This window comes from Callithrix jacchus, chromosome 10, assembly GCF_049354715.1.
Source record: "Callithrix jacchus isolate 240 chromosome 10, calJac240_pri, whole genome shotgun sequence".
In the NCBI taxonomy this organism is placed as follows: domain Eukaryota; kingdom Metazoa; phylum Chordata; class Mammalia; order Primates; family Cebidae; genus Callithrix; species Callithrix jacchus.
Genome location: NC_133511.1, coordinates 30,954,525 through 31,026,613, shown reverse-complemented (window position 1 = coordinate 31,026,613; position 72,089 = coordinate 30,954,525). Strand labels below are relative to the sequence as shown.

General features: G+C 43.1%; 1 long non-coding RNA gene across 1 annotated transcript; it reads right to left on the bottom strand.

Moving 5' to 3' along the window:
- Positions 1-18,586: 18,586 nt before the first annotated feature.
- LOC118145740 (uncharacterized) lies at positions 18,587-62,252 on the bottom strand. The gene is made up of 2 exons (XR_004731114.3): positions 61,970-62,252; positions 18,587-25,217 (listed from the first exon to the last, which is right to left on the bottom strand). It is a non-coding gene; the product is annotated as an uncharacterized LOC118145740 (long non-coding RNA).
- Between the last annotated feature and the right edge of the window lie 9,837 nt (positions 62,253-72,089).

Sequence of the window (72,089 nt, the reverse complement as noted above, 5' to 3'; positions counted from 1 at the left end):
AAAAGGAGATACTAAATTCAGTTACTTTTTTTAAAAAATGAACACAGCCTTTACCTATAGTGTCTGTTTTTGCCCAATACCTAGAGTGTCTGTTTTTGATTCATTTGTGCTACTGTAAATTTTTTATTAATTCCCTTCACATCCTGACCATTTGGACTGCCAAGTTGGTACTACATTTGGCTGACAAATGAATTTACTGTAGCCAAGATAGAAGAAAACTCCTTTCCTTCTGCAGATGACATCAGACACATGATTTCTTCCAGGATCCCACGACACAGGACAGTTTCTCTAGGTGGCTGGCAGCACCCCTGATAACCCTCACTTAAAGCAAGGTCCACAGGCATTGGGCCCAGAGGCAGTGCCCATGCCACCATCTTCAGCTGCTGCTATTGCACACTGACACAACTCACAAGTTATTAACAGCTGAACAGAATTCCGAACCTTCTGTTCCTAACACATTTCTAACACCCTTCATAATCCACAGTTGTTATCAAAAGACATTTGCAGCTGTGAAAAAAGGTGGGTGGGCAGACAAAATAAATTAATAAAGAGTTTCCATGTAGCATGCTCAGCTCAGCACAGATTGAAATATTACCATGACCTATCTCAGGATAAGGCAACCTAATTGGGTTTCTTTTCATTCCCTGCCCTCATGCAGAAGAACCTGTGACTGCTATCAGTCACATAGTGGGTCCACAATTACACAGCACCTACTGCATGCAAGAAAACATCTTGCTGTTAGTGAAGAGATAAACAGCGAACCAGGAAGACAAAGACCTTGTGGTATGATTGAAACCCAATATCAACAATTCTCACACATTTTGAATCTGTAAAGTAACATGAGTGATACACAATGTGCATGTATCAGAAGGTAACTTCAAATCCAGCAAAGGTGGAAGATGCTCCCTTTGCTTTAATCCTGACATCTACTGTGCTTTCCAACTTTGGTCCCTCTGGCTTTTAAGCATTTGAATGGCGGAAGAGGATGGACATGGAGGCTTAATTGATTAACACTCTATGGCGGGGTAATAAAAATAGCTCATCCCCCCCAAAATAGTTTACCAGTTCTGAAGATTTGATTGAAAGGATTTTTGATAGATTTTAAAAACTGAATATTATCTAAGTATGTCAAAAGAAGAAGGAAAATGATTGGGCTAAACCACCAATAATGAATGAATACAGCCAGCTAGCCAGCCATCTCTCAAATACTGATGAAATATCTCTTCTATATCCTTTATTTCAGGCTTGTGCTAGGCACTGGGGATAAAATGATGATACATTCCCTGTTCTGGAGAAGCTCATAGGCTAGCAAAGGAGTAATTTTCCTGTGGTAGGACATGGGATCACACTGTGGCCTGCATGAGGTGCTGTGGAAGGCAAAGGTGGTGGACAAGGGAAGAGGGAGTTAGGAAAGCCATCTGGAAGGAAGAGATCCTTGCTAAGTCTTCAAGAACAAGAAGGAGTTGGCCAGACAGTGAAAAATAAGAAGATTATCCCAGGCAGAGTGTACAGCAGGTGCAAAGGTTTATAAAGGAATGAGGAAACCAAATGCATTTGGAGAATTTCCATTAGTTCTGTGTGATTGAAATATAAGCTTGGTGTGGGAGTAGCAAGGAGTAGGGCTAACTCACATTGAGAAAAGCCTTGTGAGTCATGTCAAGCAATGTGAAATTTATCTCAAGGTTTGAGAGGGAGCTTTCAGATCATGGAAAGAGGAAAGGCATGGGTGGATTTATAATATGGGAAGTCAGTCTCACATAAATGTGAAGGGCAAAGATTGGACAAATGGATAGGCTGCAGACTGGAGCCAGGGAGAACTGTTTAGGGACCATTCAAAATTTTCAGGCAGAATTAGATAAGACCCTAATTGAAAAATAAAATTACATATCAATGATGACCACTTAGAAACATTACAATTCTTATGCACTCTTTCCTCTGTTGAAAATACTACTAGTGATAGTATTCTACCATAGTGATAGTATGTTTTTTTTTTGAGACAGAGTCTCACTCTGTTACCCAGGCTGGGGTGCAGTGGCATGATCTCAGCTCACCACCACCTCCACCTTCCGGATCCAAGCGACTCTCCTGCATCAGCCTCCCAAGTACCTGTGATTACAGGTGGATGCTACCATGCCTGGCTAATTTTTGTATTTTTAATAGAGACCAGTTTTCACCATGTTGATCAAGCTGGTCTTGAACTCCTCCCACCTTGGCCTCCCAAAATGCTGGGATTACAAGTGTGTCCAACTGCTCCCGGTCAATGATAGTATTTCTACAAAAATTAACATAGTGAACTATCTGGAAACCTAATAAATGCACACAGTATTATTTTTTCCTAATGTTTCTAGTACTAGGAAGGAGGAATGTCCCATTGTGCTTTTCCTTACAAATTTTCCTACTTCAGTATTATTCTGATTGAAGTAGGAGCTGGGAGGCAAGGGCACTTGCAGTTTGGGTCTAGTGAATTTATTCATACTGAGATATAAATCAGCTTAATGGATCATTCCTTCCAGGTTCTTCCCTCACCCATCCCCTACCCTACCCCAGCAGACTAAAATTTAACTTAAAGCTAAAATACTGACTCTCTAATCATAGACTATCTGGTATGGTTGAAGTGAAGAAGAGGGAAGAGGAAAAGGAAGCCTTCCATATGTTCTTGAAGTCACATCCAAGGTCAAACTGGACCCAGAAGGGCTTCTCCATTAGTGACTGTTATGCAGAGGACAGATCAATCAGGGATCGTGGAGCAGACTCAGTTCCAGTGAAGAGGCCCCTAATGGAAAGATCCAGGCCCCCCAGGCTGGTTTCTTATCTGTCAAATGGTAGAGAAAATTCTATCTGCAGTGAGAATTGAGCCAGATAATACATCTCAAGTCCCAGAACAGAATATAGCTCAGGGTTCTTCAAGCAGGGGCAATTCCTCTCACGCAGGGCACATTTGACTATGGGGTACGTCTGGAGGCATTTTTGGTTGCTACACCTGACAACAGGGGAACTACTGGCATCTAGTGGGTAGAGATTTTGGAGGCTGCTAAACCTCCACCAATGCACAACAAAGAATGATCTCTATGAGTCCCTGAGAATACATATGAAAAGGAATATCCTGAAGCAAAGCTATCCAGCCCTAGGACAGCCTCTGGCTGCTGGCCAGAGGGATTAACTTCATTAATTCCCCCAGCTGTCTTCTCTATCAGAAGTAGAATGGCTGGCTTGCAAGGAGCTGGCTCATTCGGACTCTAAGCTGTTTATTCTCCCCTTTATTGTATTTTTCAGTGAATTTTATAGAAGCCCTGACATCTTGTGAGACTCACTCCTCCTCACTGTGCTTTCTGGTCCACCCTAGTTGCCACCCTTGTCATTTCCTGTCTCCATTTCTTCACTCTACTGCGGTCCAAGCCTGAAGAGCACTGTTTACTGAGCATGGAACCCATGTATGTTCTCAGCAAGTGTTTGCAGACAGCACTGAGGATTCATGTCCACATTTCCCAGCCAGGCTGTGGAACGGACTGCTCTGATTAGGAGTCTGCTCTGCAGATTGCATTCAAACCCCTCCCTGCCCTTCATTCTCTATATACACACAGATTAGCACTGGGAAACTCCACACCATTCTGAGCCAGGCATCCTTCAATTGATTCTCCCTTCCACACAAAATGAGGGCAAACATTTGATAGAGAAGAAAGAAAATAACATGTTTTCTTCTGTATGTTCTTCATGCATATATATGCATGGACCCAGCACAGCACACATCATGCATACACTTGCACAGAACCATGCACCCAACAAAGCAGAAAGATGCTCAGAAGTGAAGCCAATGCTGATGGAAGCCTGGCTTCCAGCCATGAGGGCCACCACGGGCTGATTATTTGCTGAATGCTGCCTGCAGGAGGAGGCTGGGAGCTCACAGAGCTCACGCCAGCTCTCTCCAGGACATGAGCCCCTTGGATGCTCATGCCAGCGCCCCTTCTGCACAGTCTGCTACGCAGCCTTCATTTCCAACCCTCCCTAATCTAGTCCTCAAAAATCAATCAAATGTGGTAGTGGACACTGATTAGTTTCCCTAATTATTATCAGGTCAAGATTTTCCAGTCTAAGACCTCCCACCCCCATGTCCAAGGGCTGGCTGAATCATCTGGTGACAATGCAAAGGAATTTAAAGAGAGAATGAGGGACGGGAAAATGGAAATCACAGATAAAGGCCTGTGGATCCCTCCTCCTCTTTCTCTGGAGCTTGTTACTCTTTTGGGCATGTGAGGGTGGGGAGACTTGTCTCTCTGTCTCTGTTTCAGGTTCTAGGAATTGCCTAAAGGGAGCCCAACCTGATTAGGCCTCAGTGAAAAGAAGGATGAGCAGGCCTAAGTAAAGGGAGGAAACTTTATTCCCAAAGTACCAACCTTTCTTGCCAGAAGTCACTTCAGCTAACACCTTATTTCTTGATCTTTCATTTTAAGCTACTGGTATATATTTTTCTGTGCTAGCAGCTGATGGGAAGCCAACCCTTAAAGGGACTCAAATTTATCTCCACCCACTGTGCCCTCTTGGTGTAAAGAGGGGATGGGGCAGCTTTCTCCTGAAGGACTATCTTTGCCTGTCCCCTATCCTGATGACGTCATGGCCTGGCCCAGCAGCCTGGCCCACAGAACACCAAGCCCACCATGGAGCTGCCTGCAGCTCAACAGCTCTGAGAAGCTGCCATGGGAGGTGAGTCGGGGCCCAGCCTGGGGGCTCAGGCAGGGCTTTCTGGAAGATGTAATGTCTGAGGAAAAGAGTTTAAAGTAGATTATCCAGGAGACAAGGGGATTGGGTGAGGAGAGCTGCTGTCTGATAAAGGTGAGAGGGCATGCAAGGGCATGGGACTGCTGTGGTTGGTAAGTGATTCCATGATGGGAACAGAACAGAGGCTGCCTAGTAAGGAAGCAGGATAGGGAGGCGGGTGGCTGGGGCGAGGTCACCCAGGACCCTACTAAGACTTACGGCCTCATATGTGCAGACATGCCGAGGCCCAGAGGGTTTAAATTTGGGCACGAAACGATGAGCTGCACTTCCTGGCAGGCCCCCAATGACCACTGTGGGTCGGGGTGGAGGGAGAGGAAAGAGGCCCTGCTCTGTTTCAACATGACATTTCAACGTCTCTCAGTTTTATTGGTAATACACACCAATAAATGGAGCTAGTGTCTGGGAATCGCAGGTCACAAATTTAGATGCATAAGATTGACAGCTTTTTTGAAACTACCTTTAATTTTAGGTGTTCTGTTTGACCAAGTTGTGAGAAAACTTTAACCACATTTTTTTTAGGTGATGCTGTCCCACAGATTGATCCAGGATTGGGAAGCGCTTCAGCAGTTCCAGGCAGTGGAGGGACCATCTCTCATTCAGGGCACCCTCCATGCCCATAGTGCTGGCCAGTGCTTCTGACTTATCGTTTTAAGGAAGAAAGAAAGTGGATAAATATAAAAGAGAAAAAATCATCATCAATAGCTAAAGTTGGTTACTCCACCACAATGACCATTAAAAAATTAAATAATATACACATGAGGGGAAGAGACACCAGTGCTTCATGTAAGAAATTATGAGATCCTGAATGAACTAGGAGAAATGGGGGAATAAGAGAGGAGGATGGACTTCAGATTCAAGAAAAATATAAGTTGAAGATGCTCAAAAATTAAAAATAGAACCACCATATGATCCAGCAATCCTACTTCTGGGTATTTCTCCAAAATAATTGAAAGTAAGTTCTCAAAAATTATCTATACACCCAAGTTCATTGCAGCTCTATTCACTACAGCCAAGCTATAGAAACAATCTAAATGTCCATACACAGGTGAATGGATAAAGAACATTGACCTGGAACGTTATTCAGAGTTTAAAAAGTAGGAAATCCTGCCCTATGTGGCGAGATGAATGAACCTGGAAGATAGTATGCTAAAGGAAATAAGCCAGATACAGAAAGACATACTGCATGATCTCACTTCCATGTGGCATCTAAAGTAGTCACATTCATGGAATCAAAGAGCAGAATGGCAGTTGCCAAGGGCTGGGGGAGAAAAGAGGAATTTTCCTTTCACTCTGTGTAAGGTTTTGGTCCTACAAGATAAACAAGTTCTAGAAACCTGCTGTATGACATTGTGTGTAGAGTTAACAACATGCGGTACACTTAAAAAAGTTGTTATGAAATTAGAGTTCATAAGTATTTTAACCACAACCAAAAAATAAAAAGAATAAATACTCCAGATACAGCTCTTGAAGAAAGCACTTGTGGGACTAATCATTCTTATTGAAGTTGTCTAAAAATTAGAGAGGAAAAAATAAGAGCGTTTGAAGAGATGTAGAAGGGAAGGCAGCAGGACACTGAGCTTCTGGGCAAGGCACCAGGCAATGGCAGCCCCACTCAGCAGGCATGTGGAGTGCTGGGGTGCAGAGGTCCCCTGCGACATGATGTGCCATGTGCCAGGGTCATCCCTGATGGCAGTGTCCCCAACAGCTGAGCCACCCTGTGAGCCTGCACTTCATGACTGCTGCTCAGTGCTGGCATCCCCAGGGGGATTCAACTCCTAGGCCCAGCAGCTCCCCAGGCTGCCCCTTCAGGGTGTCTTTGCGGGCCTCTCCATCTCAGGGTCCCTGAGCGTGTTCTACACTGACTCCATCACGTTGCCTCCTTCACGTGCTTCATGTACATGTTGACACATTTGCCCTACATGTAAAGATTGTTCTCCTTTAGCCTTGAGGTTCCATCACAGCAAAGCTGTTCTGTCCTCTGCACACCACAGGACCCGCCCCAGTGTAGGAGACTGGGACAAAAACAAGCTGGGTAAAGTGCTGGGTGTGGCCTTAACAGCTAGAGGATCTTAATCAAGGCCCAGGCTTCCTTAACCTCCATGTCCTGTATGTGAAAGAGGAACTGATACATGCTCTAGCCAGCTCCAGAGGTTGATGATCAAAGGACATGATGTATGGAAAAGTGTTCTTTCAATGGAAGATACGCTGTTGAAATGGAAATTATGAAGGTGTTGTTCCATGACACGTACCGTTTATCTCCCACCATTCCTACTCCTAGCAACCCTTTACTCTGTAAAGCAAAGCTTGGAAAACCATCTTGGGAAAGGGGGGTTGTTGGTGGAAATGTTTGGGGCCATGAAGGGGTCCGGGAGGAAAAACCAGGATCCTGCCTTCAGGAATGCATTATGCTCATCCTCTGACGGAACTGCCTTAGAACGCTGAAATCGGCAGACACAGACAGAAGTCCCAGGCTCTGGACTGAGACCTTCACTAGGCAAAAGTTTTCTTTCTTCATTTTTCTTTTTGACTCTTGGCAGCGTGGCAAAACCGGCTCTTGCTCATCCCCAATCCAAGCCCAACAAAATACAGCTTTCACCGCTTGATAGTGTATATGTACAGCCCAAGCAGAGGCACAAAAATCAATGTGCATTGATTCCTAAGCTAGGAATTCATAAACTTCTTTAAGGTCATGGATTGATTTTTTACTTTCAGTAAAAAACTATGAGACTCCAGATCATTCCCTTCATTTCTGCCACCTTTCTCATCTGCAGGGCCACATGCCCTCTCTCACCTGCATGTGCCCTGCCTCTCTTTCTCCTGTGCTACCAGGAGGGAGAAGCACTTACAGGGGGAGAGAGAAGCTTAAACACTCCTCCTGCCACATCAAAGCTTCTGCGCACTGGCTTAATCCCCTGGATTAATCAAATAATGGAACAAATGGATTTAAAGGATGACACCACAAAAATGAGCAGTGATTGGAACAGCCTCATCAGCATGCGCCAGGTCAAAGCTGGACAGCAAAGGGCTTGACTGCAGAGCAAAGGCCTGGGATAGAGGGATGCCCAACCCAACACTGATTCTGCTGATGGCTCCAGGTGCCATGTGGGAAGCACAGTTGAGCCAGCATTCAAAGGTGGGTGCAGGCTGTGCAACCAGGGGAGCCTCCTACTCACTTGAACCTTGAGTTTAGGCACATCCAAAAAATCCTAGAAAATATGCAGCTCATGAAAGGGGTTATGGGGACCAAGTATGATGATAGATATAAAAGTGTGCTTTACACGTATCAGGTGAGTACAAGATAATTACTACTCTGCGGTCCCAAATCTTCCTTATATTTAAAATATTTGAAAGAAATTCATGAATGATAATTCTCATTGGGTCATCAGGAGTTCTTCTTTCCTTTTTTTCCAAAATAAAACTATTGTATTGTGATAAGAACACAATGTGAGATCTATCCTCTGAACTGAACAGATGTTTTAAGTGGAAAATACACCATGGTTATCTGTAAGCATAATTTTGCACAGCAGACCTCTAGAACTTGTCCATCTTGCGTAACTAACATTTATACCCCCACCACACAACCCCCAGCAGTCACCATTCTATTCTTGCTTCTACGAGTAGGACTAGTCTAGACGCCTCTATGGAATCACAGAGCTACCACATGGTTATGTGCCTGTTTCTCCAAGAGTTGAGATCAGGGTCTGAAAGAGTTATCTGCACAACGGCCGAGATGTGGAGACCACCAAAGGAGCCAGCAACAGATGAATGGGTTTTAAAATGTGGTGTATGCATACAATAGAATATTATTCAGTCTTAAAAAAGAAGGAATCCTGCCACATGTGACAACATGGATGAACATGCTAGAGGACACCATGTTTAGTGAAATAAGACAGGCACAGAAAGACAAATCCTTCTTTTTTTAGTCTATACTGTCTTCGAGTCTGTTAAGCATGAACTCTGAAGCCAACTGCTCCCGGGGCTGCTTCCCAGCCTTGCTGCCTATGAGCTGTTTTCTGGCTGTCTCCCTTTCCTCTGCTCCATTCCCATGACCATAAAATAGGGAAAACAACTTCCAGCCCATGCAGACATGGAGAGGATTTGAAGCAGGATAATGAGGCTGGGACTTCATCCTTGCTCCACCTCAGGAGATCCGGGTGCAGCCAGCTGCCAGGCTCCGAGGCACCTGAGCTGGGGACCCAGGTCACCCTTGGCCTCCCTTGGTCCTGCAACCAGGCCCCTGCCCCTTGCTGACTGAAGACCCTGCCAGGCAGCTACTGGGCAGGCATGGTTCTGGGTTCTGTGGCTTCCAGTGAGCCAGAGGCTGGAAGCTCTGGTCTCAGCTGCTGTAGGCCACGTGGCTTCGCAAGTGTCAGCTGCTCAATTAGCAGCAAATCAAGATGTTCAGATGGTGTGGGAGCCAGACCCCGCCTCTCAGGCAAAGGTGGCAGATTGCACCCGTGCTCGCTACCAACTTCCTGTCAGCCCTGCAGGCCTCTGTGGCATGCACCGATCCCTAGGAGCTGGGCTCAGCTGTGCCTTGCCAACAGGTCCCTCCCATTAACAGAGACTCCCTACAGCTGGGCAGGCAGCACAGGCAGGAGCCCCAAAGCCCCTAAACTTCTTGGCCTGAGGCTGAGCCATCTGACCCCCTCCCCTGGCCTCCTGCATCACACCCAGGTGTCCAAGAGAGCTTTGACAGTTATGCTGCTCGAGCTGAAGCTAAAGGACTACCTCAGGCATGACCTGAGCCCAGAGTCCTAATCAGAAGATGACTCTGGCAGAGAATGGTAACTTGGCGGTAACCCAGGGAGGAGATAGGCATGTCTGCAGCCAACCAGCCATTGACACTAGCAAAGCCATGGAGAGATGCATGATCATTTCTATGCAATAAGCTCCTTCATCTTTAGAGCACAGAAATAGGACTGCTCTCTTGCTGTAGGCACATCCTGTGGGTGACCCTGAATTGCTTTGTCTTTGACCTGTGGACAAATGCTCAAGTGGTGGGGAGAGAGGAGCACACTGGGAAGGGCAGGCACCAAGGAATGACTTGCCCCACCACCTTGCTGCCTAGCCCATGTCCCTTCTCAGAGCCCTGTGCTAGCTACATGAGGTTAGGGGAGAAAGGCATGCAAAGCAGGTCCCTGCAACCAGGAGCCTGGGGTGGAGCAGGGAGGCCAGGCTCTTGCACAAAAAGAGTGCCAGACAGATGGGATGTGTCTAGGTACAGTGGGGCATGACCTGTTCCAAAGGTTAGGGGACCAGTGTCAGGGCAGAGGCCTCACCTCCATTAGGCCTTAAAAAACAGGTTACATTATAAACTACCTCTTCTTTAGATTGCCTCCCAAAAAATGAGTGCTTCAGAAATGCCAGCTTCTTTAGATGTGAGTCCTTGAGAAGCATAGTCAGGAAGGGGAGGTGAGGAAATGCACAGGTATGCATGACTGGGAGGAAGGGTCACTTGCACAGTTACTGTCCTCTGGGGAGTCAGAAATAAACACAGCGATGAAGTAGCCATTCCCCTTCTACTTCTCTTTCTTCATCCAGTTTCAGAGAGACCAACAGACCTGGCGCCCACACTGCTTCTGTATCCTGTGCCTACGTCCCCTGCTCCCAGACCATCCTTCCAGGGACAGGGAGAGTCACAGGCAGCTTCATCATTTCTTTAGTGGTTGGAATGTGACTCCCCAAGGTGAAGCTTGGGACTAGCCATCCAAACTCCTCTATGATACCCTGTTGTCTCTTCTCCCTTCTTGCCCTTCACCATCCAGCACAGAGCTTGCTGGAGCTGCTTCCTGCAGAATATTGCTGGGGTCGTGCTCTTCTCTCCACTGTAGCAGTACAAGCATAGGTCCATGGAGATGTGATTTCTCAAAAGCCTATTCAAGTTCAGCTTCAGTCTACAAAGTGCTAATCCCCTCCAATGGCCCCATCACAAGGTATCTGGAAAAGAACAAAGTAAAATGTATCTTGTCTTAGCTCTGAGCGAAGGCATCCTATCCCAGCCCTGGCTATGGGCAGCACCTGAGCAACAGCTCTGCTTGGGGGAGGTGGTTGGAAGTGGAGAGCTGTGGGAAAAAGACCAGGATGGAGAACAGTGTCTTCACACAGCAAAAACTTGGAGAATTACTTAGCAATGCATAAAAGAGATCCTTCCTTTAGGAGTTGCTGGGACTCCTTTATATCGACATAAATGCTTTAAACATTATTACCTATAGGATAGCATCTCCACAACTATGCATTGTCTGGCTCCCCTCTGGTCTCATCTATCCAGACAGGTGGGGCAGCATCCACCTAATCTGTTCTTCCTATATCCCATGCTGTGAAATAAAACAGTAGACATACCTGCCTCTCTAGCTCCATAAAGTTGGAAGTCTGTTGTTGTTTCGTTCAACTACAATAGCACTTAATCTCTTTCTTCTCCAGTGGGCATTTTCCAGGAGTGGCCAAGCCCATTGGAAAGCAGGAGAGACACACAGGGCAGTGGACGTAATCTATGCATCAGGACTTCTCAGGATCCCAGACCAAAGCAAATGAGTGAAAGCCGTCACCAGGATGTCCAGAAAGCATTCCCAAGGCATAGAAGTCAGTAAACCAGAGCCTGGAAAGTTTTCAGAAAAGGCAGTGTGGAGATTAAAAAGGCATTGGTGAATCCTTCATGGAGCAGTGGCTTAATCCTTTTAAGTGCAATTATCTCCCATCCTGCCTTCACCCCAAATATGCCCGGGTCTTGTTGGACTCCTTTTAAAGAGGCCATGTTGATGAGTGACAATTGACAACAATAATGAGTATATGGGTGGGGTAAGACCTCTTTAGCCTTTCTCTGTTTGACTAAGAATGAAAAAAGTAGTATGAACAAATTATAGACCCTTTGAAATTCTAATAAATATTTGGATCTTCTTACCAGAAAAATGCATATACATAGAACAATTTTATAACTAATTTTGGGTGATTCACTGTTCCCCAAAAACAAAATCTCTGAAGTGTTAATGGGCGCCAGGCTCAAAACCCTGATGTGAGAAGAGAATTTGGTCTGCTCTAATATTGTGCACTTTATGCTCCTGGGCAGCCAGGGATTGTTCTGTACATGTGTTGCCTGTGATGCCTCAGTCAGTGCTGTCCTGAGGGCAGGGCATGAACCCAGTAGGAGCAGAAGCCCCTCGGATCTCAGGTCTGGTGTTGGGTTTGCAGGGAGCTGTCAGGTGGGGAGATATCAAGATGGAGTCATCTCTCCTGCAGCAGACCAGGGCTCCCTGCCCTCCTTTCTACCTCACTGGCTTCTGGAGCTTTTCCAAAGACAGCAGCAGGCACCAATGGCTAATTGCTCTGAAATAGCTAGTCTCCATTTCAGGGTGCTGCTTGCTTTTGCTTCAGTAGCTGGCAAATGAATCCTCCCAGGGATTATAATAACCCTGTCCTGGCTGTGTTCCCTGGAATCTTGGCCTCTTTCCCTGGCACTCATCCCAAAAGGGTTGGAAATCTCTGAGTATTTATCCCCTTGAAGATTCCCCGTGCCCGCCTGGCACCGAGCCACTCTGCACACATACGGCTGGCTTCCTCCATTTCTCTGTGGGTGAGGCTTTGCCCTGCTCTCCCCCCATGCCCACCACTCCAGATCCATGCTCAGTCCTCAATCTTCTCCCTTGAAGGTGGCTCTCTTCTTGTGGGACTGCCTATCTGCCCATTTAGGACCCGCTGCTCTCTTCCCTTTTATCTGTCCTCTCTGAAGATGTTTTTATTCAATTCTGGCAGATCTATAATTTTTCCTCCAGTATCTTTTCTGCCAAAAAGCCCAAGGTCCTGAAGGAAGAACCAGGATGCCTTCTTTGACTGAACACAGAGACTAGCAACCACTGAAACTGAGCAAGCGAAGTGGCTCCTTCTGCAAAGAGCTGATTTTTAGCTCATCTTTTCTGAGAATAAATACGTAATTCTGGGGGCAGGGAATGCATTGACATTTTGGTTCTTCAGCTCAGAACATGAGTGCAGACCACTTGATAATGACCTGGTGTTATCAGAGTGTAGAGGGTGGTAAAGTCGAACCCTGAACCCCTATCGGGTGATATTATTATTGTTTTGGGTTTCTGTCTACCCCCACCAGATACTGAGCTCCATGAAGATAGGAGCTAGATCTTTAAATCCTTTGTAGCTATGACCATCTATTCCTCATCCCTAATTACTAAGGTTGGGGGCTGGGAGAGAGGAGTACCTAGCACAGGCTGGGCATTTATAAAAATTTTAGTAAATCAATGACCAGTACATGAGCTGCGATGGCTCCTCACATCTGGCTTCTAGGAAAGCCCTTTCACAGAGCATTGAGTTTAGTGCAAATGAGCTCTGCATGCTGGTGACCACTTATAATATGAGGCTGACCCATGGAAAGCCATGGCACGCACATGGGACATTTCTTTCACTGGATCTGTGGCCCTGATCGTGATGGGGATCTGGTGTGAAGGTATATAGAGCTGGATCCCAGCACAGCCAGCGTTTTTGCTGGCAAGCACACTGAGAGCGAGCTGCTGTTATTTTTGGACGAGAAGTACAGCACATTTCACTGAAGTCCTACCAAGTGCTATACAACACTGGGGAAGATTCTCAGCTGCTTCCTTCTAGGCGCGTTTATTCCAAACAAAGGCCTGATGAGCAACCCACTGCAGACTCGCAATTACACGCCAGCAGCACCAGTCAGGAGGATCTTTCCTTCCCTTCCCTTCAGTTGTTACTTAGCTTTTCACTTTGTAACCCAGGCCTGCTGCTTCCCTGATAATAATATTATAATATTGTCTTTGTGTGCCCTTTGCCAAGTCACTCTTGGCAATCTATGGAAATTCAAATACAATCATAATCAATAAACAACAGTAATTAAAGCATCGCATAATAGATCATATAAAACCTATATAGGGCTGAAAAGCCAAATAAGTGGCATTTTAACAAGAGAGAAGCAGGGTGGGCCAGCTCAGGAGGACTGTGTTTGTGAAACAAAACTGTTTTCAAGCAGCGATTGTGAATTCCCCACATTCAAAGCAAATTCATGGAGTTTCCACTCCAGAGCCAGGCGGACTTTCCCCATGCAACCAATTGCAGGCACTGCCCGAAAATAGAAGGCAGTGCATAATGGAGAGCCTGGGATTTGGTCAGAAATTGTTTGTTTACGTCAGAGACTTAGAAGAGGTTCCCTGAAGGAAGAGTGTGCCCGGCCTCCCCCATGCAGGGTCAGTCAATCTCTGCAAAGGAGATGGACAAATCCCTGTGCAGCTGGAACAGTAGCTCTCAGAAGTGGGTGCTCTTGGCAAAGAGGAAATACTCTTTTCCTGCTCAGCTCCCTGAGGAGACAGTGAAGGCTAGGAAAACATATGTCCTTTCGAGCCAGAAAAATGGAGGTTTGCATAGGAAATCTGCAATTGATCAGCCTAAGCTACCTTAACCTCTCTAAGTAATTCTGCATCTCTTAATGAGAATGAAAATGCCCATTACACTTATTCTGAGAATTAAACGAAGGAACAGATGTGAGGGACTTGTCACAGTTCAGCAAGTAGTGGGTACTAATAGACACCAGTCCTCTTCCTACAGAGCCCCGGGACTGTGTTTAGAAAGGTCAAGGTGACGCTTGGAAAGTTCTGGCTTGGTTTGGGAGTGAGGTTCGCTCTGGCCTCATTCAGGACCTACTATGTGTCTTGGTGTCACTCTTGGCACTAGGAATATTAAGATAAACGAGTACGAGATCTCACAGAGAAGCCTGTAAACTAATGGAAAAATCACACCCCTGTCCCCACATACTTCATCTGTGGCTAAGGGCAAAAGGAAATCACAGGAGAGAGGGATTAAGTCAGCCTCACGATCACTGGGGAAAGCATTGAAAAAGGGGTTAACCCTGAATAATCCATGAATGAGTACCAAGAATATCTCCCCGCAAAAAAATAGAGAAGAAATCCCAGGCAGAGGAAAGAGCCTGAGAAAAGGCACGGAGGAGTGCGTGTACTATGTGTGGTATATTTGCGAGTGCCTTGGAAGCACCTGCAGCCCAGAAAGCGGAGATGAAGCTGTGTTGCACATACCTCCTTCTACCTCAACCTTCTGCACAGGCTTTCCTTTCTCAGAGCTCCCTGACCCACGCAGCCAGAGCTTCATGATTAGGGTGCCAGCAAGATCCTGCCTGTTTCTTTAGCGCACCAACCACAGATCACGAAATTGGAGATAACTTGAGATTTAAGAGGAGAGATCTGGGGGTATGCACTGCAGAGGATGAGGGCAAGTGGGTTGGTGGAATGCTCCAGGTTTAGAACTTGAACTTGGGGCAGGGTGAGGAATGGGGGTTGCTGCTGTTGGGGGAAAGCTGACTCCGACGTTCCTTAATTGAGCTGAGATCCACGCCCCCATCTCCCTGTTTTTAACACCTCGTAATATAAAGAGTAGAAAATTTTAAAGAAAGCCAAAGATGACAGTTGTAGGGTAGAAAAGGTGTGGGAAATATGTGAAGAACAGAAGGCTTGGTATTCTGCTCTGCTGTCAGTGATGTCTGAGGTGTCAACAGGGATAGCACAATAGCAAGGGTTCAGGACCGGAAGAAATGGGGATCGGAGAGTCTCCCAAGAGCTTGGAAAGGGACCTTTCATGTCGGGCTTGGGGAGGGGACATTCCCAGCTGCCAGGATGAGCTCTGAGCCCTGCGATGTGGCTGCCAGGATGAGCTCTACGCCCTGCGATGTGGCTGCCAGGATAAGCTCTGAGCCCTGCGATGTGGCTAGCTTTTGTTCTTACTTTGCCTTTTCCACTTCTCTCTCTTTAGTGGCGACTTCGCAGGCTGCGATGGTGATGCTGACAGCAAGTACTTAACACTTTTAAAGGGGGAAGCATTCCATAAATCTTCAGTGAAATGATGAGACATGTCCATTAGAAGGCAACCTCATGCTGGTTCCTGGAAGAAAGATAAGTAAGAACTAGGAAATAGAGTTTGGTCTTCTGACCCAAGAAGACCTAGTATCATCAGCCAAGCCCATTTTCAACAGAGTAAAGCAGGAAGTTCTTAGTCAGCCAATGCACAGGCCAAGTTCCCCCTAAAATTTAAAGCTTCTTTTCTCTCCTTAATTGAGAACCCAGCTGTCTTCATGAATACACTGAGCCCTGCTCTCCTTAACCTGTAGGTGGGCAGACAGCAGCCCACTTCCTGACCATCTTTCCAGATCATGGTTCCGGCCCCCAGGGGAAGCCAAGCTGATTGCCCCCATGGACACCCCTTCCTTAAGTTGCCAGACACATGCCTGTTATCTTAGTCTCCTCCTTGAGGAGAGTCTCTCTGCAATGACAAAAAACTGTGAAAGATGAACAGTTATTTCCAGAGATGAAGATGGAAATCCAAGGGAGTCTTATTCAGTGCAAGAAATATCTCACCATTGGTTTTATAGGTTCTTGTGGCCATGACAGGCCAGCGTCTGCTCCAGGAACAAATGATGTGTGGGCCGGGGATCTGAAGGAATGAGTAGGGAAGGTCCCCACCCAGCTGTCTCCTCCTCCCAGGGTCAGGAGGTGGGACACCTCACAGGGCTCACACCACTGCTGCCTGTCTGACTTCCAAACCAACTTTCAATGAGCTGAACAAATGTGTTTAGTGTTGCTACAGATAATCTCAAAGCCGTTTACACTGGGCTTCTCATAACACATGATGGCAGGGAGGTGGGACGGGGGTGGGTGGTGGCAGTGGAGAGACCTGGGTAGAAGAGAGTTGCTGAAGATTTATCTTTCTAATTATGCTTTGCTTAGGGCTAATATTAAAATTAGTTTGAATTCCCTGAGCACACAGCAGCTGAGGAACATGCTGGGCATTGGGAGGCTGGCCTAAGGATTTTAAATTTGCTGAGGACAGACCCACATGGGTAACGGCAACACGGCTGTTAAAGCTAGCTCTTCTGCCACTGGGGCTGGCCTGAGACCTCCAGTATCTCTCCCAGCCTGGCTGTTCACACAGTTTACACAAGGAGGATAAGAGGCCAGTCATGCTCACACTCACACATGTCCAGTTCTGCCCTTGACTTGTACTAATAAATGACTTCAACAGATGGACATTCAGCTCTTTCTCATTGTTCTGAGGTGAAATTACCCTCAGATCGGACAAATAATAAGCAACTACTAAATTAATACAACATGGTCTGCCTCCTTTACCCCCAGTGCCAGGGATGTGTTGTGTTAATGACTTTTGCACCCGCTGAGCATAATTAGTGAGTAATTGGCATAGGTGTGTAATTACTAGGTAAACACATGATATTTACCAATAACTTTCTGCTAGGTAAGCACCAATCAACACTAACAGGTAGCTATTAGGACTAACTTCAGGTGAAATGAGAAGTGGCCTCAAATTTGGCTTAAATCAATGAAAATGTTCTTCAAGAAATGTAATTGAATTTGTGGGCAAGCTCCCTACTCTCACCATGTTTTTTTGGCTTCTGAATCCAACCATGATCCAGAAATACCAAATATCCCCAAACCTCTTATTCATAGATGAGAAATAGTGTGAGTCTCAAGCTAGATATTGAAGGAGACTCCGAGGCTGGCCCCAGTTTCTTCATATGCAAAATAAAGATAAGCATATTTCCAAGGCTTGTCCAGTCCTACCGAATGAAACAATTAACACGGGAGCAGGGCTAGAAAAAAATAAAGTTTCACAAGTGTATATTATTAAGACTGTGACTCCAACCCGGTTGTCACTATGTGGGCCTGGGACTCTTTCTTATGTGAGAAATTACAGGAGGGTCAGATATGGTTAGACAGGGACTAGACCCCCCCGCCGAGCCCACCTAACCGTTGGAGGTATCTAGAAAACTTTCAGTACTGAGAAGGAAGGCACAGCCTTCACATTCTGCCTCTCCCACCCAAACACCCCACATGGGGCATGCACACACATGCACATACACACACCCTGCATGTCACTCTGAAAACGTTCTCATGTCTAAAATATCACAAGTGCTGATATGAGGCAGAATGCAGAGGAGGAATTAATCCCAGACCGCTGACTCCCAAAATGTGTTCAGATATTTAGTTAGAAGTTCCAATAAAGCTCTGCAGGCATCTTTGCAACACCTCTACCCCCAGTCCAGCCCACTTAAGCACTTGCACCAACTCTAGCCACAAGTTTAAAAGTCAAGAGTGTGAACAGAAGAGGGCAGTGGGCAGAAAATGGATTGGCAGACCTGTCCCTGCTGCTGGGGAGCACTGGTTTATAAGTATCCTATGTATTTCCCCACCCTCACCCAGTTTGCGTCCACCCTTACGTGCATGCTCCCCTGACCTCCCACTGGTCGTTCTACTCAGCTGAACTTGTGTGGATTTCATCAGGCTTGCTCCCAGGATTGCCACTGCAAGGCCAACGGCCACATTGGCAAGCAGCTAATCAGAGTGAAAGGCACATTCTGTGGCCCCAGAACAGAGTGCAATTAACTCGTCATCTGCAGGTTAAACCCAAGACCTCAGCCTCATTAGGGCTGAGCCCTACCTAGCCAGTGAAGTCCCTACACACACACACACACACACACACACACAACACACACACACACACAGAAACAGAGAGAAACACACACATGACAAACACACGACACACAGACAGACACACACACACACACAATTCACAGGGGTAATAGGACTACTCTGGGAGTTAAATCCTTGGTGAACCAGCACGCTAATAGATACAAAATAAGGGGATTTTTTCTGAGTGTTAACTAGAACCAACATTGTATTTTTGAAGTACATTTGCCATGGCAGAGTGTTACAAATATTTAACTTTTTAGAAATGAACAGAAAGTACATTGATTTTCACAAGATACAATCTCTACTTTAAGTTTAATTTTCTTTATTTTTACTGTGAATAGCTAATCAATACATTCACGTAGTTCAAAATTCACAAGGGCCAAAGAGCACACAGTGAAATAGTTTCCTCTGATTCCCGATTCACACCAAGTTCTTCTTCCTGATGTCACCCAGTTACTGGTTTCTCATGAATCACTCCAGAAATAGTCTATCATATACAAGCAACGACGTCTGCCTTTCCGCCCCATTATTTCACATACATAGCAAGATATGATATATACTTCCCTAGATACAGTATCTTTAATGAGAATTTACAAAATATTTTTAAAAGAATTAAACATAATTTTTCATTTATATAATTTTTACATCCTAAAGATTGGACCTCTGAAAACCCCTAGAAGAATTTTTCAAGGCTTCTATGTTTTATTTGCATGAATATTCATTCACTTCCTGGATGCCTAGTAGGTCAAATGTACTATCTTTGCTTCTTCAGTGAACATACTGTCTTGGTTGCAAGTTGGAAATGGTGAGGATAAAAGCAGCCATCTCCCCTTACAGAAAGAAACACAAAATTAGATTATATTGCCAGGTTATTTACTTTCTTTTTTAGCAGAAGCAATGGCACGTGCTGACAACTTCTAGAAATAAGGAGCACAGGAAACAATTAATTCAGTGCCTGGCATCTGCTGAGCAAAGGCGTGGTCCCCTGCCCTTCCATAACATAGCTGACAAGGATTAGCATCCTCACTTTCAGGACATAGAGAAGGTCACATGCTTTAGGTCACATGGTTTGTTGGTAGGGAAGTCAGGATTTGGAGCTGAAACTCTGTTCTAAGCCCACACTCTTTCTTTGTTACCAAGCTGCACCACTATGTCTTAAAAGGGAAATCCCATTACTGAGTATATGCCCAAAAGACTATAAATTGTTCTATTATAAAGACACATGCACACTCATATTCATCGTGGCACTGTTTATAATAGCAAAGACCTGGAACCCACCCAAATGCCCATCAATGATAGACTGGACAAAGAAAATGTGGCACATATACACCATGGATTACTATGCAGCCATAAAAAAACGATGAGTTTATGTCCTTTGTAGGGACATGGATGAACCTGGAAACCATCATTCTCAGCAAACTGACACAAGAACAGAAAATCAAACACCGCTTGTAGTTACTCATAGGCGGGTGTTGAACAATGAGAACACTTGGACACAAAGAGGGGGGCATCACACACTGGGGTCCATTGTAGGGGGCCATGGGAGGGATAGTGGGAGGGAGGAATAGTGGGAGAAAGGATGGGGAGGGATAATGTGGGAAGAAATTTCAGGTATAGGTGATGGGGGGATGGTGGCAACAAACCACCTGGCCATGAATGTACCTACGCAACAATCTTGCATGATCTGCACATGTACCCCAGAATCTGAAGTACAATAAATAAATTTTAAAAAGAGCAATATGTTTGAATGTTAAAGCAAAGAAGAGTCCATCTATATCTAGGTATATGTAAGGTGCCACGAATAGGTCGGAAAGCAGATAAGTTTACCCAGTTTGGCAGCTGTAGCATTAGACTTTCCTGCAGAGCAGGTCAGCTTAAAATCCTTATTTTTCTCCTCTGCTGGTCAGCACACACACTCATATTAAGTGTTCTTCTTGGGCCTAAAAAGCAGAAGCTACATGACAGCCAGGAGTGGGGAGACGTTTTGAACTAGTACCTCCTCGTTTGTGCCTTGATGTAAAATAGTCTAGCCTGCACCTGTCTTAACTACTGCTGTTTATTCTTATCTTCATTTCATAGATTCTCAAAATTGGTTTATACATAAAAATATGGCATTTTCAATTCTATCACTAAATTATTGTAGGGAAGAACTCCTTTCCATTTTCTTCATTTTATCCTTCTCCATTTTATGTAGAACCAGGAAGACAAAAGCTCAGCTGCTTTCGTCTGGGTAAACAACAGGAGGAAGACCTGCTCTTTAGACCTCAAATCTCAGATCTTTACTCGCTCACTTTAGCGATAAAAACAAGATGTGCAGCTGTGCAATGGACGGAAGTGAACATATCTCCAAAATGAATATAGTGAAATTCTAATCTCCATAGTGATAATACAAGGAGGTGAAATCTTTGTGGGGTCATTAGGCCACGAGGATGAAGCTCTCACAAATGGAATTAGTGTTTTTTTAAGAGACAACCTAGAAAGTGCCCTTATCCCTCCCACCATATGAGGGCACAGTGAGAAGATTGCCTTCACCAGACACTAAATCTGCCAGTGCCTTGACCTTGGACCACCCAGCCTCCAGAACTATCGGAAATAAATTTCTCCTGTTTATAAGCCACCTCCAGTCTAAGGTATTTTGTTAATAGCAGCCAAATAAACTAAGACAAGCTAATTTTTTCCCCTATTTTTTAAATAGGAAAACTAAGGCACAAAGGGCCTATGAGAGTTTCCAGTAGCCACCAAGGCCATCCTTCTGAGGAATGACTTACTAGAATTGGTCTGCATTCAGGACTCAATCATACTAGCACCTGTGTTGAACAGTGGTTGGAGATACAGGGTAAGCAAAGGTGAAATGTCTCTAGTCATTACCCATCCAATTAGTACTCAACTCAAGGCCCCTAGAAAACACTGTGCTTTCACTTTATAACAGTAGCAAAAGAAAAAAAAAAAAAAAAAAGACACAAAACAAACCAAAAAAACACTATGCAAATTGTCATGAGTAGCTAAGGATCCATTTCATTTTGCAAATACTGTTGGTCCCAGGAAAAAGCAGCAAGCCTGGGAATCCCTGCCACAATGACAGAATCACATTTCAACAGCTGCTTCTAGCATAGGATGCAATCCCCACCACCGGCATCCTCCCAGCTCCAGAAATAGTAAACATCTGCCAAGAGAGAGCCCCATTAGTAAAATTCCCACCTTCTAGGGGTCATCAATTGGCTTTCTTCTGAGCTTCTTGCCTGCTTCCCTCATCTCTGCAGCCTGTTAGAGGCTGCCACGACCGTGTGGGCAACCCCAAGGTGCAGTTTCTTTCCTCTTCTCTGCCCACAGCACTTTCCCCTCCAGGAACACAGCTCTGAGCTGTCATTCCTGTCAACCAGATGGGAGATCAGCCACAGAGCTGTTATGCGTCTTGCAAGGACAGGAAGTCTGGTGGCAGGCAGGGTTTCGGGGAGGCTCCAAGTGGGAGTGAGTGAGTCTGGGCCTCTTAGTTGCTGTGGTCATGATAAGGGAAAGTAACCTGTCTGTCACCAGGTTTCCCTTGGAAGTCCCCCCACCCCAGGCCTGACTCCCCAGACTTCCCCTTCTTGTCCCTTCTGCTCTCACAGCTTCATTGCAGCCAGCGTGCAGCAGGATGCTGACAGCAGAGTGGCTCCAGTGAGCTGCCATTCCAGATGTCAGGAACAAGCTCACAGGTAGGAGCCCTGCAGGATATTTATGGCTTTAATTCCTCGGTAGAGGTTTTTGTTCTGTCATGTGGCGACACATGAATTGCTACTCATTTGCTCCTGTATTTCCACGTCAGTGGCAATTATGGAAGGGCTGCTGGCTTCTTGTACGAACCCACAAGTTATGATCCCTACATATTTCAGACTGAGTGAAGCTGAGGATTGCAAACACCGGTGAGAAAGGGCTGGGAGACAACAGAGCCACGGAGAGGAGGAGCAGGCTTTCAAGCCATAAGGTGGTTGTAAACTGATGAGGAGAGGTGGAAAGTTCCCACTGTTTTGAGGGGGTGGTCTAGGCATCTTGGGCTTCCCTGGATACGTTGCAGGAGAGGTCTGGGGGATGGTAGGGGATGACGGTCTAGGCCCAGCTACAGAGGATTTGAGCTCTGCTCTGCCCAGCAGCTAGCACGTTTGTCCGTCTGTGACCTTGGGAAAGTCACTTACTTCCCTTATCTGGCTCCTGCTTTCCCCAGCTTTGAAATGAGGACAGGCCTCCTGGGAGGAGGGAGAATTCACCGAAGCGTGCACTGATGAAAGTTTCTATCCAAAGACCCAGAGTCATGTTGCTCTTCATGGAATGGGGCTGTATCCCAGCTCAACAACCATCAGCATTTTCACACTTATAAAAAAAAAAGTCTGTCAAAATTCAGTATGCCACCAACTGGGGAATATAAACCCCCTTTTCTATTTTTTTAAGCATATAACAAATTCGTGATACAAAGAGGCCTTTTTATTTCATGTTTGTCAATAAACCTGGCAATAGAAATATCAATTTGAACAGCAATTTTCCTGCTGGTCTGAGCTGAAATTAGCTCTGGATGAATTGGTTTTCAGTTTTTACATGTAAATTATCTTCACATCCCCTGCTCTTATAGATAGTTGTAAGTTAAGACATTACCCTGTTTCATGGCCACTTCTCTGCCCAAACCTTTGGTTCGTGAAGATGACACCCATTTATGCTGCAATGACTCTGACCAATTCTGCTCTAAAGCCCAGGCAGGGGAAGATGGTAGCCCATCCAGACAGGGTGTGGCGAAGCTTGGAATATGGATGTCCTGAATCCCAGTGCGGGCTTGTCCGACTGACCTTTGTCACTGTGCCTCACTGACCTTCATCTCTCCTACTTCCAGAATCACTGCTCAGATTCCAGCCAAGCCCTGAGAGGGGTTCTGGAAAATTCTAACTCATTCTGGGGCTGATGCTTTCCTATATTGGCATTGCCAGATTTAACAAATAAAAATATAATAAATAATTCTTATAAATATATTCCAAATATTGCATGAGATATAGTAAAAAAAAAAGGTATTATTTATCTGAAATTCAAAGTTAACTAAACCCCCCTATGAAAGCCCTTTGTCTCCAAAGATATTGGCCTCTGACTTTTGCAGAAGCAAAGATCTGCTCACCTGACACTTCTGCTCTTCCCTCAGATTATTATAAATCTAACCAGAGGTCCTAAAGAATGCCAACCAGCCATCCCTATGATGCCAGAGTTCAAAGACCAAGGTGGTCCAAGCTTTAAAGAGACAGATGGAAATTTAAGTCATGCAGTAGTTACATTGCCTTGGGTTCCTTCATTAATCTTTTTAAGCCTTAATTTACTCATCTGTCAAATGGTGACAAAAAATATCTACTTCAAAATGATACTCCAAGGAGTAGAGGATGTAAAGGAAATCTTTAGTGCAGTGCCTAGCACAAAGCAAACAGTTAAGTTACTCTTACTAATTTTTAAAGTTTCTATACATAAAGCAGAGTAAACGTAAGTCAACAGTTACAAAAGTGTTCTCAGATGCCATCATGCTTTGCCTGAACAACTCTGAAATGTGTTAATTTTACATTTTATAGATTAAGGTTAAGTATATTTGCAGAGCATGCTGCAATTAAATAACAAAGTGCTGAGTTTGAACAAAAGTGTTTTTAGTCTCAGATCAGACTCAGATTATAATTTTCTAAGTATGGTTCAGTTGTCGTGATTCTTAACCCCAAGCAGATTATTATTCAACTGGGAGGTGGAATGAAATACAAAGTTATCTGCAGACCAAAGTGTGTGATGTTCTCTGTTTACTCCTTAAACTGGGCATTGGAAATTCTTTTAATACCTTTATTTATATCTTCTCAATCATGAGCTATTAGACCAGCTACAGACAGTGTGAGTATCACAGGAATACTGACAACATGTAAGTCTGGAAGTTACGTGTATACATTGTAAGTATACAGTCCAGCTTGATCCAGCTTAGGAAGAAAGTCTGGATTCTCTTCTGCGATTCAGAGGATTTCAGTTGTCTCCACCAGCTAGACTCTCTTGGCTTTCATTCTGTAAGATATTCATTCTTGACAGCTTTCTACACACAGTCCATCGGTTGAGACTAACATGTAAAGTAATCCCAGGCATTCCAAGCTGCTGGTTATTTGCTCTCTTCCCAGATTCTAAATCTCCTTCTACTATTGGAAATCAGATATGCTTTTTCTCCCCTCTGACTGAGAACAGAGTAGCCCAGAGGGGTGTACATGAAAGAAGGCACAATTCAGCTGCCTTTTGATGACTATATCTTCAACACAGTGGTGACCACTCCACTCGCCAAGGCAGGAGAATGGTCCAGAATCACAGCAGATATGCATTTGGTGATATGACAAATGGCACTAACACCTCTGGGAGAAATGCCTACTCTCTTGGTTCCTAGATGTTGCTAAGGCTTTGATCACTCTATTGTTCTCCACATCTTAGAACTTCCACAGCAGCAGTGATGGGTGAATAATACATTGATATACAAAAGGACAAACAGCATGGTGTGAGAAAGCCCAACTTCCTGAAAAATACTACACTCAGTTTACATTTTAGAGAAATTCATATCTAAAACCCAATGACCAGTTTATTTCTTAGCTTTTTAGGCCTAAGCCATTCTCAAGGATTTTCTCTACTTCCTACTTAAATAATGTAAAATCCTCCAGGCTCATCTTTTTTACTTTCCTAGCCCTACTTCTATTCATTTTTCTCTTATAATTTTCTCTTCCCTGGATAAACCAAATGCCAACTTATCTTCTCCTCTATCTTCTGACTCCTTTCATTGCCTCTCTGGCCCATCACTAATCAACCTATGCAAGCATCCACATGTACATTCAGTGTGTACTTGAATTCCTTGTTTGCAGCAAGAAGTGGTACCTCACATTCTTCAAATATCCAAGCGATAAGGAAGGACTCTGATAGCTGAAAGGAAACAAAGTAAAATATGTAAAGCGATTATAGAACAACTTAGGTAAGCAATACTATGAATAACTACCAACATTTATATACACCTTTATAGGACAGGAAACCCAGAACAACCTGAATCTCATTTGATCTTCACAATAATATGTGATCAAATTCAACAATAGAGCATACAGAATGGAAAAGTGAAGTGAAAATGGCATTTAACTGTCATCAAATGGATGAGGGTTTGAACTGCAACTCTGCGAGCTAATGTATTACCTGACTATACCACATTGCCTCAGTGTTCTTATCTCTAAAACACAATAAGAATATTGAAAATGCAGTAATAATGCATATGAAATGCCTGACTCATAGTCACTGAGCTATTGTTAGCCTCATTTTACAAACAAGGAAATAGAGACCCAAGGAATTTTACAAGTTTAATCAAGGTTACAAAGCCAGTTAGTAGCAGAGCTGGGATTCAAACCCAGGCATTTATGAATTAAAGCCTCTACTTGGCCCATTACATCGTGACTAGAATCTTTTGTCCAGGGCTTCTCAAACTTAATATGCATACCAGTCACCTAGGACCTTATTAGTATTCAGATCTTGATTAAGCCCAAGGTTCCCCAAGATTCTGCATTTCTTACAAGCTTTGATGTGATGTGTATCCTTCTGGTCCACATTTTGAATAGCCAAGATATAAACTGTAAGTATTAAATGGAATTTAGGATTATTCTAACATGGCTCTTCAAAAAATTAGTCTTTTATTGATGAGAGTAGAATGTAGAGGATCATGAAAATGTGCTTGAGTTGTTGAGTGCTTTTCCCCATGCACATCATGGAGCCAGGTTCTGGAGACACACGAGCTAAGGAAGGTAGGACACATACTTGCAAGCGCAGAATCAGGGTATACTATGGGCAACCTTGAAAGATTTATAGAAGAATGTAACTTAGATCCAAGATAATAAGGATCCACCATAGGAACTGGAGTTTAAATCTGGATCAAAATAGAGAGACAGGAATCAAGGATACCAACCCCAAGGCTGCCATACAAAGCAGTGGTGGGATGGTATGGGTTTGGACTTATAGGAAACTATGGAAATGAATAAAGTAAGTTGGTACCTTAGTGTCTTCTATGTCTATCACCAAAACAGAGATATAGACCAATGGAACAAAACAGAGGCACCAGAGGCAACACAACATATCTACAACTATACAATCTTTGATAAACCTGACAAAAACAAGCAATGGGGAAAGGATTCCCTATTTCACAAATGGTGTTGGGAAAACTGGCTAGCCATGTGCAGAAAGCAGAAACTGGACCCCTTCCTGACACCTTACACTAAAATTAACTCCAGATGGATTAAAGACTTAAACATAAGACCTAGCACGATAAAAACCCTAGAAGGAAATCTAGGCAAAACTATCCAGGACATAGGAGTAGGCAAGGACTTCATGAACAAAACACCAAAAGCATTGGCAACAAAAGCCAAAATAGACAAATGGGACCTAATGAAACTCCACAGCTTCTGCACGGCAAAAAAAACAGTCACTAGAGTGAATCGGCAACCAACAGAATGGGAAAAAATTTTTGCAGTTTACCCATCTGACAAAGGGCTGATATCCAGAATTTACAAAGAACTCAAACGGATTTACAGGAAAAAAACAAGCCCATTAAAAAGTGGGCAAAGGATATGAACAGACACTTTACGAAAGAAGACATATACGAGGCCAACAATCATATGAAAAAATGCTAATCGTCACTGGTCATCAGAGAGATGTAAATCAAAACCACATTGAGATACCATTTCACGCCAGTTAGAATGGCGATCATTAAAAAATCTGGAGACAACAGATGCTGGAGAGGATGTGGAGAAAAAGGAACACTTTTACACTGTTGGTGGGAGTGTAAATTAGTTCAACCATTGTGGAAGACAGTGTGGCGATTCCTCAAGGCCTTAGAAATAGAAATTCCATTTGACCCAGCAATCCCATTACTGGGTATATACCCAAAGGACTATAAATCGTTCTACTATAAGGACACATGCACATGAATGTTTATTGCAGCACTGTTTACAATAGCAAAGACCTGGAATCAACCCAAATGCCCATTGACGATAGACTGGATTGGGAAAATGTGGCACATATACACCATGGAATATTATGCAGCAATCAGAAATGATGAGTTTGTGTCGTTTGTAGGGACATGGATGAATCTGGAGAACATCATTCTCAGCAAACTGACACAAGAACAGAAAATGAAACACTGCATATTCTCACTCATAGGAGGGTGATGAAAGATGAGAACACATGGACACAGAGAGGGGAGTACTAAACACTGGGGTCTATTGGGGGAAAAGGGGAGGGCCAGTAGGAGGGGGAGGTGGGGAGGGAAAGCCTGGGGAGAAATGCCAAATGTGGGTGATGGGGAGAAAGCAAACAAAACACACTGCCATGTGTGTACCTATGCAATTGTATTGCATGCTCTGCACATGTACCCCAAAACCTAAAATGCAATAAAAAAAAAAAAGAAGACACTAAGGAAGACCATGTTCCTTGGAATACTGGGCTTTAAATTTGGATGTGAGCTCAAATGCAACTCTTCCTCACACTAGTTATCTGATTTTGGTCCTCTCTGAGCTTCCATTTCTTTATCAGTAAAATATAGATCATCTATTTCAGGGGCCATTGTGAGGATTAAATAAGATAATGCACATGAGTCCTCTTTGAAAACCCTAAAACACTATATAAATCAAGGAGCCATTATGATTAAGTTTCTCATGCAGTATCTGACATATTAGCACTGAATTAAGGAATGAAAGCAGAGAGGTTGATGAATGCTTGGATATGAAGGATGAGGATGAAATAACCAAAGGTGATCTGAAAATTTTCAGAGTACTAAAATGAGAAAAAGTTGTACTAAGTGGAAATGGGAGGAGCAGAGAATCTTTAGGGGAGTGTGGTGGGTGAGGGGCTGGCAAATCTTATAAGACTCCACCTTATGATATTTGAAAGTCACAGAGGCAGGACACTTCTCTGACTTTCAAAAGGAACAGAGAAGTGTTCCTAAGAGTTCCACTGAAAAAAACGTTGTTTAATTTTCATCATCGTATGACCACCATGACTACTTGGTGGCCAGCTGTATGGCCATGAACAAGGCTCTTTTGAAGTGTCTCCTCATCCATTAAATGGGGACACAAACAAGAGCTACCTCAAAGGGAGGTCATGAAGACCACAATCAGTGATGCCTCAAAAGCTTCCCATCCAGTGCCCACACATCCTAGGTTCTCAGTAAACCCCTCTTCCCCATCAACATTGTCTACATCACTGTTACTGTGGCAGTGTTCAACACAGAATGCAGAGGAATCTAAAAAGAGCGTGTGCCTGGGCCAAAACACAAAAAATATTAAGCTAAAGAAACCCAAGAGATTCCAGTCTTTCTCATCCACAGCACATCATTCCATTATTTTGCAAATGGGGAAACTGAGGTCCACAGAGAAAGCATGTGATCAACAGCATTTCTTTTGGATGGGCTGCTACAGCATGCTTACTCACTGGTTCTCCCAGTGATGCCGGAGTTGCAAAAATTTCCGGGAAACTAAGGGAAAACAAAATACCTGCTGAACACACTGATTTGAGAGAGTGTGCCCCATGGATGAGGCCATTCTTTTCGTAAGGCGGAGTAGTATATTTCTCCAAGCTGGACTATTAATTAAAATTCAGTGATGCTAATTTTACTGCCAACTTAGGAGATCCTTATTACATTTATTTTCCAGGTAATTGCTGCTTGTACAGGAGTTCAAATAGATGTCTTTTTTAGATGGTGCAATAGATCAGAATTATAATAGTTACATTCCTCACCTTTCATTTTGCTCCCCTCTCATTCTGAAGCCCGCTTCCTTAAATTATACTGTAAAGCCTCTCCCTCCCTCTCCCTCTCTCACTCCTGTTCTTGCCTTAGCGCTCTCTGGCTCTCCAGGGTGCTCTCTCTCTCTCAATGATAGACTCCACAGAGGAATGGAGTATCAAAACCGACTTTCTGATTTGTTGTTCACAATTTTATCATGCCATTTTCCCTCAAGGAAGAGCCAAAATTAATCCCTTACTTACATATAGAAATGTATACAAAGCACATTTCCTTACATCAACTGTTTTTTAAAATCCTAAGTTGTGTCCCCAGTTTATGGATGAACAAATTGACACTCAGATTCATAATTTCCAGATTCTGGTTTTCACCTCTTATTTTTAATCTTGACCAAGAAAAAATATTTCAGGAAAAACTATAATACATTGTGCTTCCAAAGAGAAAATAAATGATAGTGAAAAGAAAGAAACTTCACTGTCCAGGATCAAAGGCATGTAGTGAGAGTAGAGGAGAAGGAAGAAAACTCCCAAGTCCTCTTCGAAGTTAGAATGGCTCTTTTTGGAAACCTCCTTGTTACTGGGCCTATACATTTCTTACAACAGGACCTCTTTTCTCTATATCACTGAATCCCAGGATAGTGACACTGGGCAGGAGGAGGCCACAACTGAAGGCAATCAGGCAGTTTCCAGGAACCACCCTAACAACGTGACTGAGAGGCACTTCTCAGGACCTAGAGGCCTCCAGGGGGAAGCAACAGGCACCAGAACCCTGCACAGCAGTGTCCTAGCCCAGTAAGGGGCTTGGGTCTTTGAGCCAGTCCAGTAATAAGTACTGTGTACTGGGGAAAGAGAGGTTGTCAGGGGAGGCAGATTCATTTGAAAATCTCAGTGGGAGTTTCCATTTATTATATGCTTATTATGCACCAGGATATTCCTAAGCATTTCACCTTTATCTCCATTGTCTCAACAATTTTGTAAGATGGGTGCTGTGATTAAAACTAGCCTATTTTTAAAAGTGAAAAACTGAGGCTTAATAAGTTAAGCAACCAGTGCAGGGTCATGTGGATGAATGGAGCCAGGATTTAAACCTGGAGCTCTCTGACTCCAGAGCTCTTATACTCTGAATGGCTCTGCACACTGCCCTCCTGGAAGTTTTGTTTTGTCAAAATCCCTTTGGTCCTATAAAGCAGTATTAGGTGAAACAGGGAAAGAAAGAATTGTGTCTATAGCAGTCATATCCAAACTACAACCTTTATACCTCAAGGGCGGTATAAGTTTATTCATCAGGGACCTAGCAAACCAGTTAGCATATGCATTTATATTTTAATGTCATCTTTTGAAAACATCTATGTGTATAGTAGTACCTTCTTATCGCAATTTTGCTTTCCAAGGTTACAGTTTCCTGAGGTCAACTGTGGTGTGAAAATTGGTGAGTACAATACAATAAAATATTTTGAGAGAGAGAAAACTAGATACTACATTCGTATAACTTTTATTAGAATATACTGCAATAATTGCTCTGTTCAATTCTTAGTTATTGTTTGTTTCTTACCATGCCTAATTGATAAATTAAACTTTACCACAGGTATATAAGTATAGGAAAAAATGTAGTATAGCTGGGGCGCAGCACCGTTTGCAATCTCAGACATCCACTAAGAGTCTTGGAATGTATCCTCTTTGGATAGGGGAGAACTACTGTATATAGGTATTATGTAAACAACAGATCAGTACTTTCTTAAACTTATTTTATGGACAGGGATCAAAAGTATTCTGTCTTGAGATCTAAAATTGCATGGTCTTAGAGTTGGGAAAGAAATTTAGAGAACGTTTAATACAACTTTCTGCTTCCAACCCACTCTGGCTAAGATTTCTAGGATTATCTCCAACCTCTGGTCTTCTCTTAAATGCTCTGAGTTTGCAACTTTCCAAAGATTCCCCTCCTCCACTCCAGTATTTCATGGCAATGGAGACACAGCTACTTCTTTCTAAAGACTCAGAGCTACGTATTCGAGCTTTAGACCCAGCTGGCTCAGTGAACATAGCATGTGGACAATGCAGTGGACATAGGCTTTCATATGAATGGTGTCCCAAGACTGGTCAACCCAGTGACACATCGTGTGTCCCTGGTGAAACCAACCAAATAATCCTGAGACATCAGAGACTCCTGAGACATCAGAGACACCTGAATACCTTGAACGCAGAAATCCTTGCAATAGCGAAATCTTGTGCTCTGAAGGCTGTTAACCCAGTAAATTCTCTTGGAGCTCTTGTCCAAGTTTCTTTTTCCTGACCTTCCCATTGGTTTCTTTTTTTGTGCTATGAATTGCAGAAGTCTTCAATCAACACAACTGAGCTGAGACTCCTCTAGAAGAGAGCTGTCAGGGTCCTGACAGACAGCTGGTGAGGTGCAGAATGACATGAGTGAGGGGCTTGGCGCTGACGTGAAGGTTGAGGAGGCAGCCACTGGAACCCCACGCAGGCTAGAGCTGTGACCGACAGAAACGACGATGCGTGTTCCTAGAGGCTTAGGCAGTGCTGGAGAAATCACTCAGTGCCAGCTGGCTCCTGCATGAATGCTTCTCTAAACAAGCTGACCTTTGCTACTTAGTAGGGTGTACATTGCTTCTAAGCCCGTTTCCAATTTACTGACACCTGGTGAATTTTTATTCACCATTGAGCTCTGGCCTGAAGAGAGCTGCCAAATGTCCTAGGCCATTCGTTCACTCAGCACTTATAATCGTGATAGTCACCACCAACCAAAGCTTTAGGACCTGTTTCAGGTAAGAGTACTGACTTCTGGGACAGAGCCAACCAGGGTTCAAATTTTGCTTTGATGGCTACTAAAAAGCTACCATTTGTAAGCTGTTGAGCTTCCTCTAGTCCCCCTTCCTAGTCTACAGAAGACACTATTACCAAAGGGCTTTAGCACATGTGATGAAAATGAAATGGGATCAGTGTTGCAAATGCCGTTTCTTATTGTTGCAGAGTTTCTGCATCATGTCACCTGAGGACTTTCTTCTCTGGCCAGAAACTGCTCTGTCCCCACTCAGCACTGGCCAGGAACTGGAGAATTAAAGATTTCCCTAATCCCACATGCAAAGTTTTATGTGATTGGCACATAAGTATCTTAGCACCCTAGCCTCTTGGGTTAGATGATGCTGAGGCACATATTCCATGCTGGGCCCAGCAGTTCCCAGAGGAACTGAGTCCCAGGGTGTCCTCTCATTTGGTGATGGGTCTTGTACTGGTTACGTTCCCTTCCCATCTCAGTTCACGTTTCTACTGGCATGTGCTGAAATCACCACCCAAACCGACTACTTAAATCCTTGCTTCTGAGGAGACTCCAACTAAAATAATATGTATTGCTCTAAGTAGTTTGACACAGAGCACAATGAAAAACAGGAGCTGACAATGACAACGTGGCATTCTTGAGCAAGTGGTAAACTCCATCTCCTAGCCTTCTACACCCTCCTCCTCACAACACAAGAGTCAAGAATTCCTGTCTCCTAAGGAAATGTCTTTTGCGCTTGGGTGGATGCTGTTGTAGGAGTATGAACCAGGCCAGTTCCCTTAGCCAGTGAGTATGCACTGGATGTTTACAATGTGCCCAACAGGGTACCAGCCTCTGGAGAGTCCATTAATAGCCTCGGGCATGGTCCCTGCCTCAAGTGAAAGAGTTAGGGCTCATGAAGTAAGGAGCAATACATTTCCAGCCCATGCTGTTTGACAGAGCAGTACTTTTCCACACTTGGCCACATGTGCTGAAGCCTGCTGGTATCTGCCCAGGTTCCCTCAAGTGGAGAGGACCCTGTGCCCCCTCTGAAGCATTGGTGCATAACTCACAGCTGTCTCTCCAGAGAATAATCCTTGGCCAGATCTTCATGTGGGCAGCTACCGCCCACCACACCAGTCCCTCTTCCAGATCAGACCTCAGCAAGCCTGACTGGCCCAGGGACACAGAAGGCCAGCCTCTTGTCTCTACGTGGGACCAAGTCTGCAATGTGACTAGTGCTCCACAGCTCTCCCGCAGGCTCAGCCTGAAGCTGGGCTCCAGCAGAGGCTCATCCCTGCTTGCCTTCTCTCCACCATCCTATTTCACTCCCCTAACTCCTCTTCCCCCAGAGCTGTTCCCCAGAGAAGCCTGTGGCCTCAGACTGGGCTTCAGAGAAACCTGACTCCACATCAGCATCTTCTGCAGAGTTTTATAAAAACACCTACACCTGAACTTAACCACCTAGACTCACTGAGGCAGAGCTATAGATCTTCAAGAGTGGGAACCAGACAACTGTATGCTTTAAAGCCTAATATATATTTCTAATTCACTAATTTATCTCTCAACTTTTCATTTTGAAAATGCCAAACTTACAGAAATAATAAAAGTTTAATATAGTGATAAATACCTACATTCTTGGCATCTAGATATACCAAACATTAATATTTTGCCCCATTTTCCTCTCTCTTTGCCTCATGTATCAAAAATAATTTACAAGTAAATTATAGACATTATGGCACTTTATTCTTCAATTCTTAGCCATGTATTATCCAAGAATAAAGACATTCTCCTACATAACCTCAGTGCTATAATCACCCCTAGGAAATTAATATTAATCTGTTAATATCACCAAGCACATAGTACATAGTTAAGATGTGCCCTCTGTTTTAGGCCAAAGGTTGAGATTTTCTCAACATTAGATACAACAGAAATTTGGACAAGGGAAAAATCTGTATAGGTTGAATAAAAAGGAAAAGACTTCATGGAGGAAAGAGGATATGAATTGGGCTGTGAAGCATTGATATTAGAAAAGAGTGTGGAAGAAATGCTCAAATGGAAGCAGGTAAATACCTATGCAACATGCAGACATGGGAATCAGAACTGCCTTTTGTCAGAGGTGATGGCTGAGCAGAACTGGTAGGTTGTACAGCTGGACAGGCCTCGTGCAATCTGAGTACAGAGAGAGTGCCAGTCCAAGCCATCAAAGAAACAGTGGCCACTCACCAAGAAATGCTAAAGGTGACTGCACTTAGGAGAGAGGCATCAGATTTGTGGGACACATGTAGATGAACTCCAGTCAGGGCCATGGCAAAGCATTCGGGGTCAGAATTAGGCTGGGGAGTTAATTACTGACTGAAATTCATTTATTCACATATTTGTTCTAACAGCATTTTCTGAATATATGTTATGTGCCAAGGTACAACTCTGAAGACAGGAAATAAAGTACTGAAAAAACAGACAAGATCCTTTCTTTCATGAAACTTAGAGGTGTGTAGTGTGTGTGTGTGTGTGTGTGTGTGTCTGTGTCTGTGTGTTGGTCGAGTAGGGGCGCAGGAGTCATTCAATAGTCAAGTAAGTAAGTCAGTGAACAAGAAAATATTCTATGCTAATGATATGGTTAAGATAGAAATTAAAAAAAAAAACAGTTTTAACCATCATTGGAGCTTGCTTCAGAGGAAAAGCATCATCTAAAGCACTGCTAAAGTGTAGGCAGCTAACAACACAGAAGAATGAATTGTTACAGTTTCCACAAGTTGTTGAGCTGACTGACATCACTCCCATAACTTTGAGTCGGCCATAGTGAAGTATTTACATAAATAGGTAAATGCCCCAAATCATAGCTTCCGTTTTCCAGACAGCTGCCTGTTAAACATTTACCAGCACACCACCCTGGTCAAACCAAAACCTGTATGACAAAGAGTCCGCAATAGGAAAACCCAGGAGAGAATATTCTGGGCAACTACTGCCTTGCCCTACAACATAGAATACACTTGGTATGTTTGAGGAACACAGAGAAGCATGGAGTGTGGTGGCGCAGGGGAGGGCACAGGAGAGGAGGGAGGTTGGCAGCAGCTGGTCATTTGCACTGTATGGTCCTGGCATGGGGCACTGGGCTTTTACTTTGAACATTATGGGAAGTCATTGGAGGAGCTTAAGCATAAGAGTAGCAAAGCTAGAATTGTGCTTTGAAAAGATAACTTTGGTTGTTGGAGAATGAATTGGAAAAGGTGAAGGGTAAGAGAAAAGAACTCAGCTAGTGCTTGTGAAACAATGGAATGAACAACATTATTCACTGCAGCATTGTGTGATGGCAAAATACCAGAAACAGCCTAAATGTCCATCAATAAGAGAGACGGTGAATTGATAATGGTATGACCATATAATAGGACGGCTAAATAGTTGTTTTAAAAACAACTCTTTCCTTACTGTTAACAAAATGTCTCCAGTCTATTATTAAAAGGAAAAGAAGTTGAGACAAACCAAAATCTAAAGGATACTGTTTTTTTTTTGGTGTAAAATAGTGAGGACACTAGATTATATTTTTATGTATTCTCATGTATATACGTGGCAAAATAGCTGAAAGGAATTATAAGAAACTAATAGATAAAACCATATTCAACTGACATTTTTGAAATGATCAAAAATTGGCCATTACATATGTTTTGTCTTAAAAGTTGCTATTTTAACATTTGATATTTGTTACTTAGAGAATAGATGTGGCACGGTATTACAAGGTGCACTTTTTACCATATATCCTTTTATCTTTTATTAAGCCATGAGAAAAAAAGTTGTTTTATTAACTATTTTAAAATTAGACAAGTGCAGATAGGGTAGACAGATACTAGATAGATTGATAGAGTTGATAATAGGTAGGTAGGTAGCTAGATAGATACACGATAGAGAGATATAAACAAGAAAGAAATGAAAAGCTTTGGCAGAAGTCCAAGTCAAAGTTTATGGTAATTGTGACCAGAGTGGCAGTAGAGATAGGGAGAAGAGGGATAGGAGACAAATTTTTGAGATAGAGATATTAGGATTGACCATTAGATTTTATCTTTGGCAGGAGGCAATGGAGATAAAAGAAGCAAATCTCCATTCTTGAGATTGCTTGAGCTTAAGCAACTCAGTGTGGTTGCTTGAGCTACTAAGTCAACGGCTCCATCATTTGTTAAGATAAGAACCAGGGAAAGTGTAGGCTTCGTGGCAAAATCAAGACGCAGGTAAATGCTAGCTTTGAGAGGTCTGTTAGATGCCAGAGCCGATATGTCACTTAGGTACTGAGGTAAGCAAACACGGAATTCAGGACATTTTAGGGCTTTGAGCTGTGAAGGTAAAAGTCATCTCAACTGTGAGAAGGGAGAAGAATATATTTTTAAAAGGGATTCTGGCAAATTTTAGGGCTTTTTCTTCTTCCATTCTCCTAGAACACCATACAGATTACACAATGGGCAAATCAAAGAGAATATCAGGGAGAAATGAGTAAACTAAGGAAATTCTAACAAGTTTCACACATTTAAATGCCCTGGTGCCTACATAGCATGTATTATTTAGGCCACGTGATCCCACGAAAGTCATCTCAAAAGTAGGGAAGAAAGGTTTTCAAGGCTGACACCATCACACTGGGGCCAATAGGAGCTCTCCATCGACACAAGGTCGTTCTGAATGTCAAACACTGCACATCCTCCCCATGTCAGTGGGAGGTACGTAGGCACAAAATAAGTTCAAATAGGGGCAAAACTGAAATGATTCTATTTTCCCCCTAAAACTGGCAAATCCAACCATAAAAAAATAACTCAAAGAGAAATAGAACTCAGCTATTGAAGACGGCAATACAGTGACCTGGTCATCTATAGCACTGGGAATAAAAGGGTAAGTGACAAAAACAAGATAAATGGAAACATGATCAAAATAAAAAGCTTTTGTGAGATCTAATGATTGGAATTCTCTGCCTGGGATTTGGGCTCAGTACCCAGCAGGGTTTGAAGTGAATCTGGCAGTGGGGAGAGGAGCAGATTCTCTGTGGGTTTGCAGAAGAAGCATGAAAACCCAGGCTCTGAACACACCAAGCACACTCGTCTTCAGAGAAGATGGTCCCCGGGCACTTCTGGCGAGTGTGGAGCTGTTAGCCTTGCATCTTCGCTCAATGCTAAAAGTGGATAATTAAATTCTATCACTCTAATGAAATTCCCTCTGTCATTTACACAGTAAATTGTTCGTGGAGCCTTCGGGAGACTAGGAAAGTATAAACCTAAGCAGGAGATGATCCACTAGCACAGAGCTAGATGGAGAACAGTAATTTACGGAGGAGTATGAGCTCCAAGGGAGACTCAGGTGAGAGATTCACAGAAACTCAAAAGTGAAAGTGGACAAGACTAGATCAAAATGGCTCACATTCTTTGGGTTCAGGGCTGTCCCCACTGAACAAAACTCACCAGATAATTACCAAATGTGTACTTAGTTTGGTGTTATGAACATCTGGTCTCAGTTCACCCTGGAGAGAAAGACACATAAATCAGTGTGTTAACAGCTTTCTAGTCTACTCAGAAATATTCCAGAAAAAGAGGACATGCCTGTGTATAAATGTTGTGTTTATACTCACTACTGCTATTACGGCCTCCATGACTGGCAAGGAGGTAAGATGGTATACAACTTCTGCAAAATTTCAAATATACACTTACTTATTAATGTACATTTGTGGAGTCTTGTGGAAAGCAAAAATGTTGGTGCATTGAAAGCTAGGAAAACTCTTACAGCAAATGGAAGAAAACGTTAATTCATGTTTCCGCTGGATGTGAAGAGATCCTCAAGGCCCTCAAGATGACCTGAGTGCCCTTAGATTGGTCTGTGTTCCTTGGTGGGACAGCATAGGCCCAGGGCAAGTCTGGTTTTATAATCCATTTTACATTTTTGTTCTCTTTCAAACAATGGAAACTTGCTACTGACCCTTACAGGGAGTTCATAAGAAAACTTTGGGATCCAATAGACACCAAAAACTGTACATTCATTTTATAAACCTAAAACAGGAGCAAGGGGTAGGTGGGGGAGGAATGAATTAAAGGAGCAATGATGACAGTGAAATGCATTATTACCTAGTTATTCATGCACTCTTGGCTTTTCAGTTGATGAACTTTTCACACCAGAAGTGGGGAAACTCATCAACTTTTCCTCTCCACATGTCTTCTTCTATCTTCTCTTCTGTCTCACCTAATTGTTATGCACTCAATATGGACAAAGACATTGTTCTCATTTTAACTTTCTCTACAAAGCTCAGGTGCCCTTATCTGACTCCGAAACAGATTTTCACCTCAGCCGGCATAACCTGCCTTTAGATTCTGCAGCAATTCCTTATGTGTACATGAATGGGGAAGCTCCCTGGCTTCTTTCATGATACAAGTGCGATATCAGAGTCTAGCCTCTCCTCTTGCTTTATCAGACTAGTAAAAGCTTCTCAGTTTCCCCTGCCACACTCAGCTGCCTCTTCCCTCTTTCCTCTGCAGTCACCTAAAATAAAACTGAAGGGTCTAAAGGTGTTGGTGACTTGTGAAGACTCCCCCCTCTAAATCTAACTCTACTTAAAAAGCAAAGACCTCCCTAGAAATGATTGCAGATGTTTCTAACTCTGTCTGCAGGCTTAAGAAAAAAACTGAGTTCAGTGGGGACCTTTTTGGATGGATCAAATTTCTGAATAGTTCATGATATATAGACTTAACTTCTGGAAGCCTAAACTTTGTAATTTAGCAGGGTTTTCACATTATGTAGGTAAGCTCCTCTGTCCTATGAAATAATCCACTTACATGCTTCCTGAATCATCCCGGGAATTTAAGACCTTTAGAAAGTAAGAGAACTAAGGCCCTGGACATCAACCTTCTGGTGTGACAACCATTTATTTGCAAGCTGTGTTGACATCACTCCTATGTGACAAATTTACAAAGGAAGAGACACAGCCTAGCACATGAAATATAAGATGATTCTATGTCTTAAATACTTAAAGCCTATTACCAAAATAGGTGTGCAATATTGCTGTTATAAATATCATCCTTAACACCTTTTGATTCTTTTTACTCTGAAGTGTCCAACCTATTATGGAACAAAGAAAGGCCGCCTTTTAAATCTCACTCACTTTGGCTTCCTCAGAGATGGATGTGCCCCCTCTGAGCTCAGTCTCACATAAAAGCACGCAGTGCACTGCTGTAAATCTGTTTTACATCAGCTTTTATGTGAACCAGGCCTGAGCTTGGCTTCATTATCCCTTCTTTTTTTTTTTTTTTTTTTTAACAACAAAAAATGTGGTCTCCAGCTAACTCTGATGATTTGCTTTGTAAATAACACAAATTATTAACTTTCCTTTAGAGAAATCTCTTGGGAAGCCTGAGGCCATAGATCTCTTGTCCAGTATGGCAGTAGGAGCCATTGGCTTGGGGAGGTACCCTCCCTTGGCCGCCTTCAAGGCACTTACTCCCTGTTGACAGCAGCCAGGATCTCTGTCTCACACTGCTTTGCTCTGGAGGGGCCATTGAAGGCCATGATTCTGTAGGTCTAGACCCCCAAAAAATTCCATATTGAAACCAGAGGGAAAAATTAATATGTCTACATCTTGTGTCTACCATGTGATCCCCACAGAAACATTCTAAAAAGTTTGAATTTTATTTTAAGTTGCTGTTGGAAATTATGATTGTCTTACGTGATCACATTAGTCATTCTTGAGCTGTGCCTATTCAAACACAGCCTTTTAACCACCAGTTAAAGAATTGGGATTATATTTTAATCGATAGCAATTTAATTAAAATTAAGACTGGTATAGTGGAAACAACAGTGGAATGAGAGTCTGAAGATTTGGCTTCATTGCTGTGTGATTTGTGCAGGTTAGTGAGTGTCCCTAGGTGCAGCTTCCTCACTCCTAAAATGAGAAGCTCTTACCAGATAAACCAAAAGGTTCCACCTGATTCTACAATTCTCTGGAACTGTGGTTTTATAATCAGTGTGTGCCCATCATAGAAGAAATGATCTTACAAACCTTGGCTGGGTTTCATTTGGCTTAGGTAAATATTGCTTGGATTCCTGACAATTGAGCCCAGAAAATACTTTTCTTTTGCTGATAGCTGTCCTAGCCGGAACAGAAATTCAAAAGAATTATGGTTATATGAGAATTGAGGAAATTTTATCTAGCAATAATTTGACAAATTAAAGTACCCTGCTAAGATTAAAATGGTAGGCTAGGCACATACACAGTTACCTCCAGTCCTGTCTAAAGAACAATTGAAACAAACGCATCGAAGTGTGAAAAGGAACAAACTGGCATATTAGCTAAGTAAAGAGGGCTAGGAGATGGGGGTGTCACCAGCCAATCAGAAGTTTTAATACATTTCTTGGAGACAGAAAGCAGGCTGTCTAATGAAGCAAGTATAAAACACCATCACCTAAAGAGGCCAGCAGATGAAGTGAGGTCTAGACTGCCCCATGGAACTCTACAAGGGTCTGGGCCGGGAATGAGCAGGCATAACAGAATGAGTAGTTACACTGAAAAAAAAAACAAAACAAAACAAAAAATAGAAGAAAAATTCCTTAAGGAAACTGAACAAAATGTGGAAACTTGGAGTTTTTAGTTAAGCATGTTGGTACTCTTCTTCTGGCTCTTCCCCATGCCATTCAAAGCAAAATTCCCAATTATTCTTTCATCAGTGTTAATAACTAAACAAGTAATGTTTGTAAATAAGGAGAACCAGAAGCAGGAAAGAGAGAAAAAATAAAGGACTCTGGAAGAAAAAGACATGATTTAAGAAACAGATGAGAACTTTCACCATTATCATCATCATCACCATCTCAGAGAGATTTACAAAGATACTTTCTCCATGATGAAAAGAGAACAATGGGAGTGTAAAAATGAGCTCATAAATATTAAAAATGCAACTGACAATTTAAAGTGCTATGAGTAGAAAACAATGTTAAGAAAATCTCCTAGAGTACAAGGCACAGAGTCAAAGAAAAGAAATTATGAGGACAGCTAAGCTACATGGGAGTAATTCAAGAGATGTACCATCCAACTAATGCACATCCTACATAGAAAGAAAGGATAAACAAACGTTTGGGAAGGACTGTCGATCAAACAAGAGATGAGAGTTTCCAGAGCTCAAAGACATGAAATTTTAGAATAAATGAGCTCTTAGCTTGTCCAGCAGAATCCAAAGAAAAAGAACTGTATATAAACATAATGTCACAGACAGACAGAAAAGCTTCCAGATAGACCAAAAAAAAAAAAGTTACCTACAAAGAATGAAAATCAAATATGCATCCCATCTGATTCCCAGTTAGCAACCTGGATGCAGGAAAACAATGAAAAGGTGCTTTCAAAGTTTAGAAGGAATATAATTTTAATCCAGAATTCTATGCTCATCTAGACAATCAACTAAGTCTAGATGATTGCTACTTAGATGATATTCTACTATCAACAAGTAGAATAAAGTTGCTTTTAGAACGTAAGGATAAAAAAATATTACTTCCTAAGTTTTTGGGAAATTGTTTGAGAATGGACTCCATCATAGGGATAAACCCATAATAGAAAAACTTGATCCTAAAAACAGAAAATCCCACTTAAGTGGGCAGCAGAGGTCATTCATCTTGACTGCTATGTATGGAGACTAAAAGTGATCCACAGAGATGGGGGGAGAAGGATGGCACTCCAGGATGGGACTGGACTGGACAAATAGAGGACTCATGAAGACGGAAGGTATAATTGAGAGGGAAAAGTAACAAAAGGCATGATAAAGACAATGGTACAACCAACGAAAAATTAAAAATGATAAGAATTTCTCACAAAAAAATTATACAACTGCATGCTCTAAATAGGAAACAGTGTAAATTAGGGGTGATTTTAAGCAAATGATGGGGTGCAAGAAAAGAATCTGTTTGACTTAGAATCTAGGAATAGTCTCCTAGAGGGACCTCCAATAGAGAAGGAAATATAATCCTATCCCTCTCCTTGGCCGGAGATTGAAAAATTTGTTTCATGGTCAGAATAATGTAAATGCTGTTTATTAATTTTCAATTTTTAAAGAAAATCTGTGGACAAAGAACAGAAGCCTTGTTTGTGGCTGCAGTGCAGCATGTGAATGATTTATCAGCCTTGACAAAGTATGAGAAAAAGAGTGTGACACAGTAGTGGAAGAAAATCAAAAATAAAGATTTAGAGACATCAATACCTTCACGTCCACCAGAAAATAATCAAATGATACCATCAAAAGTTGATGCTGTAAAAATGAGAATTTAAATATATTTATATATATTTAGTGTAACCAAATAGGGTAATCTTTTAAAAAGCAACAATAAAAATTTTAAATATTGAGAAGATACATATATACATACATATATTATAAACATATATATATATATATATATAACACCAATGTGTGTGTGTGTGTAGGAGGAGCATTGATAACCTAACTTCTCATCATTTATATAAGAAGTAAATTAAGACCAACCACAATTGATAAATGAAGAAGTTTTAAGCATTGTTCCTAGGTTCTATTTCAAAGCCCTAGATTAGGACATGGTTTCAACCCTGGCTACACAACGAATGATCTGGGGGCCTTAAAGATTACTGATGTCTGTGTTCCACCCCTGAGATTCTGATTTAATTCCAGTGGGGTGAGGTTGGAGTGCTGAGGTTTTTGAAAGGCCCCAGGTCAATGGAAAGCACAATCAAGAGAGAATCACCACTCTAAAAGGATAGAAATGACTGGTAATAGAGGGCATAGAGGGTGGGGCCAGGGACTGTTCATAACATTTGATTTATTACAATATGCATATATTATCTTGATTAAAGCTGAATAGACAACATTAAAGGTGGATTTGATGTGATAATAGGAAGCATCACTGAGGTATAGAGCCCAGGTGAGGAACATGTTGGGATTCCAGAACACTATAGACTTGGAGGCATTGGGGTTGAGGTGTTATCTCTCCCTTTCTTCCTTATTTTAGGAAAGAGGACTGAGGCCCAGAGATACTGAGTATTAGTTGATATTCATACACAATAAGACACTGTGGAGCCTCAGATAGATGGAGACCCTGCCATTTGTAACAGCATAGAGGACTCTGGAGGACATCAGGTTAAGTGAAATAAGTCAGGCACAAAATACTGCACGATCTCACATATACGTGGATTTTAAACAAGCCTAATTTATAAAAGAAAGTAGAATAATACCTACTAGGTGCCAAGGAAAAGAGGAGGTTGGAAAAAGGGAGATGTAGTTTAGAGTGAAAAGTTTCCCTTAGATGGGACAAATGAGTCTTAGTGATATATTGCAGAGCATAGTAACTACATTAATAATGTCGGCTGGGCATGATGGCTCATGCCTGTAATCCCAGAACATTAGGCGGTTGAGGCAGGCAGATCACAATGTCAGGAGTTCAAGACTAGCCTGACCAACATAGTAAAACCCTGTCTTTACTACTAAAACTACAAAAAAAAATTAGCAGAGCGTGGTGGCAGGTGCCTGTAGTTCCAGCTACTTGGGAGGCTGAGGCAGGAGAATCACTTGAACCTGGGAGGTGGAGGTTGCAGTGAGCTAAAGTTGCAGTTAGCTAAGATTTGCCACTGCACTTCAGCCTGGGTGACAGAGTGAGACTCCATCTAAAAAAAATTAATAATCACAATGATAATAATGTCATATATTTTCAAAATTGCTAAAAGAGATTTTCAATGTTCTCACCACAAAAAAATAAGTAGGTGAGGTGATGGATATATTGATTAGCTTGATTGAATTATTCCACAATGTATACATCTGTCAAAATATCACACTGTACCCCATAAACATATACAATTTATGTCACATAAAACTAAGCTAAACTAAAATAATAATAATAAAAACAAAAAGAAAGCAGTCAGAAGCAGGGGCAAGACTCCCAGATCCTGGCCTGTTTCTGTTATGGGCATCTTCCCCTACGCAACCATCTCTCTCTCTTCCAGCTCCATTTTGTCCTGCTCCTGCAAGTGCATTCTTTGTCACCATTCCTCCCCGGTCCCCTTCCGATCCCCTCATCTCAACAGCACTGGAAAGGTGCTCTGCATCTGTGCACACATGCACATCTTAGCACACATGGTGCAGTCTTGCTGAACTGGACTGTGCTTTCACATTGTTAAAATGGATATGCTTAATCAGCTTCAACACACTTTCTGTTTTAAAATAAACTAAATTATCTTGCATTTTACTTACACTTGGTCTTCCGTCTCCTTACTCTGTGGGTTGCAGAGCCTCCATGGATAAGTGGTTCTTTATCCCAGCTGCAAAGATACCTTCCCTTCACAGAAGCAGCAAGACAAGTGAGTGACCTGCCTAGCGTTATGCATTGTATTACAGAGGAGCTGAGTTTACTTTTTTTCTGACAGTTTCTGCTCTTTGTTTCTTCTTTACACTTATATCAATGTGAAGGACACATATATCTCCATCCTTGTTCCCCACGGCCATGGAGAAATATGACAGGGCCAAAAACAAAGGTAAGAGATTTACAGACCCCAGGAGATCCCAATTAATCGAAACTGTTGGGACTATCACAGCCTTCTGCTTTTAAGGCCTCTAAACATGCAGCCGTATCCTCCCATAAAGCACAGCATGTTGACACTAGAAATAAAATATCTGTACTGGTGCTCAGAAAATGCTTTATACGCAGTCCCGAGCCATACTCTGTGTTTAAACTCTAGCTTTTTAGTATAATTTTAGCGTTAGAACTTAACATTTTTACTGCCTTTTTCTCTAAATAATCAATATTGATTTTACTGTATCTGTTATTATCCTGACATTAAGATTTATTTTCTTGCTTTGCTTCATATGAGACTGTGGTTTGTACATTTATTCTATTCTTTCAGGAAAGCTCATGGGATAATTATCTTGCACTGCTGGTAAATCACTGAGTTTATATTATATTGAAAAATAATCATTGGCTTTGCCCCTCATAAGGTTTGAACAGCTTTATTATTATTATGTGTACTGGTACATTGCAATGGCATCTTTGCAGGCTTTGAACTGTTAAGGGCTCAGAAACTTGACTCCATTTAAGTAAGCTCCCTGCTCCTAGCTTTCTCAGGACTCTGCTGTGAAAAGAAGAACGCACGCTGATGTTCCACTTTTCAGATGTGATTTCTACCATTGCCTTTTATCCATGTTTTTATAGACACAGTGGACCTTCCTTAGACCCAGTTGTCAGGAATCTTGGGTGGGAGTCTTAAGACATGAGCAAGGGAGGAACAGATAGCCCAAAGAAAACTCATTTTTTATATCCATATAGTCACTATGACTTATGCACTTGAGCATTTCGCAAGTCGTCTAACTTTATAAGAAGCAGCAAGATGTAGTAGAGAAAGCATAAAATCAGAAGCCTGGGATCTACTCTTTATGAATTGTATGACCCCAAACAAATAACCTAAGTTTTCTGAGCCTCAGAGAGTCCTGCCTTAGTGGAAATAATTACACAGAAATATGCCATATTGTTTGGTTTTATGTAGTAAATAAATGATATCACATATAGTGCTTTACACATTTTATATATATTCATGCGTTTGTGTGTGGGTTTAAATGATGTCATAATTTAGGAACTTAGGCAAAATATCCAGAGGGAACATATTAGTTGTGAGAGGATCCACCTATTTATTCACTCATTAATTTATTCACTCAACACACATTTATTTGCACCTGCTAAGTGTCAGGCTCTGTGCTAAATGCTAGAGTTTCGAGAGGGGATAAATCACATGAATTCTGTCTCTGATGGATCATCCAGTTAGTTGGAAAAACAGACATTGGCCTGATAGTCCCACATTGAATAGCAAGTTGTGATGAAGTCTATACAAGGGACATGGAGCCATGGAAGCCCAAGGTAGCACCTGAGCTGTGACAAGAGAGAGAAGGGAGCTGATGGCTAAGGCTGAGGGGACAGCAAGCCAGGCTGAGGAACAGCATATTCCACAGCCCTGCAGGCAGAAGGAGGAGCTCGGAGAGCATCAGGAATGGAAGAAAAGTCAGTGACTCCGCAGGGGAATGAACACGTTGGACAGTGCTCAGGACAGAGGCAGGTAGACAGGTAAGGAAGCCGACAGTGATACTGATGAACCTCAAAGGTAGGGTTTAAATCACTATGTCTGTCCTCGGTTTGTAGGTTGTTTGTGCTTCAGTCTTCATAATTTCTTTGTATTAAAGAAAACTAATAAACACAATCTGGAAGGTTAAAGTGGAAAAGAGCAAACATGCAGCAGGATAGTGGCCAATAACGTTGAGAGCAAGACACAAGGGGACTGTCTGAGGGGAAGCTGGAGCTGAGGCTGCAAGGGCAGGGTGCCCATAGCATCTTTATAAATGTCCGTGGGGGGACATCGTCGGGGGACACAGGGTTTACAGCTGCCACGATGGACTGGAGTCACAAATGGACATGTTGTGTTAATGGAGAAGGAAAAGAAAAACAAATAGAAGCCAAACCAGGTGTGGCATAGTTTTAAATCATACTGGGCTGGCTGAAAGGGCTTATTCCATAGTATCTCTAGTGTTTCCTAGAATTCAATCATTCTATAATCCTACTACTCCCATCTCCAAAGAAATCATCAATTCTGGCAGATATAGCTCTCTGTCTTAAGGGATCCCTTAGCTCCCCTCCTGGTGCTGATTTTTTTGTCCCAAGCCCCTTTCCTTTTAGTCTCCATAGGTGGGCAGGAAGCTGTGAGAAGGCCCCACATTCCCAAAACTCCCCCATTGCTGGACGATCTTGGTTCTGGAGCAGTGTTTGGTGCAGACTTTGGGAAGTTATCACGGCTCACAGACATGCTGCTCCTGCTGACCCACCAGGAGACGGAGCATCTGACCCTGACACTCAATTAGCAGAACAGACGGCGTGTAACGTATGCTTGACACTGATATGATTTAACGTTAATAACTGGTTTTCAAATATTTATTACAATGGCTGTTTTAATAAATATTTCATGAACATGATTTTTTTCAAAAACCCTCTGTTGTCAGCTTTGCTGCCTTAATTTGCCTTAATGAGGATTTTTAAAAATGCAGTGATAAATTGCTTCTCTGCCAATGTACAGGAGGCAAAGAGAGCTCTTCTGGAATATCCGCCATCATCTGGGGTAGCAAACCAGGAAAGGTTGAAGACCAGTACAAAAAGAGCCCAAAAAAGGGACAGGCAGCTGTTGTGCTGCTCGACTGCTCCTTGGATGCCAGGAAGTGTGTCAGTGACAGACAGTGGCACAAAGCCCTTGGACAGGCAACTGAGGAGTATGGGATCTTCTTGGGAAATCCTGGAAAACATTGAAGCAAAGGGAGAATCCTGGCCCAGCCCTGCTTGGAGGGCAGTAGAGAGCAGAGCCGCTCTGGGGCCTTGCAGCCTGACAAGTAAATGCTTCAGAACATGAGCAGAGCCTGGAGGGATGAGGGTCTCCATAGGGATGGGGTTCTCTGCCTTCCTGCCAGGATCCTCTGCAGTCCTGGGCACACACAGCTGGTTGAGGGCTGCTGCCTCTGCCTTCCCCTAGGTGCCTGCCTGTGCAATTTGCCTTGCCTTACTTCCTGAACTACTCATTTGAATATTTCTGAAACAAGGAAACCTCTCGTGATCCATGTGTACATTCCATGGGGAAGAGTGTCTTGTTTTTCCTAGAAACCCCTTTAAAATGACACTCCCACTGAAAGTATGAGGTGCAGAATGAGCTGCCTTCCCCAGCCAGCATCCCAGTGCCCAGGCTCTGCTGCCTGAGGACCGTATCAGTGACGACAGCTTCTAGCTTCCACTCCGTCCTGGGAGAAAGCACCTGAGGATGGCCTGGGCACCCATGGCCACTGTGACAATGCCTCCCTCACCTGACTACCTGCCCCACAGTGTTCATATGACCGAGATGTGCCTATGTCACCCCTCTGTGGTTCCGATGGGTCATCTCTCCTGTCAGGACTTAAGTCCAGCCCTCCATACCTGATAGGGCCACAGACAGGCAATGATTGGTGTGGCTCAATTTCATGTTCTGTCTTGGACTGAGAAGGCTTATCCCTTATGACTATATAGGGGAAGAAGCAGGCAACCCAGCTGAAGTCCCTGCATCCCCCACCATCTACCTGGAGTGAGGGCCCCTCTGGACCTGTGCCTGTGCCTTGCAGCTATGCCTCTGGAGGCCACCCCCACAGACGTTCTATTCCCCAAACGCTGTCTCCTTCTGGTATTTCAGTTTTCTGCCCTCTGGTCCTAGCATTTTACTACCTAGAACGTTTGCCTTAGCTGACCTTACATGTTTTGTGTTAATGGTGTTCAGAGCAATGGCTTCCTAATGATGGTGTTCATATTGCCGTGGCCTCTCCTGGAGGGCCAGTGCCCCACTGAGTTCCAGGAGCTGCCAAACACGCTGTCTACCTGCGTGGAAAGCCCTGGAGGTGTACAGTGCTCAGCCTGCGTGGAGGAGCATGGCAGGCCTTCTCTCTGGCTTTCCCAGTTCATCAAAGTGGCCAAGCTATGACTTCTGTGAAGCCACTCTGGAATTTTGGCTTATCCTAAACCGAGGAGACAATTAAGCAGAGCAAGCATTTTGGAAACATTCACTATGTCCCACGCCATACACTGGGATTCAAAAGAGAAAAAGAGGTAGAGGAGATAAACACGTAATTCCCTATGCAGCTGGTTACATTCTATACCAGTATACTCAGGGCTGTAAGTTAGGGCACTTGGCCCAGTCTCTAAAGATGGTGAGAAAGGGATCAAGGGGCACCTCAAATAAGTCCTAAACTGATGAGGGTTAGGCACAGGAAGAAAGGTGTGGGCTGAAGGTGGAGTGGGGCACACCAGAAAAAGATCCTGTGAGCACCTGCTTTCCCATAATTAAGTGATTTTTTCATGGTTTAGTGCAGATGGAACATAAAATGTGTCAGAAATGCTGGGTTGAAGCTGAGAATTCCAGCAGTAGTCATGTCACGGAGGAGCTCATTTGCCTTGTTAGGAAACTCTCTTATCCTGTAAGTAATGGGAAAACCATTGAAGAGGTTTTTAAAAGGGGTGATATGATTAGATTTGTGTGTTAAATCATCAATCACGCTGGTAGCTCTGGAAAGAATAGATTGGAACAGGACAAAATAAGGTAGAAGGCCCAATCCACTGTCAATAACACAGTAGTTTAATAGATAGAAGACGGTTAAGACTTTAATAATATCACTACTATTCATGGAGTGTTTGTTATGTGCCAGACACCATTCAAAGACCTTAAAAGTTTTACATATTTAATGTTTACAATAACTCTACCAGGAAGCCTCTATGAAGATTTCTGTTTTATGGAAAAGAAAGTGAAATACAGGGAGTTGGAAAACTTGACAGAAGCATATGGCCTAGTGAACTGTAGCACTGAAGGGTGGGGGCAAGATTTAGGAAGACTGCAGAAGGAACCACGGAAGGCTAGAACAGGGGAAGGAGAGAGGGAGGAGTCCAGAGCGGTTCCCAGGTTCCAGCATCAGTCACTGCTGGATGGGGTTGCTGATTAGTAAGCTAATTAATTTAGGAAAACATTTTAAATAAAGGGGAAGAAAGAGAATTAATTTCATTTGGAACCTAAGCCTGAGGAGTATGCAGGGTAACAAGGCAGGAACAACTTTCAGCTGAAGTTCAAAGGAGCAGCCTAGGCTGGAAGTACAGATCTGCTAGTTGTGCACGTGATGAGAGCTAATAGCTTGTCCTAGTCCGGGAAGGCTGTTTGAATGCTGAAAATACCTACATCCTGTTTTTGGCCTAAGTAAGTATAATCAGAAAAATGATTCCCAGCTTTAAAAGTTGATAGAAGGTGACTAAAAATAATAAAGGCCGGGCCTAGCCTGTTATACATGACAACACTTCCCAGGCTCTGGTTGCAGCTGTGTGGTTCTTCCCACCTGTTCCTGAGCTATGAAGCCGCCAGTCCCAGGCTCCTCTCACAGAATTTTGCTGATCCTCTCTTCCTTGTTAGCAACAGGAGCGTGAATAGTGAGGGTGTGGTGTGCTCAGGTGAGACAGTGGCCAGGGGGCTGGTCTAGTGCTGAAGGACTGCCCTGCATTTTTGCAGGAACTATTGGATAAGCACTGGAATAACGTGGTAGAAAGTCTGAGTGAGGCCTATAGGACCCCCAGGGGCAGAGAATCCTTTTCTGGTCCCTGCTCTGGCTGTATCCCTACAGCATAAGACAAAGAATGTTTGAAAAGCTAGGACAGCGGCCAATGAGGGCCTTGATTAAAGGCCTGTACAGGAGCCCTGCTGTATCAATGGCTTCTACTGATAAATTTAATTTGCTTCTTGGTTTAGTGGCAGTGGATGGTTGCTACTCTTGATTCTAACAAAACCAAAAGAGGTAGAGTCAGCTTAGGTTGTAGCAGTTGGGAGCAGAAGAAGAGGAGGAGTGATTCAGGTTTGCAGTAAGACTCGAACACAGTCCTCGCCAATATCCATGGGTCTTAGTCCATTTGTCCATTTGCATTGCTATAAAACAATACCTGAAGCCGAATAATTTAGCAGGAAAAGAGGTTTATTTGGCTCAAAGTTCTGCAGGCTGTACAAGAAGTGTGGTACTGGCATCTTCTGGCGAGGACCTCAGGAAGTTTCCAGTCACGGCAGAGGGGAAGGGGAGCCAGCATGCTGCGTAGGAGACAGAGAGCAAGAGAGAGAAGGGAAGAAGGTGCCAGTCTCTTTTTAACAATCAGATCTCCTGGGAACTAATGGAGTGATAACCCACTTATCACTGCAAGGACGGCAGCAAGCTATTCATGAGAGCGCTGTGTCTGTGACCCAAACACCTCCCGCCAGGTCCCAACACCAATACTGGAGATCAAATTTTAACACAACATTTGGAAGGGATGAATATCTGAACCACATCAATGGATGTTCTAGCTAAATCTTATGAGTAGGGGATGTGGACATAGAGGATAGTGGGCCAACAAAGGGGAATCCAGATGACAGCCAGTGCTTCAAAGATTGACAGAGAAAAGGAAGCCTGAAAGAAAGGAACAGTTACACAGAAAAGATGGGCAAAATTAGAAGTAACATCAGAGAGGAAGGAACATCACAGGCCTGGCCTAGACATTAGACAGTTAAGAGGCTGCATCTGGACTTGTCAGGGCAGTTGAAACCATTTCAGAGCAGAGAGATGGTGCAGGTATGAAATAAATGAAGCTGCTGCAGCAGAGAGCCAGGGCTCAGGGACCTGCTGCATTTGCTCCCCAGGCCTGCCATAACAAATTGCCATAAACTGGCATCACCAAACAACAGAAATTCATTCTTTCATGGTTCTAGAAATCATAAGCCCCAAATCAAGATGTCGGCAGGCCATGCGCCCTCTGTAGCTTTTAGAAGAAAGTCTATTCCTTGACTCCTCCTCCTTCTGGTGGCTGTGGGCACTCTGAGACTTTTGGCAACAACACTCCAATGTCAGTCCCTAGCTTCACCTTCTCTGCGTGTCAATTTCAAAACTCCCTCGGTTTCTCTCCATAAAGTCACTTATGATTGGATTTAGGACCACCCTGATGATACAAGACAAGTTCCTCTTTCAGCAAATTTAACTTAATCACATCTTTTGCCAAGGAAGATGATATTCACTCCTCTGCCATGGAAGACAATATTCACAAGTCGTGAATACATCTTTAGGGGGGCACGTTTTTCTCCACCTTCCACAAGAGGAACAGTAAAATTCTGGACAGAAGAGAAGAACTCAAAGAAAATAAATTGTTAGAGAAATGGGAAGACATGACATATTGCAGCAACATTCTAAAGAGTCGAGAACATCAGGAGAAGAAGCCGACCAAAAGCAAGGTAGAGCACTGACTGATACGTGGCGTGAAGTGCGGAGAGCATGAATCTTTATTGCTGCTGTGCTGGGTTAAGTGCATGATGTGCATCAGCTTGTTGGCCTGGGGAGGGGCAGGAGCTGTGTATCACTAACTCAGGAACTAGGGCTCTGCTGGTTATTGTATTGCCTGTGTCATGTTTGGCAAGGGTCCCCTTGCCAAGGAAGAGGGAAGCCATCAGGTTGCTGGAGCCAGCCCACTCTAAGCAGCATGGACCGGTTTTATCAGTCTTTCCCCCACCACTCGTGTCACAGACAAGAGGCAATGAAAGTGGGGCATGTGGCTTCTGATGGCTAAAGGCGGGGGGACATTCCTAAGAGAAAAGAACTGAGGACAGGAACCAATCCTGGGTGGGGTGGAAGAGGGTTGAGGGTGGGGAGGAAAGTGCCCAAAAACAGGGCAGCAGAAGTCCTGTCAGTGCCCAGTGAGAGGCAGGCTGATGTTGCCAGGAGGAGGGCCTCCCAAAGAAGAGACCTGTTGACCCCATCCCCGTTGCTTCAGGAGCCCATCCCTGTTGCTTCCCAATCTGCAAACACTTGCATCCTCAGAATACTGCCGGGTTTTTGCAGTTATGATGGGTGCCACTTATCAGCTCCGCGTTCTTGGGCAACTCACTTCACCTCTCTAGGCCTCAATTTTTGCACCCACAAAATGGAGCTAACAAAGCACCTACCTTACTTCAAAGAATTGCTCTGAGGATTAATGGAGTAATGCAAATAAGAACTAGGCATAGCCCCCAGCACTTAAAGGCTCTTGGCAGAGGACCAGCTTTTAGTTATTGTTACTAGTGTCTGGAGCTCAGCATGGTGGCTCACACTTGGAATCCCAGTAGTTTAGAAGGCCGAGGTGGAAGGACTGCTGAGTGAACCCAGGAGTTTGGGAACAGCCTGAGCAATCTAGCCAGACCCTGTCTCTACAAATAGCTGACTGCATGTGCATGTCCCTGTAGTCAGAACCCTTTAGGAAGCTGGGGTGGAGCCTGGGGAATTTGAGGCTGTAGTAAACTATGATGGTGCCACTGCACTCCAGCCTGGGCAATAGAGGGAGACCCTGTCTCTAAAATAATAAATAAATAAAATAAAATGGAATCATGACTATGTCTGGGACTTGGAGCTACAGTGTGATTCACATGCTGTGGAGTCCATACCAAGCTCTCTTCCCTCTTCAGAGTGAACATTTTTCCATTTTTCCTGCAAAATTCTGCTTTCTGGGTTTCTAGCCAGTGGGCTTCACCCTCTATTCCTCTCAACACTACCAGGGGAATGCTGCTTCCCACAACTGAACAGGGAAGCCCCACAGCACCCTAGGGTCCTGTGGCTGCGCTTCCCTCACCTGCAAGTCAGGTTGCTCTGTCGGTTTTTATTTTTTCAAAGAATAGTAGCCTTTTCTCGCCTGATTCTCCACAACCCAGGTACCCATACAGCAATTTGTTCCAGATGATGGGAAATTTACATAGTCCTGCTCAGCATAAAAAATATTTCCCCAATGCTTACCAACCTCTGGAAAAGAGGGTGTTTTCAAGTCTGCCAGCCAATCATCAACACTTCACTGGAAATGCATGGGCCTTTAATCATTGTTGTCCAAACATGGGAAGAGCTGCAGCCATCAGAGACAGAATTTTTGCTGGTGCAATCCAAGAAAGTTGTGCAATCTCTCACCTGCTGAGCTTCAAATAGAAGCCCCCAAGGAGTCATTGTTCAGTGTCTCTCTGGGAGATGTGTGTCTAGGAGGTTGGAGAGAGTTTACTTGATGAATCAAGTGGGGTTTTTAGCTGAAGCAGGTCCAATGGAATAGAAAAAGTAGTCCAAGAAGGAAGCCTGATGAATCACACCTTCCTTCCTGCTGACAGAGGGGCAGTGCTCCCTCACTCTAGGGGTAGACATAGCTACCAAAATGCTATGTTTATCACCTTGTTACTCAAACTGGTCCAGGACTAGTGGCACCAACAGCACCCGGGGACTTTAAAAATTCAGGCCCTTAGGCCCCACCTCAGCCCAACTACAAATTTGCATTTTAACAAGATTCCTGAGTGCTGTCTGTGCACAGTACAGTTTCAGAAGCACTGATTTATGGGACACTCATAAAGTCTCCATCCCTTCTCCCACCCCAAAATATCTTCTTCCATTAAGCCCTGCTACGGATGCCTGAAATTTATGTATTAATCACTCCTCAATTAAGACTGAACAATTCTTTTAAGAAATTACAATATAGAGTCATCATTACACCAAAGTCCTTCTTCTTCTGCAGTCCTTCAAGGAGTGGCAAGATGAGATTTTTCTTAAAACCTTTTGTTTGAAAATGCCCGCCGGCTTCCTGTGCCATACAACCACCTCAGGCCTGACTGATGCCTCTGCGAAGATCATGATGTAGTCTGTTGTTTCTATATGCAGGAGAGTTAAAATAATGTTAGATACCCAAACGGTTTTGTTCCAGGATGCACATACTTCATTTTTTTCTATGCCAGTACCTAGCTTAGTGCCAGCTTAGAGTTGGCACTGTGTTTGCAGGGAGGCTGAACACTACTACCTGTTTTGAGTGTCTGTTATGTCACCAGCACTGAGCTGGGCACTCTTGTTTTCTCTCTCTTTCCATTTCTCTTTCAGTGTCTGATACGGTTTGGCTGTGTCCCCACCCAAATCTCATCTTGAATTGTAGTTCCCGTAATTCCCATGTGTTGTGGGAAGGACCTGGTGGGAGTTAATTGAATGATGCGTGGTTTCCTCCACACTGTTCTCATGGTGAGTAAGTCTCATGAGAGCGGATGGTTTTATAAGGGGAAAACCCATTTCATTTGGCTCTCATTTTCTCTTGTCTGCTGCCATCTGAGACCTGCCTTTTGCCTTCCGCCATGGCTGTGAGACCCCCCCCCCCCAGCCACACGGAACTGTGAGTCCATTAAACCTCTGTTGCTTTATAAATTACCCAGTCTTGGGTATGCCTTTATCACCAGTGTGAAGACAAACTAATACAATGTGTCTGCCTGCCTATCCCCACAGATGCATATCCTCACAACAACCCCTCTGAGTAGATGGTAACTGTCTCCCTTTCCCAAGGCCACACAGCTAGCAAGTAACTGGGCGGGTCATTTGTGCCCAGAGCTCACATTTTCCAACAGGTGATTTTGCCTCCAGGTAAAGGGTTAAATGGCTGGATGGTGAATGGATAGTGAGAGATGTTGTCTGGGCTTCTTAGCAATATTCGCTTTTCAGGAATGACCCCCAAATGCATCTAAGAGTGAAGCCTTATTTTTATTGGCCTAGAGGAGAGAACAGCAACTGCTGCTGCCTAGTTCTGTGATGGAACAGAGACCCTTCTAATAGGCCTGTACTCCCTACTAGCCAGCATGAACACAAAGGAAAGTCTTAAATACCTTCAAAGGAGAAACTCCAGGCACCTGACTTGCCTTAAAAAGTAAATGAGTAACTTGATAAGCCAGAAGATAATAGTAACTTAAAACAACAGCCAAGGAAGGTAGAGTCAGGAGATGTTTGGTTGCTTATAGAAGTTATAGATACCATCTTAAGATATGTTCCTGATTGTTTCTCAGAAACCCAGATCCCCACCAAACAAATCCACTGGCACATAGACCTCAGATAAAGGGGAACTGAAGGCTGAACCCTGATCTCCTTTTTTGTTCTAAATTTCTTCCTGAAGGGCGGAGGAAGTCACACCCACTAGCTGGAGCTCGCACTCTTTTCTACTGACCCCATTTTTTAAGCAAAGCTTCTCTTCCTTAACCAATTGCAAATCAGAAAGTCTCTGAATTCACCTTTGACCTGTAACCCCTGCACCTTCAAGATATCCCACCCATTCAGGCCAAAACCAAGGTAAAACCTCTTGTCTGAATTTAACAATTTTTGCCTATAATTTCTGCTTTCCTGAAATTTACCGCTGCCTTTAAAAACCCTTACCTGCAAACCATCAAAGAGGTCAGATTTAAGTGTTAGCTGCCTGGGCCTCTTTGCTTGATGCCCTGTAAGTTAACACCTTCCTTTTGCCTGCCATAGACTCGGTGTGGATACCTGGTGTTACTGCGCTGGGCAGGTGGACGCCCTGAGCTAAGCTTCAGGAGCTGGTCACTCCTATTTGAAGGTCATCTCTCATGCTTTTTAACAAAACTTCACTGGAAGAACTTCATGAGGAAAGAAACAGATTAGGATTCAACACAGGTTCCTAAACAAGTGCCCAAATCCTTCTGGGGGAATCAAGCTATAAAAATTAAACATAAAAGCAAAGATCAAAAATCAGTTTCACTGAGTGTCAAGTTAAAAACTAGGATTTGTACAGTTCCCCCATCAACAGCTTTCCTCCCCATGGTTTGAGAAGTTCAGAATGCCCCATGGTACATGATTAAAATTCCCTCTTTTGGTGGCTCCCCCTTTCTTGCCTTCATCTTTTTTGGTCTGAGCCGACACCAGAGACAATTAGGGACTGTATAATCATTGCTGCTGGGGCTGAGCTTCTACTCACATGCTCCTTAGAAGGAACTGATTACCATATTAAGCATCTTTCACTTGACAAAAATCAGTGAGAATGTTTTCCTCTGTTTTCCCCAGAATGCAGACAAGAGTGTCAAAAGGGAGAGGCAACGGGAGCCACCAATGAGGACTAAATAGTCAGAATCTTCTCTTTATCTTTCATAGCATTTATTTCCTTTGATGTTGAAATCTCCTTTCTCTTCTTGTGTTTTATTTATTTGTTTTTGATTTATTCTTCTTCTTGTTCTGCTTCTTCTCCTTTTTTAACTGCCATTCAGAGCTGCATCCCCTTCCACAGAGCCCTGAACCTGCCAATGTCAATTGAAAAGATCAGCCCAGCTCTGGCAGTTTGAATCATCATGTAGCTGCAGCCCCAGAGGCTGACCTACACACCACCTCAAATCTAACCAATGGGACCCAAGGATCTAACTCATGATTGGCAGTTGGTGTGAGAATATCAGGTCTTATTCACCATTTTCAGTCAACAGCCTAGAAAAGAAAAGCAACCCGCAGAGCCGAATTTGCAACGGCCCTGCCGTACTTTCTCACTTTAGGGCAAGTAAAGTGGCCACTCATCAATTATCCAAATAATTCAAGGGCCAAACACCATTTTCCCTAGAAATAGTAAAATAATTGAAGCAAAAGGAGAATTAGGTGTGATCTGCATTAGTGACTTGCTTCATCTGCCACATCGCTTTGTCAACCTAACCCAGGATGGTGTCATTAAGACCACTAGATGTGAGGACAATGGGATTAATGTATTAAGTGTATTCCATGTTTCAAGCAATGTCCAACAGGCTTTGCATGCATTTTCTTATTTAGGTCTACACCTAATAAGATCTGGGCCTCTCCCTACCCAATTCTGGAGTAGTCCATTCATTCAAACCATCATAGTCTGCAGGTCATAAATAAGGATTAAGAGGATTGCAATTTTAACTCTTTAAACTATATAAAAGGGAATCCAATTCATAATATAGAGCAACACTTCCCCGAAACAAACAACCAAACCACATTGACCCCCAACTCCAGCTCTCCCCTGCCCCGCAGCTACCATGGAGCCCTCCTTTAGAACCTCCCCTTCCAGTGTCCTCAGGTTCCTCCAGGAGCCCTGTAGGGATCCCAGAGCCCCACACATTGGATGCCAGAACGTAAGAAATCTATGAGCCCCACACTGGGCACCAGAATATAGGGAGCCAGCCCTACGTCACCTGTGGGTACCCTGAGTTTGGTGGTGACAAAGGAATGAGAAAAAGACAAATTAAGAGTGCAAAGAGTGGGACCATGGGGCCATCACTTTATTACTCTGGTGGAGGCAGTGAAGGCCCCGAGCTCTGATCATCCACACAATTTTTTTTTTATAATCACTTTGATCTACAGGGTAGGGCTGGAGTGATGGGTGAATCAGTGAGCCAGAACTGGTGTGTCATCCTAAGGATTGATAACAGTGGTGGTTTGGGAGTTTCACAAAACAAGAACACGTGGTTATCTTTAGCTTATTATCTATGTGCAGCTGGTGGAACGTGGACCTTACAAGGAGCCTACAAGTCTGGCTACGTCGTAGTGCTACGAAGGGGTTTTACATCCTTGAGCACCATATTTATGGTAACAGAGCCTAGGCCACCCTGCACCAGAACATGAGGCATGGAGAGGCCTTTTTCCTCAGAGGCCTCCTGTGGCCTTCTGCAGTTTGTTGTTCTTTGTTTATATGTTACTCATAACCAATTTATGTAGGCACTCTATAAGTCCTTTCTCTTCTGCTGTTTTTCCCAACAAGTCCCTGCCACATGGTCCTAGACTTTCATTTCTTTCTCTGCTACCTCCCACTTTTCTAGTCAAGTCCCTTTCTATTCATTCAGTTGATTCTACATCACAAAAACTGTAGAACCAGCTGTCAAAGACGGAATTCTCATTTGGATGAAGGAGGAAGAAAAATTGTACTGGCTGCCAACAAAGACATTGTCTTTGATGGGGTGGTTGGGGCTATGTCGAGTAGGAAAAGGACAGGCTGAGAACATTCACGGGGTAATGAAAGATATTATTATCTCTATTCCATAGTGAACAATCTGAAGTCCCAGTGAATTGTCTGAGGTCACAGACCCAACATATGACCAGAATTGTCTGAGCTCATAGATTCAACAAATGAGAAGGATTGTCTGAAGTCACAGACCCAGCAAGTGACAAGCATGATCTGAGGTCACAGACCCGACAAGTGACAAGAATGGTCTGAAGTCACAGACCCAACAAGTGACAAGAAGTAGAACCAAGATTTGTATGACAACAAAACCCACCATTATTTTTACCACAGGTCTTCTGTGGAAGATAAAATGAATCTGAGATGAGCACCATAAGAGCAATCAGATTCTCAAGACCTATCTCTCATTGCCTTTCAGTGAAACAAATGTATTACAGGAGGAAGATGTAACCAAAGGATGTCACAACTGACTCCCAGTGAACTCATGATCCATCCATTAACATCCTTTCAACCCTTGCCCAACACTTCCTAGGTCAACACTTTGTGATAATATATAGGTATGGTCTGGCTTTCCTTAATAAGTTCAAATTTATTCATTCAACAAATACTAGCTAAATGCCCACCATGTAAGAAGTCATGTGAAGAGGTGGACAGGCACAGTTTTTGTTTCAAGAGGCAAAGGTCAGAGTCAACTTATGAAGACAGTCATTTAAATAATCAGAGTGTACACGGTGGTTTGGGGAAAGAGCAGGAAACACCCACTGGGCCCGAGTGGACTGGGAAAAACGTCACCACAGTCATAGCATTTGACTCTACTCTTGGAGACTTGTGTCCTCCTGCCTTCTCATTTTAATACTCAAGGTTATCTTGAACTGTCCTCAATTTTCATACTTAATCATTGTTTTTCACACTTAATCATTGTGTTTCACACTTAATCAATCACTGTGTTCTAAAGAAATTGTTAAATTGAACAGATCCAGAGCGACGTCCTCCTATGATGAATCACATAGGAAAATTATATTTATTGGGCCTCTGCAGAGCTCAATTTCACTATCACTGTCATAAATACTTTTTGTGCATCTATTGAGATAAAATTACAAACAAACAAAGACATACTTCTGGCCTCATGGAGCTTAAAGTCTATTAGAGGAGATATATACTAATCAAACATTTGTGCAAGGTATGTAATATTCTGTCCAATGACGCTGAAATTTCTACCATGCTCTGAGATCATAGACAAAGGGGATCTGACCCGTGATGGAGGTAAAAATAGAATCTTTCTTTTTTTCTTTTTTCTTTCTTTCTTTCTTTCTTTTTTTTTTTTTTTTTTTTTTTTTGATGGAGTCTCACTCTGTTGCCAGGCCAGAGTGCAGTGGTGTGATCTTGGCTCGCTGCAACCTCTGCCTCCTGGGTTCAAGTGATTCTTCTGACTCAGCCTCCTGAGCAGCTGGGACTACAGGTGTGCACCACCATGCTCAGCTAAATTTTGTATTTTTAGTACAGACAAGGTTTCACCATATTGGCCAGGATAGTCTCAATCTCTTTACCTCGTGATCCACTCACCTCAGCCTCACAAAGTGCTAGGCTTACAGGCATGATTATCACGCCTGGCCCCAGAGATTTTTTTAAAAGAATCAATGCTTGAGCCAATACTGGAAGGCAGTGAGGGGAAGAAAAGATTATCTCACACAGAGAGAATAAAGAGCCCATGGTGGGAGCGGGCAGAGCAGACCAAGCTGCTGAAAGAACAGTGATGTGCTGAAGTGGAGAGCAAAAGGGTGAATAAGGGACAGGTCTGGGAGGCAGGTGCCTGGGTCAAGCCATATGAAGCCTGCAAGTGGGTTAAATATGCTAGTCTTTATCCATGAGTAATGTGAAGGCTTTTACACCAATGTATGGCAACATCAGATCTGCATCTTTAAAGGTTGCTTGGGCTTCTACTTTGAGAACACTTTGCAGAGACACAAGAGTAAAAGTGGGAGACAAGTTAGGAGATTATTGCAGAATTTCACAGGAGTTGGAAAGGTGGAAAGGGCAACACGCTTGATATTTTAAAACATGGCTCCAGTTCTGAGGTCTTCCATTCACATGGCAAGGAAGCCTGAGCTGTGAAGTTATCTTTGAGTTTCCCCGGCTACAAAACAAGGGGAGATACTTTTATCTCCTTCCCAGGGTGCTTTGGAAGATCAAATTAAATAATGGAAAGAAAAACATAAAATGCATAATAGAACCTTTATAGCAAGAAAACCAATTAAAATATATTTAATGATTACCTACGGCTATGAGCCTGAGGATTCAAATCAATAAGTTCACCCAAAAGAAATAAAGCCTGAATAAAGTAATGTAATTTTAGGTTGATTAGATAAAGAACATGTGGTCTATATACACCACGGAATACAATACAGCCATAAAAAATGAAATCATGTCCTTTGCAGCAACATGGATGTAGTTGGAGGCCATTATTCTTTTTTTTTTTTTAATTTTTTATTGGATTTTAGGTTTTAGGGTACATGAGCAGAGCATGCAAGACAGTTGCGTAGGTACACACATGGCAGTGTGCTTTGCTTTCCTTTTCCCCTTCACCCACGTTTGGCATTTCTCCCCAGGCTATCCCTCCCCACCTCCCCCTCCCACTGGCCCTCCCCTTTTCCCCTCTATAGACCCCAGTGTTTAGTACTTCCCTTTCTGTGTCCATGAGTTCTCATTTTTCATCACCTGCCTATGAGTGAGAATATGCGGTGTTTCAATTTCTGTTCTTGTGTCAGTTTGCTGAGGATGATGTTTGGAGGCCATTATTCTAAGCGAATTAATGCTGAAACAGAAAACCAAGTATCACATGTTCTCACTAAAAAATGGAAGCTAAACAGTAGATACTCATGAACATAAAGATGGGAACAGAAGACACTGGTGACTCCAAATGCAGGGAGGAAAGTGGACAAGGGCTGAAAAATTTCCCACAGAGTACCGTGCTCACTATCTGGGTAACTGAATCAATAGAAACCCAAACGCCAGTATCATGCAGTGTGCCCTTATGATGAACCTGCACACGTACCCCCGAATCTAAAATAAAAATAAATAAAATGAAATGAAATGAAATGAAAATCAGTATGCATTCTTGGAGCTACCTGAGAGAGAAATTTTGCAAGAAAATTGAACAAGGGAGAGAAAAAGGGACCGATGGAGGAGAAAGAGAAAAAATGACATGGAAGAAAAAAGAGGGAAAGAAAAAGAAAGGGAGGGAGAGAAAGGATACTAGGACAGTTTGCATTTAGCTGTTTAAAACAGAGAATAGGAAAAAAGAAAAAGACTCGTGTAAACACAGAGAAAATAGACAAAGACCATTTCTATCCTCGGAATGCTCACTCTGCCTCCAGCCTCATCATCTCATGATATATTTATAAATCAGAAGGCCTCCTTTTTAAATAAGCCATGATGCTATATATATATATATATATATATATTCCCTTTTTACAGAGTTTTGTTCATTTTCTGCATTTTCCCCATGCGAACCTTTGCATAATTACCCAATTGATAACATTCTCCTGATCCTCCATAAAATAAATAAACAAAGCCAAGAAAAGAAAGGCTTATCCTGAATTTTTCAGAAATGCTGATTCCAGAAAGAACAAAAATGTTTTTTTAATTTTGTTTCTGTTCTGCAGTTGTATAGCAAGAACTTAGCTTTTTAAGTGATGAATAAGTTAATCCTATTATTCATCTTAAAAAATTCTACTGAAACCTTTTTAAGTTTTTATGACAGAGAAGCTTGCATTCACAATGCACTTGGAATTTAGAGCATAAATTTCCTACAAATATTCAAAGAATGTTTTCAGATTACTGCAATTCTGCTGAATATTACCTTTGATATCTCTCGGCCAGCTCTCTCCCATCTTTTTTCTCTTGTGGGCCCTTTCCCACTGATGGCTTTGTTCCTAGAACCTTCACTCCATACAGCGTGTCAAATGCTTCCCAGAGCTTGGAGAGATGGGCTTCTGGCTTCCTACACCAAGCCCAGCCATGCCAACTGTACAGAAATCCAGGGCAATGGGGTGAACGCCACCTGCCTGTTGGATTACTTTCCTTTTCTGCCTGTGCTAGCTTCTCCCAAGCTGTGACAGTCTCTCTTGCAGAGTGACCGAGTCACCTTGAAGCGGAAACACATCCGCGTGTGAGTTCTGCAACAATGTGATTGAAATTATCCTGCTAGCCTAGCAGATAATTATCTTAATAAGAAATTTCCTTTGAAAACACAGATTCTACAAACTGCCTCTTGATCTCCCAACCTGAACCAAGCAAACAGCTCCATCTCAAAATATGATCTTAAGATGAAATTAGTATTGATTATGAGGGATAAAAAGTGCTGCATGGAAGACAGTAAAAAATTATTTCAGATTAGAGGGTAGGGAAATAAAATGAGAATAAAAATGAAGGATTAGCAAAGCACTATAAAATGACAATAAAGTCCAGTGTTGTTAAATCACTAAGTTAATTAATAGAAGATTCTGGAAAAATATATTAAGGTACCACTAAGTTATGTGACCTGATTTTAAAAGTGTTCAACAGATTAAACAATTGAGAAAGAGAGGGGGACATGAGGGCAGAAGGCTGGATGCTAAACAGGACTGACCTACATTAATTTTACTTTTGCCCTCATTCATTCGTCTCACTTTGTATGAGCCCAGTGTGTGCAAATATGCATTAAGTGATATAGAAGCAGAGGACAGATCACCGTCCACTAGGCACTTATGAACTATTCAGAGGAGATCGCTACAGGCACGATGGTTCAGCCAAGAAAACATTACAAGAACTGTGCCACCCCTCCGCAAAAAATAAAAAATAAAGAAACAGTGGAAAGTTGTACTAAAGGAATCAGGAAATTACCAGCTCGACCCCCCAACAGGTGGGGAATCCCTGCAATGTATTTTGCATTTGCTCTCTGGATGGAATTACAGAGCTGGGACCTGCTCCCTCATGGAGGTAGGCTCAACACAGAAAAAGAACATAATTCCTGTCGACAGTCTCCCAGACAGAACAGATGCCTTGGGCAGGACTCCAGAATGTAGAAAGTAGGTGATGGGTGTTGAATTGACATCCAGAAACAGGGCCGAGTCTAGAAGCAAAAACAGAGAAATTACTCCCCACATGTCATGGACTCTTCATGGAAAGGGATCTGTGAACTTGAGAGGACAGGCCGTAGATTGCATAATCCCTTAGATAAATGTTATGTTTATTAGAGTAACAGAGCAAGAGACCTGGAGGCAAACCATTTTCTTTCATAACCTCACTCCACCACTAATTAGCTGAATAATGTTGGAAAAGTTATTTACTCTTCCTCTACCTTCCTTCATTACTCTTAAGATGGGAGTCATCATAGGACTTATCTTATGAGTTGTTATGAAGACTAAGTGATTGCATGTAATGCACTCAAAATAATTCCCTGCATCGAGTAAACACCCAATAATTATTTACTATAAAATAATTGTCATAATAAAACCTAAATTTTGACCAAGCATGGTGGCTCACACCCGTAATCCCAGCACATTGGGAGGCCAAGCTGGATTGCTTGAGCTCAGGAGTTCAAGACCAGCCTGGGAAACATAGTGAAACCCTGTCTCTACTAAAAACACAGAACGATTAGCCAGGTGTTGTGGCACGTGCCTGTCATCCCAGCTACTTGAGAGGCTGAGGTAGGACGATCACTTGAGCCCGGGTGGCAGAGGTTGCAGTGAGCCAAGATTGCGCCATTGCACTCCAGCCTAGGTGAGAGAGAGAGACCCTATCTCAAAAACAAAAGAAACAACAACAAAAATCAGAATCTCAACACAGTTGTATTTGAGTTACTGAGCATTCATAACATTTCAAAATAACAGGTGAGAACATTGGACCTTGTCCTAGGGGTGAATTGAGAACACGTAAGAGAAAATGTCTGAGGAAAAAGTGATTTGGCCAAGACAGTAGAAGTCAGAAAGAAACTCACAAAAAAGGGTGTCTAGAGGCAGAAGCTGAGCCCTAGGTCTCAGGACCCCTATCCTTCTGTGAGATTCTCCTTTCAAAGACACTCTTGAGGAGTCTGGCTCTTATTTTGATTATGGAATTTGATTATGCCACCAAAAGAAATTTGAAAAGCATGTCATTTCCTTGCATAAAATCCTACAGTAATTTCCAACTAGAATAAATTACATACTCCTAATCTTTCAAACTAATTCCCAGTGAGGTTCCTGGGTATATTAGCGAGGACCTTGGCTTTCAGGTCATTTCATTCATTGGCCAAGCCTATATGAGGTAAGAATGGATGCTGTGCAAAAACGGCACAGACACACACATGTGCACACACACATCCACCACCACCGCCGCCGCCAATGTCATGCATTGAAAATGTGTAAAAGAGTTCTTGAGGAAAAAAACCAATGAGATAAGAGTAGCAAAGTGTATACAGCCCTGGTTCTTATCCACAAGGAGCTCTGTCCAGACCCAACATGGCTGCATGGAGTCCATGGCTACCACCATGGAAAGGACTCCAGGAGAGAGGCCCTGTTACTTTGCATAAATGTGTATTGCATTGCACATTTACAGGAGAGTGGAGAAGTTGGCAGGGAACATCTCGCTGACAATATGGCACTGGGAACCTCCTTTTTTCAAGAAATGGCACTATTAGAAAGACTGGGACTTAGTTTTGCTGTCCACCTGATCCAAGGAGTTCACCTTGAACTGCTGAGTCAGCATCTGACTGAGCTGTCCAAATCGGGAGGGAATTAATGACTCTCTGATGCTGTGAGCATCTGAACGCCGTAGACTCCATGTGTTCTGAGCCATATACGCTTGAGGCTTCCCCTTAGCAGACACCTCCACTTCATTACCTTCCTTGCCACCCATGGGTTAATAGCTCCTAAATCCAAGTCTCCGGCCTTGATGTCCTACCGGAACTTCAGATGGGTAACGTTTCTGGCTTCTCTCATAATACCTCATACTCAGCATATCTAAAAATGGGTGCCCCAATTTACCCAAAACCTTCTTCTCCCTTGCCTAATTTCCCTAATATAATTGATTGTTTCAGCCTTTGCTGTGATGGACCCACCATCTAATCCAGAAGCCTGGCAGTCATCTTTGTCTTCTCCCTCTCACACGCTTTCATAGTCATGCATCCCCAACTCACACCCATAATCCCAGCACATTGGGAGGCCGAGGCAGATTGTTTGAGCTCAGGAGTTCAAGAGCAGTCTGCGCAACATGGTGAAACCCTGTTTCTACCAAAAATACAAAAAAATTAGCCAGGTGTTGTGGCACCTGCTAGAAAGGAAAATTGTCCTTTCTAGTTTTTTAATCTTTCTCATCATCTCCATACCTGCACCCAAGGTTGCAGCTCAGATATTCATCATCTCTTGTCTGTTTCGTTCCACAGACTTTCTGTCTTCAAGCCTTCTACCATTGTTAGATACCTGTACTCCAAATCTGAACATGTCACTTTACTCTCTAGTTTAAAATTTATTAAAGGTCTTCATTTATTATATTTTTTAAAATGATCTGCAAGGATTTCCATGAACCTGTTTCTCATGATTCCTCATTCTTTGTCATGTCATACTAAAATACCTTCAACCGGTGAAGGCAATACACTCTTTCTTGCTCCTGAGGTTTAGCATAGTGTTTTCTTTTCAGGGCATGTTAGGGTTTGCTCCTTTTTACCACCTATCCCTCTTCTCACTAGTCTCAATTCACCTTTTATATTTCAGAAACAAAAATTTTGTGATCATTTATCAAGATACCAAAATACAGGTCCATTTGTGCCCAAAGAAAATCTAGAAAACCTGAAAATGTCCTTTAATCTTTGCCAAGCCTGAATCGGCCCTGTTCCGTGGCTGGGGTGTTCTATTACAGACATCATCCGTATCGGGGTAACAATATCAGCTTTATAGTCACTGGTCTTACTCATAACAGGTCCTGCTTTCTTCTGACCAAGAGACCTCCACCTCCATAACCTTACCTCAGCATAGCATCTTTGAGCACCCACATTTATTTCATAGTTTTGATAGAAATTCATCTTTACCTTGCTACTTCAATTGCCCTTGTTCCTTCCTCATCATCCTAGGCCAAGAGTCAGAAAGAAAGGACTAATCACCTCCAAGAACCCTCTAGTGTTCTTCCACCACCAACAAGTTCATCTCACCATTAATTTGGAAAAACGCTAGAGCTGCTTATGCAAGATGAACCTGGTGGTGGTAGAAGAACACGTGGTGTGGTAGATTGAGAGGCCTGGACGTGTTCTTCCACCACCAAGTTTACCTTGCAGAAGAGGCTTCTTGGGGGTAATCTTATGTGAGATGAACTTGGTGGTGATAGAGGGACACTAGAGTTTCTTACGTGAGATGAACTTGGTGGTGATAGAGGGACACTTGGTGGTGGTGGAAGAACACTAGAACTTCTTATACCACCACTTGGTGGTGGTAGGAGGACACTTCCGGGCCTCTCAATAAGAGAACAGAGTTTTGCATTAAGTCCCCTCCTCCATTTCTTCACCCCTGGGCCAGCCATGAGCAAACTCTTTTTAGAAACATGAAATCTCACAGGCTCCAGATACCAAAGGATTGTACTGTACTCAAGTCAAAAAGCCTCAGTTGCCAAGGCAAATAAAGGACAAAGTTTTATTCTTTATATAATGGTTTCTTTTTATCCAAATTTCCAGAAATAAGACTGACTCTGTTTCCATCACCAAGAACTGCCTCACTGTCAACTTTTATTTTTGTTAATTTCTACTCTGAACCTCCAAAGTCAGGTATTTGAGAATCTTCTTCTATGTCTGCGCACCACGAACACACTAGGCACTCCACGTCCAGGACCCTGTTCTGCCTGGGGTGTGATCTGCCCAGTGGAAGATGAAATAGGCCCAGCCTCTCAGGAAAAAGTGTGTTGGCAGGTAAGCTCCTGCAGCAAGAAATATCTATCTTAGCCCAGATATTATGGCAATATGGGTAATACTCAAGAGAGATCCCATCTATGCCAGGTCTAAGTGGGTTAAACCATGGTAAGGATTATTGCCAATTCCTTGGTGAAAAGAAGCTAGATGTGTATCTCAGCTTTCATGGAGTTGCCTTTGCTCTTTGCTGTAATGAAAAATGAACTGTGGACAGTTCTCATTACACATTGTGAGTTTGTCACAATTAAATCCTTTTGTCTCCTTCACAGGGCTCCACGTTGAGGATTCTCTCTGGCCATCATTATATCTAAATGTCAGGTCCTCAAGGTCAGATCCTCCCTGGTGACTGGAATCAGAATTCTGGCATGCAGAAATGAGAAGCCTGGGTGCGCCCTTCCCTTCTGCAAAGAAGGTTGTCTTAATGAGACTCAGCCCTGTCTAGATTGGTCCTACATTGAAATGGCATTGGGTTGCAAGCTCTTTTCGGGAAACTCCTTTCTCCATGGATAAATCCTATGACTTCATGGCCCCTGGGCTGGCTGATACCCCAGCTCCAGCCTCTGGGCCTCCTTTCTTGACCTCAGACTAATCACCATACATGTACTACCCCTTTCTCTGTACCCTCAGCCATGACATGAACAGGGTCTTGCTGTTAGATTAGACATTTCTACGAGACTTCTACCCCTGCTCACCTGGCCAGATGCAGAGTTGATTATTGACTCCAACTCTGCCTACATAACCAAATCCAGTCTGGCCTTTGCTTTACCTTTTTCCTTCCAGTTCAGCCAAAACCATGTTCGAGGGAGGAAGGCACTCCCTGCCCCACCCCATCAGGTCCCCTGTTTGAACTCTTCTTCATGGCTTTCCTGGGCAGGCTGAGTAGACGGTTTGGCTGAAGCGTGTGCTTTGTGGAGGACAGTTATGGGAAATGGGGCTATAAAAGCAGATTGGGGTCAGCCTGGGGAGGACTGGGAGTGAGAGAGAAAGGAGCCTGCCTGCTCCGCACTTGCATCAGCACACCACCATCACAGAACAACAGCAGATTTCATTTACTGGATAGGGAGCAACTCCATTAAACTTCAAAGCGTCACTTGAGAGCGGATTATTTTCTTACCAAGGTGACTGGAGGTATTTCGGTTCTAAGACTTTATGATCACATTGTCTCACAGGCAGCTTGACAACGTCTTATGTCTCTGACACTGGAGGGATTTATTCACTTGAAACACAGCACTAAATCCTTGGCGGGCACTGTATGTAAAATCTGGCTTTATAACTAAACACTACGTTGCCCTTCTGCCTTTCTTTCTTCTGGGAATCTGCAAGCCCCCACCATCTCATAATGAAATGAGCCTTGTGCTCCTACCTTGATGAAAGGTAGATGTTACCCTTGCTGTGTTTTAGAGGCTTCCTCCTCTAGAGGATTGAAATGATAATATCCATACCTCTTTCCCTCCTGAGGCCTGAAGAAGTAGGAGTGGATAATGGCGTAGAATTATTCCACTTGGAGACCTCAAGGAAGAAGCAAGATTCCTTTGTCCTAAATGCCACTCCTGTGCCTCTTGTCTCATCCTTTCCCCCAAAATATCATTCTGCTCCCTAATCCAGCACAAATGCATGTTTCCAATGAAAATCCCATTGGGTTTTTCCTACAGACATGGTCATCTAGCTGGGCTTGAATCTTCCTGAATGATGGAGAGCTCACTGCCCACAAGGGAGCTGGGCATAGGAGAAAAGCTCTCTTACTCACGTGAAGCTAGAATCTATTTTCTGTCAGTGTTCCCCTGGGTCCCAGCCATGATGCTCTGGAGCACCTCGGAGCAAGTGTTATTCTTTCCCCACATGACACACCTCTGATATTTGAAGGTAGCTCTCACAGCAACTTTTTATTATTTCCTTCCTCCATGTGAGCTAGAGGAAGACTTTGGCAAACAGGAAAAACTGTTCATGGTGGCTTATAATATTTCCATTTTTAAAGAAATAAACATGGAGCAATTTGTCCCCCATTTACTGTCCTATTTTTTGGTAGAATAAGCGTTATTTTCAGCTCTGAATCTACCTCAGTTAACTGTTTTGTTTCTCAGGAGGATGCTGAATTTGGTTGTGCTCTGAGGCCTTTTCTGACAGTCCTCCTAAAAAATGCGGTTGGTTTCCTCTCTGTGCTCCCAAGATACTCTATTTAAATTATCACATCGTTTTGTTTCAGTTTCTTTACACCGAGACCTGCCTGTCATGACCTTAACAGTCTCAAGCCCAGTGCATATTTTCGTCATTGTGGGATCCCCAAAGCCCAGCAGAGGGCCTAGAACTTGGTAATCACAAAATAAACGTTTGCTGCTGAATGAATGCTGTCTATACATCATAATAAACAGGGTTGCCAAGATTTCCTCAATGCCTTAAACTATTGGGAATATGTTACTTTACAAAGTTGGTTTATTATTTCTTCTGTCAGCTTCAGGTTCCAAAAATATGGAGCACGTGTACAAATGCAGAAGCAACTTTGTGTATATATACCCCATAAAGAAGATCTACGCCAGCACTCTGCTGTATTTATCTGGCGACTAGCATCAGTGGTGACACATAAAACTATACAGTTAAAAGACATTAAAGTGCAGCTTAGATGAAAACAGATGAAAAAGATAGAAACTGCTCAAAAGGCTGCTGAGAAGAAACATATCTTTAGGCCCATTCTTTAAAGCATTTACATAAATAATCTCCACTAGATATACACTTCTTTTTTTGTTAATTTTGGGGTGTGTGTGTGTGTTAGGAATAGCACTTTTAATTTAAAGCTAGCATTAGCCATGATGTCTACTTTTCTTTCCTGCTACTTCAAGGTTTTAGAACATTGTTAGGTTGTCTTCAAATATCTTACATCATTTGTGAGGGGCTTGGCAGAAAGGGGATTGTTAATAACACAGACAGCCAGGGAACCCCCAGACAGCATAAATACATGAACAAATCCAATAGAGTCAGAGGAAAGAGGTGCTTTGGAGTTTAATTGCTTTGTTTACCTTCCTGTCAACTTAGATCAAGAAATAACACCTTATGCCAAGAAAACAATCCGTTAAGGATTGTTACAATCCTAACCAGCCAAGTTTGACATAAGAAAACTGCTGTGTAAGAGTGTTCGACAAATGCTTTTCTTTCCTCAAATTCCATTTTCCATGTTCAGAAGATTTAAAGGAGAGAAAGAGAAAGCCTAACCCTAGCACTTTGACACGATTAATGGAAGAATCAAAAGGATGTGTCCTAATATTTTATGCAAAAAGTACTCATGTTAATTCACTCTGTCAGCTGAGAGGCAGGCCCTCATAGATCATGACACTGGTTGCTACATTGTAACCTTAACCTTACTGGACAGCTCAAGGCATGTCACATTGGAACCATCTCCACAGGTACCTCTCAGGTCATTTCAGACTGGAGGAAGGGCCTAGGACGCAGATGTGAGCTGAACAGAAGCTGAGATGCTCAGAGAAGAGGCACTGAGGTAGGTGGCTCTTTCTGGCAAGGGAGGCACTGTGATGTGAGGGACACTGCACAGGTGCAACCCCAGGCAGATCAGGTCAGATGAGCAAATAATGAGCCACAGAGGCAACTGGGTTTCCCAAGGCACTAAGTCACTCAAGGCTTAAGCAGCTGGAGCAGTAGCTTCCCATTAAAAACATAGCCTGAAGGATGAGATGCCCAAGGTCAAATCCTGATCATTTCACCTTCCAGCTTTGTGGCCACTGAAAAACAGTGTAACCTCTCTAAGGCTTCCTGAACACAGAAAGAGGGTAGAATGCTATAAGCTCAGAAATTCATACTGAAGTTTAAACAACATAATCCCATAAAGCCCTCAACATAATGCCTGAAACATACCGAAAATACTTAATAAATGCTTTTAAAAACATGACCAAGTCACAAAGCAAATATTAGGAATTAGCTTGAGAAAATAAAGGCAACAGAAAAGAAAGATTTTCTTAAAAGAAAAAGCAGGAATACTATACTAGTTTCCAGTGGATGCGATGACAAATTAGTAGAAACTACATGGCTTTAAACCATATAATTTTATTCTTCCTCAGTTCTGGAACTCAGAAGCCCAACTTCAAGGTGTTGGCAGATCTGAGCTCCCCTGAAGGCTCTGGGGAAAATTCCTTCCCTGCCTTTCCAGCTTCTGGTGTCTCCAGGTGTTGCTTGGCATGGCGCTGCCCTCCAATCTCTGCCTCTGTCTCCACCTCTCTGTGCCTCTAACTTCTCTTCTGTTTTACAAGGACACTAGCACTGGATGTAGGGACCACCCAGATTATTAGGATGATCTCCTCTCAAGATCTTTAACTTAATTACCTCTGAAAACATCCCTTTTCCAAAGAAGGTCACAGACATAGGTTCTGGGGATTAAGACATGGTCATATCTTGGGAGGCCGAGGCGGGTGGATCACGAGCTCAAGAGATCGAGACCATCTTGGTCAACATGGTGAAACTCCATCTCTACTAAAAAGACAAAAAATTAGCTGGGCACGGTGGCGTGTGCTTATAATCCCAGCTACTCAGGAGGCTGAGGCAGGAGAATTGCCTGAACCCAGGAGGCGGAGGTTGCGGTGAGCCAAGAGCGTACCATTGCACTCCAGCCTGGGTAACAAGAGCGAAACTCCATCTCAAAAAAAAAAACAGACCTGGTCATATCTTTTCAGGGGCCACCATTCAACCCACCACAGGTACTGATTAAGCAATAAATGCTACATTTAAATTAAACTGTAAAATTAATTTAGAAAGATCATTTTTTAAAATTATATTCTTCGTGGTATTAGTTATTTGATCAATTACTCTGAGAAAATTATCATAATGAAAACATTTTTTCAGAGAGAATAATGAGTTAATGTCGAACTGTGTACTTTTTCTCTTTATGAGTTGTGCGTGTGTGTGTGTGTGTGTGTGTGTGTGTGACAACATAGCAAATAAATTTAAATTTTCTTCCAAACAAGGTGCCACTTTTACTGGGGCCTAAGTAAAAGCATACTTTCTCTCTGTAGAGTTTTTCTTATAAATGCTGCTCTGTCCTATCTATTAAAGTCCTAGGACCCTAGAACTC